At 39.2% G+C, this 70,872-nt stretch overlaps 4 protein-coding genes across 18 annotated transcripts in view; 2 read left to right on the top strand and 2 right to left on the bottom strand.

Moving 5' to 3' along the window:
• The first annotated feature begins 3,579 nt into the window (after positions 1-3,579).
• HSPA13 (heat shock protein family A (Hsp70) member 13) lies at positions 3,580-13,226 on the top strand. 2 transcript variants are annotated; one of them, XR_015260728.1, is made up of 6 exons: positions 3,580-3,621; positions 4,804-5,144; positions 5,971-6,184; positions 6,759-6,926; positions 8,522-10,543; positions 12,059-13,226. XR_015260728.1 is itself a non-coding variant. In XM_086763875.1 (5 exons), the coding sequence occupies exons 1-5, from the start codon at positions 3,597-3,599 to the stop codon at positions 9,190-9,192; spliced, it is 1,419 nt and encodes a 472-aa protein (XP_086620001.1). In that variant the 5' UTR covers positions 3,580-3,596; the 3' UTR covers positions 9,193-11,980. The 2 variants fall into 2 exon arrangements, 1 of the variants encoding a protein (XP_086620001.1); XM_086763875.1 differs by lacking the exon at positions 12,059-13,226 and having other exon boundaries at positions 8,522-11,980.
• A 1,638-nt stretch (positions 13,227-14,864) lies between these two features.
• LOC104476468 (multidrug resistance-associated protein 1) lies at positions 14,865-53,409 on the bottom strand. 9 transcript variants are annotated; one of them, XM_086763795.1, is made up of 28 exons: positions 53,221-53,408; positions 51,674-51,735; positions 48,659-48,800; positions 47,116-47,273; positions 45,897-46,074; positions 42,002-42,256; positions 40,442-40,507; positions 39,706-39,843; positions 38,231-38,377; positions 36,920-37,004; positions 36,754-36,820; positions 35,076-35,202; positions 33,696-33,872; positions 33,025-33,192; positions 32,449-32,635; positions 29,612-29,681; positions 28,612-28,672; positions 27,186-27,405; positions 26,544-26,698; positions 25,290-25,445; positions 24,064-24,263; positions 23,122-23,248; positions 21,643-21,744; positions 20,596-20,739; positions 19,801-19,959; positions 17,128-17,294; positions 16,022-16,216; positions 14,865-15,522 (listed from the first exon to the last, which is right to left on the bottom strand). In XM_086763795.1, the coding sequence occupies exons 1-28, from the start codon at positions 53,281-53,283 to the stop codon at positions 15,411-15,413; spliced, it is 3,888 nt and encodes a 1,295-aa protein (XP_086619921.1). In that variant the 5' UTR covers positions 53,284-53,408; the 3' UTR covers positions 14,865-15,410. The 9 variants fall into 9 exon arrangements, with proteins under 9 accessions (XP_086619921.1, XP_086619927.1, XP_086619935.1 ...); XM_086763801.1 differs by having other exon boundaries at positions 17,128-17,264; XM_086763809.1 differs by having other exon boundaries at positions 52,932-53,345.
• A 2,850-nt stretch (positions 53,410-56,259) lies between these two features.
• Positions 56,260-65,263, bottom strand: RBM11 (RNA binding motif protein 11). 6 transcript variants are annotated; one of them, XM_086763907.1, is made up of 8 exons: positions 65,118-65,238; positions 64,239-64,408; positions 63,984-64,110; positions 62,775-63,176; positions 61,100-61,262; positions 60,100-60,178; positions 59,259-59,352; positions 56,260-57,305 (listed from the first exon to the last, which is right to left on the bottom strand). In XM_086763907.1, the coding sequence occupies exons 4-8, from the start codon at positions 62,775-62,777 to the stop codon at positions 56,973-56,975; spliced, it is 672 nt and encodes a 223-aa protein (XP_086620033.1). In that variant the 5' UTR covers positions 62,778-63,176; positions 63,984-64,110; positions 64,239-64,408; positions 65,118-65,238; the 3' UTR covers positions 56,260-56,972. The 6 variants fall into 6 exon arrangements, with proteins under 6 accessions (XP_086620033.1, XP_086620042.1, XP_086620024.1 ...); XM_086763916.1 differs by lacking the exon at positions 65,118-65,238 and adding an exon at positions 64,774-65,101; XM_086763898.1 differs by lacking the exon at positions 64,239-64,408.
• A 3,461-nt stretch (positions 65,264-68,724) lies between these two features.
• LIPI (lipase I) overlaps positions 68,725-70,872 on the top strand; it is a 20,120-nt gene continuing 17,972 nt past the window's right edge. The window contains exon 1 of the mRNA XM_010124672.2: positions 68,725-68,854. Coding sequence (XP_010122974.1) covers positions 68,806-68,854 — 49 coding nt within the window. The 5' untranslated portion in view covers positions 68,725-68,805. The remainder of the gene's footprint in view (positions 68,855-70,872) is intronic.

Raw genomic sequence — 70,872 nt, 5'->3', positions numbered from 1 at the left:
TGTATTCCCCACGAGGCAGTGTATGGGGCAGGAGCTACCCATAGCTTTCCCCTCCCAGCCAAATAAGCCTCTCTCTATATTGACCAATGAATATTTAATTATTCTGTGCAAAAATCAAGTAATTTTATCCAGAAACACTGTATGCTCCCTTCTGCTCTTTAACAACTCGCTCCTGGGTGTAGCAACCCCTCAGATAAAGGATTACAATGGAAATAGGTCTCACTCTCCTGGACGAGAGCTCTGCGAGGTTTGGTAAAAGAAGTTGACACAGAAGATACTTTGATAATGCCCAAAAAAACAAGGACAAGCTCACTAGGATTAGATCTACCATTTTTGCAGGTTCAAGAGAAGTCTGGCATCTCTGTGCAGATGTCCAGGAGTATTCATGAGCAGATCCTGATAGGTCATGGAGATGATGTGGGAAAAAAATTAGGCACTTCTGGACTTCATCTGAGCATGGCTGCTGACAATCAAACGTTGCCTTCAAATGACTACAGAGACATAGGGTGGGTCCAGCCTTCAAACTACACAACGGGCAAAAAGAGCCACAGTGAGGAAGGTGGCTTCTGAAGGAGTTTCTGGTAGAAAGCCTGCTGAGATGCTCTCCTTGATTTGACTCTCAGGCAGGTGGCCTGTGCTGTGTAATCCTGCTGGGAACAGCCAGGCCTCCAGGGAGCCAGGGTCAGGTGGGGAGGCCTTGACTGAAACACTGAATTCATTAAGCAGCTTTATTTGGAAGAAATAGTATGAAAGCTAAATAGGAAAGGGCATTTGAATTCTGTCCATCAACAGGTATGTTATCAAGTGATCCCAATGTCTTTCCGAGTTTTAACCTCCAGGATGAAAAGCAGAGCTTGGCCTATGCTTTAGAAAAGGATGAAATCTCTGGAGTGAGGTTTTGTATCAGTATTTTAAAAAACAACCCTATGTATCTGCATTCCACGGTGTGACATTTCAGATGCTCCCTATGTATTAAAGCATCTGTTTGGTATCAAGTATCAAAATTATGAACAAAACCCAGTTTAATCTTATGCTCTGCTTTCACAAAATCTTTTTTTTTTTTTCTGTTCACCATCCACTGACACCTGCATAAAATATAAAGTGCCTGTACTTGAGTTACATAAGTGAGGAAATACTGTAAATGATTACAAGTTTTTCCCCACGTAAATAACTTAAGACTGACAATTACAATGGTCCTACTTCAAAAAACATGATCAAAGTATTGAACTCTGATGTATGGAAAATAAATTAGCTAGATATGTAATTAGAAAACAGTCAGATGATGAGTCATTAAGAAGCCTGAATGGCTTAACGTTCTCCTCCCTTACCAAGGAGTTTCCACCTTCTCATGCAGAGAATAAACCACATCACTATGTTAACAGTAAGTGGAAGATCCGTACATTTTTACTATTACATTAAAGTGATGCTGCTTTTTACATATAGAAGAAGCTTATAAGAAGTAAGCTCCTGGGCATTACTTTTGGGTGATGTGTCTTTTCATCACTTAGGAGAAATGGAAGTGCAAGAGATGGTAACTGCAACAGAACTAAGCCAAACTTTTCTTCCACTATGTTATTTGTTACTAGCTATTCTTTTATAATTTTATTTTTCTATTAAAAAACATCTTAAACTGCATTCAGGAAAAAAAAACAAACAGATTGTCACAATTAATTTCTGCTTGAAACAGAAACCTGACCTGCAAGAACCCAAAAATCCGTTACTCCTTATGAAAGCAGAGCTGAGCAGAGGGACAGCTGACAAGAAGCAAAACCACATTGTACTTCATGTTGTATTTCCTGGATTAATTACTACTACTGCTCCTCCAGGACGCATTTGAAGGCCAGGATTCATCTGCACAATTGTCCTTACTTGGCTAAATGTCAAGTGGGCGAGAAGGAAATCTCCCCTTACCATTGACATGAAGAGTTAAAAGCTGCCACGGCTGTCTCACTGTTGAACTATTACATTCAAAGAATTGTTAAGTTGCAAAAATGCTTCAAAGCACTTCAGGCAGAGGAGGCAGGTGAAGGAGGTGACTCTCCCCCTCTATTCTGCTCTCATGCGACTCCACCTGGAATACTGCATCCAGCTCTGGAGCCCACAACATAAGAAGGACGTGGACTGGTTGGAGAGGGTCCAGAGGAGGGCCACAAAGATGATCAGAGGGCTGGAGCACCTCTCCTATGAGGCCAGGCTGAGAGAGTTGGGGCTGTTCAGCCTGGAGAAGAGGAGGCTCCCGGGAGAACTTATTGCAGCCTTCCAGTACCTAAGGGGGGCTTATGGGAAAGATGGGGAGAGACTCTTTAGCAGGGCCTGTTGCAATAGGACAAGGGGTAATGGTTTTAAAATAGGAGGTAGATTCAGACTGGATAGAAGGAAAGAATTTTTTACACTGAGGGTGGTGGAACACTGGCACAGGTTGCCCAGAGAGGTGGTGGATGCCCCATCCCTGGAAACATTCAAGGCCAGATTGGACAGGGCTCTGAGCAACCTGATCTGGTTGGAGATGTCCCTATTCCTTGCAGAGGGGTTGGACTAGATGACCTTTAAAGCTCCCTTCCAACCTAAACTATCCTATGATGTTTTTAAAAGCAGAAGTGCAACCTCAGCACAGGAGACTTTGGTGTTCTCTCCAGAGATAGCATCAGAGAGCAGATCAAAACATGAGTACTCTGCTTCAGCTTGACATCTTGGATCAAAAGCCCTTCCCAGGCCCTGGATGGTCTCGGTCTGACGCCAGGACTGGCACCAGGAATTAATGCCAGGCCACTGAGCATGTGGTTTCCTCGTCCACAGCCAAGGCCATTTCACTACAGCACCCAGTGCTTTTCCAAAAAGCTGCGGCCACAGCAGCCCCAGTTCTGCCATAGCTGGACCCACTGTTGCTTTCCGCCTCGGGGCTGACAGGGCAGCGGAGCACACCACCCTAACGAAAAGCTCTGAAATTCGAATGACAATAATAATTTAAAAGAAATAATAATTGTTGTAATTATTTTTAAAGGCCTAACAGTTTTAACGCGCGCCGGTTCAGCACTGCCGGATCAACGGTCTCTAACGCCTCACGCCGGCCGGCGGATGCTGGGAGGGCGGCGACGGCAGCGGCGGCGGCCCTGGGCTGCGCCCCAGCGCCACGTCCCTGCCCGGTACCGCCGCCTGCCCGTGCCCTGGGACGGGACACCCGCGGCAAGGCGGGATGCGGGGCGTCGTTACCGTCCCAGGCACCAGGCGGCTACCGCGGCGCCCGGCCCACCACCCACCGCCATGGCTGCCACCCGCCACCAGTCGAACTACCGGTCCCAGCAGGCACCGCCACGCGACAGGCACTGATGTGCGCTTGCGTCTGGAGGGGTGACGCGCATCCTTCCTCGCTGCCTGTTCTCCCCTCCCCTGCTGCCGAGTGACCCTCCTCTCAGCCCATTGGCTGGTGGCCGCCGGAAACAACGCCTCTCTGTGCTCTCCTGGGAGTTGTGGTTTTCTTGCCCCCCCACAGCAGGCGAGCTCCGCCGGGGCGGGCTGGATGCGCGTACTACCGGTCCCGGCCTGCCGCGGGGCGCGGCTCGGAAGGCGCCGTCAGCAGTCGGCGTCGGCGGGCAGGAATGGCTGGGCAGGTGGCGGCGCTGGGTGAGCGTGGCTGGGGGCTCAGGGGCCCGCTCGGCTCCTCGGGGGTTGCTGAGGAGACGGTGCCCGTGGGGCAGGCGGGGGTGGGAGCGGAAGGGAGGCCCAGCCCAGCCGGTGGCGGCCTCCGCCTGGCAGGGCCCGGGCGCGTCTCGTCACCCGGCCTGGGGCAGCGCTGGCCCGGCTGCCTGGCCCTGCTGGGGCTCTCGCCGTGGTTCGGCCAGCGTCATCGCCCCGGACTGGGTTTTCCGGATGGCGGGGCTTCCCGAGGCGTGTTCGGCGTGCCCCCCTGCCTGCAGAGCCGAGGGGCCCGGTGCCGTGCTGCTGAGAAATGCCTGGGAAGGTTCACGGCCGAAAGCAAACCTGTTCTTCCTCACTAGTCTGTGTGAAGCACGGCTGTGACCGCCCTCCCTGCTGGGACAAAGAGCTTATCCGCTTCTTGAAATTTAAGCGATTTAGATTTCTTCTTGAGATTTTGTTGGTTTGGTTGTACTTTTTCTTTCTTTCTCTGAGACATTGCTTTATGTTAGATATTTTGGGTTTTGTTTTTTTTCGCTTTATCCGTTGATTAAACTCCAGCAAACCACTTTGCACTTAAACTAGCCAACCCTTTGATTTCAAGGCATAGAAAAGATTGAGAGGTGTGGGAAGATGCTTTTTGGGAGCTATGACTGAAACAGGAGGAGCTAGCATGATTTTGCATCTCCTTATTTTTAGACTTTCAGTGAGGTTGGAGGAGATTTGGAGGACATGTTTGAATCTGAAGTTTGTCATTTCACTGTGATTTCATGCAGCGTCATTAACTAAATGTCCCTTAGGGGTCATTCATAGGTAATTCCCCCAAAATACTAATTAGCCTCTATTTTTGAAGTACCTTGCAGAGAGAAAAAGAATTATTACAGGATGGAGGTATTTTTGGCTTTGCTGTACCTCTTGGGCTTCTTAAAAATCAGTTTAGTATTTGATGTGTAAGACTTTCAACTCTTCTAACCACTTTTTTGAATTAAGAGATCTGAAATTATTGGTAACCTTTGAAGAAATTGAGAAATAATTAGATAGCAGAACAGGCTTCAGAATGTGAAATGAAACTGCATGAGATGTAATGTATAATACTGTGTAATTTGTATTGACTTGCAAATTTGCAGCAGTAGATGCTCTGACCATGTTTATTAAAAATCTGTGTTTCAGGTTCAGCTATTCTGGCTCTCTTCTTAGCTGGCTACCTAGCACAGCAATATTTACCGATGCCTACACCGAAAGTAATTGGGATTGACCTTGGCACGACTTACTGCTCTGTTGGTGTCTTTCTTCCTGGAACAGGGCAAGTGAAGGTTATTGCAGATAAAAATGGGCACAACAGCATACCAAGTATAGTCTCCTTCACAGACAGAGGTGTGTATGTAGGTTATGATGGCCTAGAACTGGCTGATTCAAGTCCTCAGAACACCATATATGATGCAAAAAGATTCATTGGGAAAATCTTCACTCCTGAAGAACTGAAAAGTGAAAGTAGCAGGTATCCGTTTAAGGTAAGTAGCCATCTTCTTCAGTTCTCTCCAAGAAGTAAGCTATAGGATGCTTGAAACATGAGGTAGGTGACAGCTTGTTCAACCGTGAGTCATTTGGCTAAATCTGATATGCCTGAAAACCATAAGAGGTATCCGGAGAGGGCAGGAGGGAAACGGTTGTGGAAGTTGTGTATCTCTGCCTGAGAGCTGGTAGTGATTTTCCAGAGGACTCTGTCCTCTACTGTGAAATGTGTTTGCAGTTAACCTTCCAGCCCCTTCTCTTAAAGTACAAATTTCAACTTGAAGTTCTAACTGTGCTTTGCTGAAACTTCATTTACTTCCCTGAGATTAAAAAAAAAAAAAAAAAAAAAAAAAAGTCACATCTTCTCTGTCCCAGTGCATTTTTTTTTCCCTAGCACTTTTCTAGTGCTTACTTGACCAGCAGCAGATCTCGAAAGCTGCTTTTTTAAAAAAAAAAAAAAAATATTGCATTGATTTAGCACAATGCAGTATTTGCTGAAGAGAGACAAATCTTCAGGTACTGCAGTCTTTGAATTCTTTACTTGTTAAGAGAAGCTGTTTCAAAACCAACATGTTTGCTTCCTTTCAGAAAGAGGAAGCTTTTAAAGTGTCTTATTTGGGCACAGTGGGTGGCACTACTTTGGATGCACTCAGACCCCTTAAGTGGCATGTTTTGCATAATACTCATAGTCAAGGAATAAAAGCGATTCAGGAAGTAGCAAAAGCACATTCATATTTTTCCAGAATAAACAGAGTATATGTGAGAAACAGGAGAGAGTAAGAAAAAGACTTCTCACTTGTGGGTTATGTTGATATTTCCTTTTAGGTTTTCAACAACAATGGATCAGCTGAATTTTCTGTGACAACTAATGAAACCTTTCGCATCACTCCAGAGTGTATTGGCTCTAAGCTGCTGCTGAAGTTGAAGAAGATAGCAGAAGACTACCTTGGCATGCACATTTCAAAGGCGGTCATCTCTGTGCCAGCAGAGTTTGATGAAAGGCAGCGGAATTCTACCATTAAGGCAGCTAACCTTGCAGGTGATGTCTCTTTATTCCTGTGTTTTTTCTATGAAACCTTCAGGTCTGTTTCACTAACAGTGAAGTTTTTGGGGAGGATGTAGAAGCCATGAATCATTGATGGAGAACCTTAGAGTGGATTGTGAGGAACAGCAGAGAACTCTTGGGTACTGACAGGGGCAGCTGCTGACTAATGAAAACATAGCTAGAAAAAGTAAGTTTTACTTCAGGGAAAATTGTCTTTGTGGTAATTCGCAAGTAGAGAGACTATACAGAGCACCCTTGGACAATAATTTAAACAGAACATGTGAAATAAATCTCCTTAGCAAGGTTTCTCTGGAAGAAATATGTTTGGGCAAATCATGGTTCCTGACTTCACCCTGAAGTAGTACTGCTTTAGGCTTAAATAAGAGAGTTCATTGAGTCTTATTGCTTAGAGAACTATTTCCTTCAGATCTTACTTTTTACTTTAGGTAAGTTTGGGGTTTTTTTGTTGGGGTTTTTTTACCCAGTAATGGTAAATGTCGTTCTGATGTGAGAACTGCAGTTTTCTGAAGTGTACCTGACTGTTGCTTGCTATCTTTGCGCTTTGTAGGGCTAGAAGTTTTGCGAGTAATCAATGAACCCACAGCTGCAGCTATGGCTTATGGACTCCACAAAGCTGATGTGTTCAATGTTCTGGTGGTGGATTTGGGCGGAGGAACTTTGGATGTGTCTCTGTTGAACAAGCAGGGAGGGATGTTCCTCACACGAGCCATGGCAGGTGAGAAAAATGCTTTACTTTGTCAAGAAGTGGAGGGAAAGGAAAAGTGCATTTGAAGTCACAATTAGAGGGGCTTTTTCAAGCATACCAGCCTTGTCACAAAGTGTTCTCCAAATGTGTTCTCAACTGCCTTTCATGCAAAATTAGGTTTGTGATTGGTTTCAACAATTAAAATAAATTCACAGGTTTGGCTGACTCAAAGGAATTGTGGCATCATTTTATCCATGGCTGGTAACTATTGTGCCAGCTAGTAAAGTGCTGGTGCATATTATGATTACTTTGACTGGACTTTTAGGGGCTGGGATTGTTGCAAATTACTCTGTTACCTTTGTCCAAACTGGAGATAGTTGCCAAATCATAGACCAGTGCTTTAAGGCATCCTCACCTTGTGTTTGGGGCCGTCTCAGTTGGGCAGGGTTTGGGAACGTGCATGCTGGTAACCCAGAAGTAAGTTGTGCGGTATCTACGTGCCAGAGTGATTCATCACTTGGCAAAGAGTTCTGGCAGGAGTGCTTAGTAAAACTGTAGTGAATACACGGCTGCTTTTCAGGTGACCTGGATTCAGACAGGTCTGAGATGCAGCGCTAACTGTCTGCGTTTGCTTCGGTGAACAAGTTTTGATGTGAGCTGCTGCTGAACCCAGTAAAAGTGGAACAGCAAGTAATGTTCAGCAGCTTTTCTGATTTATTTAGGTCCACTAAGCAAATTCCTGTTTTCAGTCAAAAACAGTGGGAACTTTGAGAGCATTGTTCAACACACATGAAAATCTGCAGGCTTTTTTTTTTTTTTTTTTTTTAACTGTATTGAATGGAAAGCATGAACAATTGTTCGAAAGGTTTTGAAAACATGATGCAACAATAATCTTTTGGTAGAAACTGGTTATATATTATTTTTTTTTTTTTCTTTCTCTTTGAAGGCTAATATAGGATATACCTGTTAATAGAGCTTGAAGTTCACTGCTTGCATTTTATCACTTCTGCTTTCGGCAGGGTGTGTATATATATATTTCAGTAGCATGTAGTTTTTCGTGTGAGTACATGAAGACATTGAATAACCTGAAACTGTTAAAACAATAATCCCTATAAAGCTGTACTGTGGAAGTGCTAAGAGAAAAATCCATTCTGGGCAGAGAGAGAAACTTGAAACTGGGAATTCTATCTGGAAAAACAATTTGCTGTGAGATATTTTACTTCAGTTATAGAATTACAGCTAGAAACTTATTGTTACATGTTTTCTTTTATAGAGAATACCTCATGAGTTATCAGCCACTGCTTTGCTTTTTTTTTTTTTTTTTTTTTTTTTCTTTCTGTTACAGTGTAGCAGAGCAGTTCCAGGGGAAAAAACATTAAGGGGGGCTAGATTCTAAAATAACTGCTAAATAAAAATCTGGAAATTATTATCCATCTTGCATTATTCAGTGGACAACAACAGTGTCTGTGTCTGTTTCAGCTCTGTGAGCTCTTGGTCTCTGCTTACGGTCCTAGTGTCACTGTTCTGGCCCCTGAGCACCGTCTCCCAGTAGAAGAGAAGGTGTGCTGCATTCTGAAGCTTTGAAGGTGATGTGTCTGATGGGTTTTCTTATTCTGATGTTTCAGGTAACAACAAACTTGGAGGACAGGATTTTAATCAGAGGTTGATGCTGTATTTATACGATCAGCTCCATCAAACATATGGTTCTCTGCCAACAAGAAAAGAAGAAATACATCGCCTCAGACAGGCTGTGGAAGCAGTTAAATTAAATCTGACTATTCATGAGGCAGCTACGCTAAGGGTATCCTTGACTATGCCAGAAAGGAAGTTTACAAAAGAACTTCCAGAAACTGAGATAAAAACAAACAGTGTGCTAAAAGACAAACCTTCACAAAAACCAAAAGGTCTGAAAAATCTTGGAGACACTTCAAAAGCAGAGAACAACTTTGTCCAAGTTGTGTTTGAAACAGAAATCTCTAGGAAGCTATTTGAGATGTTAAACAAGGACCTTTTTGAGAAGATTCTTGTGCCCATTGAACAGGTGTTGAAGGATGGCCACCTACACAAAGCAGAAGTGGATGAAATTGTGTTAGTTGGAGGCTCCACCCGGATTCCTCAGATACGCAAAGTTATTCAGGGTTTCTTTGGAAAGGAACCGAACACCTCTGTAGATCCTGATCTAGCAGTTGTAATGGGCGTAGCTATCCAAGCAGGAATCGTTGGTGGGTCCTGGCCTCTCCAAGTCAGTGCTGTAGAAATTCCTAATAAGCATTTACAGAAGACTAATTTTAACTAAAAAGAAACTCTTCCCCCTTGCATTCCATCTCTCCAAAAGTGTACTCTGATGGTGCATACTTGTCTGACTGGCAGTGGAGCCTGATCTTAGCTGTATTGTATTCATTTTTTATCTGTTCCAGTTAGGTGTTACTGGACACCTGACTGTGTTAAAGCCAGATATTACTTTAAAGGTACAAGTTCTGAAGTGTCCGTATTTGTTCATAGATTGGATATCAGATGAAAATGCTAGTGGTGACACAGCCACGTTCTCTTGCTAAATTTTATTAGCAAATCCTGAAGAGGTGTAAATTTAAACTACAAAGGGAGTGTGACCAAAGGTTAGAGGCCGTGTGGTATGGTACTGTCGGTATTCCCGGGTCCAGTATATTTACTGTGTAAGAATGTGAAGCAGTGTTAACGCACATAGCACTACCAATGTTGAGCTTAAATTTATTTATTAAATTGAGTCATTTGAGCATTTAAGCACCTTTCTAAAAGGTGTGTTGCAGCTTGAATGAGACTTGTGCATTCCCTTGATTCTTCTGCTGTTCATAACAGCATAGTGGTATTACTGAGGCTATCTGGCAAACTGTCTTGTGTTTCAGCCAAACCATATGAAGAAACTTAGCTCTTGCTAATGCCGAGTGAGTTACTGTGTCTCCGAGGGCTTACTTACTGATCTGGTTTTGATGGTTAACATAGAGGTGCTGCTGTCATACCACTGATGTTCTCCGCAGAGAACAAGGGCATACTGCCAACTATTTATACCTCCCCCCACCTTGTTGGAAACTATTGTAATTTTATGTATCTTAAAGTCACACCTGCATATCTTCCCTTGAATTTGACCAACACAAATTTGCTGTACATCTACAAGTGTGTGATGTCTTTCCCCTGGAGTATCCCAAGCCGCACTGTCCAGGGAGAAAGTGTGGGACAGAAGGGACTGTCTGGATGAAGTCTAGTTCCTGTAGTCCTAGTAAATGAAAATTCACCAGTCTGTTTCGTACTTTAGCTCATATCTCTGGTTTAAGTTTTGCAATATCCCCACTCTAATCCAAACATAGATCAGAGATGGTCGCTGTTCTTTTGGGAAGGAAGCAGCGTGTGTAACTCAGGATTTGAGGTAGCAGGTCCTAGGACTTCATTTTAGGCAAATAGTTTGCTACTCAGCTATCTAGCAAATGTATGAGGAGAAAAAAAAATCCATATGCTGGGGAAAAAAAAATGGGGGACAGTTCTGCTCTCTTTGGAGAGTTAAATCAATACTTGAAGGCCAGTTGAATTCTTTGATCTGCGTAGAACTTTATGCAATGAAAACGCTTCATTCAGCTAAGGCTGGCTTCCACGTGCGTCAGCCCAGTCTTAATCAGGTAAGCTCTAGTAACAAGTGGTTCTAAGCATCTTCTTGTATTTTCCAGAATATTTTTGTTTGTATTAAGCTTGCCAAGATAAAGTGTGGGGCTTAGATTTATTGTTTAACCTATAACTGTATTAAAATAGGCTTATTATTCTCCTGGCAGTAGGCCTGATCTATGGCACTGCCATCAATCAGTTGTGCTGATTCAGCTGTTTGCATAGCTGTTGTCTAAACATACCTTTGAGTAATGCAATTAAAAACCTCTTAGAATGGCTGTGTGTAACTATGATTCAGTTTATCAGCATTGCTTAACTTCACAGAGGATTCCTAAAATACTACTAACATCTGCTTGATTTCCTCAAGTTTAAAACCAAAGTAATTTTTTTTTTTTAATTGGATAATTTTTTTCCTTTGTACCTCTTTGGAAGTGACCCTGTCGAAGTGTATAAAACTTCAAGTAACTAAAATTCCTGTGTTGAAAAGTGCCTCTTCAGTAAAGTCATAGATGAATGCCAATAAACAGTATAGTTCTCACATGCAGTTGCTGTTTGGGACCTGTGCTTTGCAGACACAAACATATGTATTTAATTCAACATATATTCCAGTGTCTTTGGAGTTACTGTGGCCTTTCCTTCTTCCCTGCTGTAAATCCATCCCAAAGTCTACTGGAGTTAGTGGGTCTTCTGTAGTCACTTTTCTAAATGCACTGTGTAAAATGAGCAGACTTCTATAAAAATAGAACCACATCACAGTGAAGTTAAACTATTAAAAGCTTTTTGCAATTTTGGGGCAAGTTAAGTAGGAATAACTTTTAAACTGCTAAACTCTCAGTGCAAGTAAAAAGTACTCTTCTTTTGCGTACTCCTTCACTCTGGAGGAGTTAAATCTTCAGTGTTAATCTGGGAATTGGAAGGGAAGGGTGAGTTGTTTACTTGTGGAAAAAAAAATTCATTAAAGGGTATTTATTCAGATTTCTATACAGATTTTTTTTTTTAGTAGCAAAGTTACTGTACATTGGATATCTCATGCATCCTTATTTATTAAATAACTTTTCTGAATTCTGCAATCAAGTTATTTATTTTCTGTCTTCTGATTTTAATAACTGTATTTTGGCATTTCCATTTTATTTTAAAGATGGGTCCACTGTACTAAGTGGACAGTTCCAGGTATACTTGTGTACTGCTTACCAAATGTCTCCCTTCAAACAAATTGACGTTTGAAGGCTGAAACCTTTCTACAAACAATCCTTGAAATCTGAGTATGGTTGCCTGTGGCATTAGGTGTGTAACAAATTTATATAGCTCAAGCTTGTTCTGCAAGTTGAAATTCTGAAAGTATAAGATGTTTTACCAACTGTATGTTCCTGAATTGCTCCCAAGGGCAGATAATGAAATGCATTTTATAAATAACCTTTTAGAATGTTTTTAATAAAAGCAATTTCTGTCCCATGGACATGTCTTGTTTTAGTTTCTCAGGGAAATACTGTCGGAGCACTGTTTCCCTATGTCTTCCTCTCATTCCTTTGCAGGTTAGAGGATGAGGTTGTAATCTTTCAACTTGCCAAGGGCTTGTCAGACCCTGGAGTGACAGATCTTCTCTGGGAAGTGGCACAGAGGAGTTCTAGGAACTTGGGTGGAAGGTGGGGGGGGAACCCTTTCTTCTCAAGATGCAGTTTGGGGTGGAAGAATGGAGCTGAGAAGGGATGTGCAGGTTGGTACAAGGAAAAGTAAGGAATGATTAGGAGGAAGGAGAAAACACCAACAGGGAGGGGAAACCCAGGTCAAAGTGGGTGACAATGAACTCCTTGCTGCTGTTGGGAGTGAGAGCAGTTCCTACACCTCCTACACTTAAGGTCTTTGTGCCCTGCATACTGGGTCACAGGCTGTGGGGCAGGATCAGACCCTTCCTTGTATTGGTCAACAGCTGCAGGATGGATGTGGAGAATGGCTCCCAGCATACGCAGCATGGAAGCTGGGGACAGGTTTATGCAGAATAGGAGCAAGTATGACATTGGAAAAGTTTCAAGTAAGGAACTATGCGCCAGTAGGTTCCAAATTCTTAGTCGTGAGAGGGAATTTCTACATTTATGTAATTCTGGGCTTCAGGCTGGGAAACGTAGGGTCTTGAAGTAAGCCTGAATCATGATGGTGTTTCATAAATGAATTTTTTAGGCTGTAGTTCAAATCCAATCCAGAATTTTCATGGACTGGTGCTGCTCAGAAATATAGTCACAGAAAATGCTACAGAGCATTTGCAAGCCTCTTGCCTCCCCAGAGCAAAAGCCATGATGATAACCCAAAGCCTAGTCCAGCCTTCTCCCAGCAGGCAGCAATCAACTACGGCTGGCAAAAGGCAGAAATGCTCATGTTCCTGTGAGGGAAAGGAAGGGTTCCCCTCAACTCCTTTGCACTTTCTCCTGTGATTCTCCTGTGCCAGGAAAGGGTAGGGCAAGGGCTGGAAGCAGGGCTGAGGGAAGTGGCACCTGAGAAGATGCTGCCCATGGGATTTTTGAATGCTATGGGGAAGGAAGTTGAAGCACAGCGTGAGCAGGTTCTGCTCCATGCTTTTCCCTGTGAAAAGGCAAAACAGAGCCATGGAGCCCTTCTGAGCCTCCTCTTCTTTTTAGACTCTGCTCAGATACCCTGGCTGTCCCACCCTTCCTTTCCCTAACCCAAGCAACGTACCTGGACAAGGAGGCGAAGCAGTAGCTCCTCAAAGGGATGAACTGTTGAGTCCCTCATCTTATCTCCAACCAAGTGACAGTAACCTGTGCAGTCAGAAGGCCCTTCAAGAGCAGCCCCAAACTCTGTTTTGATACACTTGTCTTTACTCAGCCTAGCACCTTCTCAGGAGTCTCAGCAGTTAGTGGCCCGTACAGGGCCGAGCCTTTCACAGGCAGTGGGTGCCTATCAGTAGCCCCACAGGATGAGGCTGGGACCTGATCCCCAAACGCCCCGGAGGCATAGGAGAATTGCTGTTTGGAGGAGGAACTGCAGGAGAGTAGAGGCAAGGTATGTGCTGAGCTGACCTGCAGGGCTATGACATGGCTTTGTCCGTGCTGTCAATGGAGTTAGCCAGTGACATTGTGTCTGGTAGGGTGTGTTGGGCACTGCAAAGCCTGAACTTGAGGCAGCCAAGTGGTCCCTCTTTGTTTCTTAGAGCAAGTCTCTTTGACATCAGGTGTGTGAGGAGGGCGGAGGGTGCAGACCCTGGGTGTTATTCTTACTGCAAAATTGCCTTTTCCTGTCTATCCTGAAACCTGTCAGATGGTTTAGCTTGGTAACCTATTGCTGCATGAAGACATACCAGCAGCATATCGTGCTGCTTCTGACGCTGCTGCACCTCCTTTTTCAAAGTGCAGCTGTATGTGAGAACTACATCTTGCCAGAAGAAAAGTGGCTGTTTGGCTTTTGCTAACACTAGTCCACCATTTTCTCTTCTCTCAGACTTTGCAATTATTCAGTCTGCAGCTTTTCCCAACTGTGGTCTGAAGGTACTCTGAAGCTGTAAGGCTATGTTAGTGCACTAGTAAGCACAGAAAACCTTTCTCCCAACAACTAAATAACAATCATAGAATGGTTAGGGTTGGAAGGGACCTTCAAAGATCATCTAGTCCAACCCCCCCGCCCAATTAGATCAGGCTGCTCAGAGCCTCATCCACCCTGGCCTTGAATGTTTCCAGGGATGGGGCATCAACCACCTCTCTGGGCAAGCTGGGCCAGTGTTCTACAACCCTCATTGAAAAAAAAATTTTCCTAATATCCAATCTAAATCTACCTCCCTCTATTTTAAAACCATTAGCCCTCGTCCTATCACAACAGGCCCTGCTGAACAGTATCTCCCCATCTTTCTTGTAGGCCCCCTTGAGGTACTGGAAGGCCTCTATAAGGTCTCCCCAGAGCCTCCTCTTCTCCAGCCTGAACAGCCTGGAACTCTCTCAGCCTGTCCTCATAGGAGAGGTGCTCCAGCCCTCTGATCATCTTTATGGCCCTCCTGTGGTCCACGTCCTTCTTATATTAGGGGCTCTAGAGCTGGATGCAGTACTCCAGGTGGGGTCATGTAAGAGCAGAGCAGAGGGGGAGAATCATCTCCTTGGACCTGCTGGCCCCACTTCTTTTGATGCAGCCCAAGATATAGTTGGCTTTCTGGACTGCAAGTGTGCATTCCTGGCTCATGTTGAGCTACTCATCCACCAGTACTCCCCAAGTCCTTCTCCTCAGGGCTGCTTTCGATCCATTCTCTGCCCAGCCTGTATATGTAGTAATTTTTCCAGTTATTCAGAAATCACAAGGAATTGTTTTTCCTTTTGAATTCAAGGAAATTGGAAAGGAAAATTAAATTAATATGTCAAGTTTATTGCCTCAAGAATTACCTAAGTATATATGCAAATATGCATGTCCTAAAAATCAGTACCAAGTGACATCTGCCTGTATGGTAAGCAGGTTTGGTTTTTATGAATTCACAATCATAATAAGAATGTATTAAGTAAATGAGTATTATGTCAGAGCAACTTAATTAAATACTATTTTAAATTAAAATCAGTGTGTGAATAGCAAGATTTATTTTTCAATCAGTCTTTACGAGTGCAGAGTTAAAATATGCCATGAAAATTACTGCTTCTTTATGTTGTTCCAGTGCCAATATGATCAGAGTGAGTGATTTGTATAAAATCAGAAAGTTACTTTAAGAAACCTGATCAATATATATAGATTGTAGTTTTAGTAAACAGCAATGCTGTGAGGAGCTTTTAAGGAAGCTAGTTATTTTATATGGAATATAAAATATGCCATGTATATATATATATATGGAATGCCAGATATCCCTCAAGAGTTTACTGGAGTAAGGAATTCTTATCCTCATTAAGAATTCATTCATTTTCTTCATGTTCTTATCCCAGCCTCTGCAACCATTTCAGAAAAGGCACCTTTTCGTTGTAACAAATTACGTGGTGTATCATATTCTAGAATCCTTCCCGCATCCAGAACAAGCACTCTACAATGCAAAAGCAGAAAGATTACAGAAGAAAAATCAGCTCTTCAACCATATTTTCCAGTCCTAATATAGGTATCTCTGGATAATGGGAACTCTTAGTTCAAACAAATATCAGTGCACTGGGTAATTCATTGGTTTCTAAATCTAGGAATTCCTACATTTTAAAAAGCCTTTTGAAAATGGCATTTTTGCTTAATTGGTAAAAGTGCTACAATATAGTCCATTTACTCTAGAGAATTAAGTGGTCTTAATAGTAGCTTATACCTGTACCTTAGCACGAGAAATATTACATTAATTCCACGATTAGAAGGGGGAAACAGAACACAGGTTATCGATACTAAATTACAATCGCTGCTTAAACCTTTTGTGATACCTTGATTGTACAGATACAAAGATACTAAGGTAAAAAGTGTTGGAGTATAAACTTTAGTAAGTCTGAAAACTGATGCATTTAAAATGAATTATTTAATTTTAAAATGGCTTACCAAAACTTACTTACCTCTCTGAATCCATTACTGTATGTAACCTGTGGGCTATAGTTAATATTGTGCAGTTGTAAAACTCTCTTTTGATGGTGGACTGCACCAAGTTATCTGTTTCCATGTCAACAGAAGCTGTTGCCTCATCTAGGACCAGAATTTTTGTCTTTCGTAGCAAAACACGGGCCAAGCAGACCAGCTGTCTCTGCCCAACACTGTTAAAAATAGATTTGAGAAGGTCAGGTCAGGGGAGAACAATATAAAGCTAAGATTACTGTGGAGCCTATCTGTTCTAGCTTTCTTAACAACATTTATACTTTTGAAAAAATATTTTGGAAATTTTTATTTCTTCCTGCTCAGCACACCAATAATAGACTCTTAAACACCTGTGGCTGAACTTTGTAGCGTAAACTTAGTCTTGCCTTCAATGTCTATAGTCACATTTTCACATATTCACATTTATTATTTTTAATAAAGTTCAGTGTAAAAGTTTGGATACTTCTATAGGTTAGCTGTGGGGTATGTCTTCTAGAAACTTTCTCCTGAGAATGCTCTGTCAAAAAAATTCAAGTTGATATTCAGTACACTCTATGTAAGACCTGCCCCCTTGCTGCTGAAAGCTTCAGTATTTGTCTCCTAGAGCTTAGGGGTCCTTTTATTTCATGTCACCCTTCTTAGGCAACTATGGGTTAACGTTTTACAAGGAAAAAAATAAGTCACTTTGCCTAAGGAAATAAAACAAAGGAATAAAGCTCTCTGCAGTTTTGCCTTCTTTCCAGGTTTGTGGGATTTGGGTTGGTTTGCTTTGTTTTAATTTAAATAAATGAGCACTTTTCTATCCAAATCTAATTAGGTGGTGCATGAATTGCACCTCCTCGCCTTGTCCCACCCCCACTCATATTCTTGAGCTGAAAATAGTCTACTGCCTTGGCTTCCCATACAGAACAGGCCATAGGAGCTTACCAGTTGGCCACCTGAAAGAAACATGTACAACGAGAATAATTCTACTTAGAATGCCAGAAGTGTAATTTTTATATTGATACTTTCTGAAGTAAATTCTCTGGAAGGAACACATAGTTTTACAGTACCAGAAAATAACTGCAATAGCACTTTCTTGTTTATGTACCTGAGATTCTCACCACCTTCTGAAATCTCATGAAGGAGCTTCTTTGGAAGTGACTGGACAAAATCCTTTAAGTCACACAGTTCCAGTACCTCCCACAGTTCAAGATCAGAGTGTTTTCCAAGTGGATCCAAATTTGACTGTAGTGTTCCAGAAAACAAGACAGGGTCCTAAATAACAGCAGAATGTGAGTGCACAATTCCGACACAAACCTATAAGAGTCTGTCATAAATCTTTACATTAACATTAGTAACTGGGACGTCCAAATAATTTCACAAATTAAGCTTTCCAAGGGAAATTGTAACATTTTGAAGCTGGTGGATGAAAAGACAAAAATCACGTGGGCTCTCAGTGTGCTCAGTTCTTCATTAATGTGAAATACAAAGAGCATAGATTTCTTATGCATCCTCTGTGCTCCTGGTTCTATGGCTGACTAAAGACCTGCCCAGAATCTGGCAATGGCAACAACATATGAATTATTACTATTGTCAAGTTCATGAAGCACTGGATACTACATTCATGAGTACTGTTAAGAAAAATTAGAAGGCTATGATTGTAAGTCAAATAGCCTCAGTTTCCTACAGGAAAGGTGACATATTCAGCAATAAGAAAAAAAGCATTTGTTGCTTAAGTGCTTATTCAATGAGCATCACTAGCTTCTGTGCACTGAATACAGTAGGGGATGTCTGGAAAAGTACATGTAGACTAGTACATGCTGGGATGCATATGGGTCACAGCCAGCACTTAGGACTGTAGAAAGAAGGAGTCAGTTGTTAAGTCTAAACATTCTTCTGGAAGCACACAAAAGCCTTTTTCTTAAAAAGGCAAATTTAAGAAGTCAGTACTTGACAATATATGAATACGTGCACAGATTTATGTTTATTATGTTTTTGGAGGCAGTGAACAAACACAATGACTTAGTGAAGACACAGTGGTTGTGACCCAATAGGTAGACCGTAAAAGGCCAACATGCGAGTAGAACAGTGATAATTTTGAGGGAGCTAGGTGACCAAAAAGGACTGTTAAATTGGTATGAGATCTTGCGCATACTCGTCATTTAAACTTCATGTCACTTGCATAAGGACATCATTAAAATAATTTGTAAATCTGTACTTTAATATGATTGTTAAAAACATATATTTGACTGATGTGAAAAAGTATGTGCACACTGAAAGCTTTGGTATCTTGCTATGGCCCTTTTTCCATCCCAGACTTTTCCTCTTCATCCAGTTCCATTCTCCCAACCTATGCAGTTCAATACTCCATACTCCACCTACTCTCCACAAGCTCCAGTCTCCATTTTTCCACCCTTCCACTTCTAGTTTCCTTGTCTGTCCCACCTTGTTAGTTCACCGAACTTTCCTGTACCTCTCTCAATTTAGTTGCCTTGATGTGGATCCAATATACTCCAACCACAGTAAATCAGACCTGCAACTGCAGCTAAGAAAATACTGTGTCATTTATAACTGTCAGATGTTGTGCAGATTTGTAGAGTATTAGCTGCTTAAACCACCCCCCCCGCCCCCCGAAAAAAAAAAAGTAACAACCAAGCCTGTATGAATTGTTGTGTTTTAAAGTCCTGCAGCATAATCCAATTTGGTCTAGTGTTGTCATTTCTGACCCAAAAGTTACATTGAAACCTGTAAATTTATCATTCTTCTGAGCAAATATATTTCTCAAAGGAAAAGTAGCCAAGGATTTAAAGGAATATAAATATGTATTTTCCTATTCAGCTTGTTCTTGGAAAAACACAAGCTATTTTGTTTTAAATATTAGCCTCATCTCCATGCACTGCCTACGGTAGAGACACACAGGAAATATTACCAGGGTTAAAGCTCCAGAAAAGCTAGGGAAAAAGAGACACCTTCCTTTGAAAAATGTCAGATAAATTTATTACAAATGATGTTAACATCACCCATGCACAAGAATGGCTTTATGAATGGCATTCAAGGAACATGCAAAGAATCTTCAGGTGACCATTAAATTTGTGTTCCAGGTTTTACTTTATACTAGAGCATTTCAACACAAATCAGTTTACTTGCATGAACAGGATCCTAACAATATGTGAACTAATCTTGAGTTTCCTACCCTGTTCTGAAGTAAGCAGGGACAGCTTCACATGACTGAGCATAGCAGATTAATTTAAATGTATATTATATGATTTGTGTATACATCACTTTATTCCCTACATTCCTTAGACATAGAGTTATTCTAAACTCTAGTTTGAAGTCCTGCCTTCAGGTGGGACTTCAAAACATCATATGAGGCTATATACGCACAGATTCTGCAGAACATGAGTTATTCTAGCTAAGACCTTTAAACTAAACCTGGCAAAATAAAACCTAATGTCACACTTCTGGTCTTCCTGTTTTGAGGCTTCTTCTATATAATTGTCAAGATGCAGTTGTGACCTTTTTCAGGATAGCCTTATGCCAGCAGTACTGAAAATCACTGTCTAAACAAATAGCTAAGATTCTCAAATATTCAATTCTAAAAAATGATAGGCCATAACAGAGCCTGTTTTCAAAGATCAGTAAAATGCTGTTGGATTTTATGCCTTTGTGTCTTGGCAGCCTGTAGACTTTGGGGTTATAATTTCTCAAAAAAAAAATAAAATGAAGTGTCTTGTGTTAGGAAAAAAAAAAAAAAAAAAGTTATTTCTAAAACACATCTCACCTGTGGAATAATGTTAAGATTTCCACGTAGGTCATGGAGTCCAATAGTTGATATATCAATTCCATCAACAATTATTTTGCCTTCAGATCCCTCCAGAACTCTAAACAAGCAACTTGCGAGCGTTGATTTACCAGCTCCTGTTCTTCCAACAATTCCAACCTGAAACAGAAACTTTTCTGATAAAGACTATAACTTTCCACGCTACACATTCTATATGAAAAATTACATTGAATTCAGTTTCAACTTTCATTTCAAAACTTCAGTTTCTTTCACCAACATGAAATCCTATAAGCAGATAAAATTGTTTAAAACTCACAATCACAATCACAGCTCTCCCTCAGAAGCTGTACAGCCTAATCCTGGTTCAGTGGGAATCTTTTCCTTTTCCCCTCCCTTTTGTCTAGCACTCCTCATCTCAAACCAATGGCACTAAACTATGTCTTGCTTGGCATTCCTTGATCCCAAATCCAAAGTTGATTAGCACTAATCTGGCAGCATACATAAATATTCAGCACTGTGGACAAGGTTTAATTTCAAATTTGGATCTTCCTTAAAATTGACAAATTCATAAAACATTATCTCAGTTTCTTACAGGGTTAAGAATTTCTACATAGTAGGAGAAAATACTTTTCTCATTTGTCTTTTCTTTAATGTCTTATCCACTTAACATCTTCCCTGTTCAATATCATCTTGCTGTATCGAGTATTGGAGACTCTGCATAAAAAAGATTTTTTAAGTAGAAAGTTGGGAAACAGAATTTTATACCTCTTATTTATTTCTTATTATATACAGTACCTTCTCTTTACTCTGTGTCTGAAATGATAAATCATTCAGGGCTAAACCAAGATCCTTCCTGTACTGAGCCTTGTAGTTAACAAACTCTATTATTCCTCTATCGGGCCACCCCACTGGTGGTCTTTTTGACATTATCCATGGTTCCTGGAATTAAAACCATTGTTATTTCAGTATAAGACAGTAAAAATGTTACCAGTTAATAAAATCATGAGGAAAATTACATACATCTTAAAAAATTCCAGGAGGTTTAGGATAATTCCAGTGCAATACAATGGAAGGGGAACCTACTTTCATGAACTCTGGGCAGAAACATTCCAACTGCTTTTTTTTTAAGGGTTTTGGGTTTAGGTTGTGGGGATTTTAAACAACATCTTCAAACTTATTTTAAAAAGTAAACTCAGTTTAACTGGGTAGTTGCTGATCATCTGATATCTGTTCCATCAATTGACAAGAACTGAATTTAATCTGATGCCAAATCTCCTAGATATTTGAAATTAGTATTTCATGAGAAAAAGTAGAGTAGGAGAGGACAGAAAGATATGAACAAAGGTTAAGAAACATAAACATAGGGTAAAAGAGAATGAAGATGTAGAATAGAGTTTTGTTTCTGAGATAGACCAAGGCTCTTATGCCTCCATACTTGACACAGGCACTACTTTCAGAAAAGCACAATAACCAAGGCAAAACAGTTTGAAACAAATGTTTCTCCAGACATCAGGTAACAGTCAGGGGTCAGATAGGCCTCTTGCCCTCTTAAAATGTGCCTCTTGGTTGCACCTAGCATAGAGAGTTCACCTGAGTTGTAGCTGCATTCATCTTACTACAAAATCTACTGCTAAGAAGGATGCCCAGAAATTTACTGGTCAAAATAGGAATAAAACTACTATGACTATAAATATATTAAAGAAGCTACATATAATTCTCAATGTAAAAAAAGAAAGTATTTAAAAAAATTGTAACCTGCTATTACCACTCACCAATATTAAAGTCAGTCTAAGTTAGTGATTTTCTAGGCACATAAATTAAATAGTCAAGAAGAATGCTCACCTCTTTATCCATTTTTGCATATTCACAAACTCTTTCAATTGAAACTGCATTGGTCTCAATTTCACATGCTTTACGTACCCAGAAATTTAGACTCTGAATTATCTAAGGAAATAGATGCATTGTAGAAAGTAAAAATTTGACTCTACGAGAATATAGCATACTAATTCCAAAATTTACCCTGAATTTAATAATCACGTAAGATGAATCACAGAAGCAAAATGTGTACAGAAAACGAAGGCATGCCAAATGAACTGTCACTTAGAAAATTACTACCTCAGTGTTCCTCTGAGCACTTCTTGTCTTCTTTCAGATTGCCCAATGGCTACCAAAATTTTCACTAACATAACAGCTTCAAAATCTGAAACTACTTCAGGATCAACAGAAAATGGACAGTAATTGTATGATACGTTGAAAGGAAAAACATATGGCTCATATTGTGGGTACATTATTGCACTATTCCCCAGGTAAAGTAAGCTAGCAACACAGAACTAAGAATTTGCAATGGAGATACATAGTCTATCACGTCTGCCAAATTTGTTGTCTTCAAGCACTGAGAATGCTTCTGTAGATAGAACTGGTACCACTTCTATGATACCAAGTCTATGGTTAAATATTCCCACTTCTACAAGAAAAACGTGAGCCAAAAGAATTCTTGGAGTCAACCGTTTTGAGATGCTGTATGTAATTAAATAAAGAATGGTGTCAATTTGACATCAGATGAAGGTGAAAAACTGTGCAGTACCTGTGACTGTCATCACCAAGTATGATGATATAAAAGAGATTGTTCTGTCTCTCAATAATAGAAAACGGAACTCTTGTGAGTTGGGGGTGATGCGGATATGCCATGACAGGTAAGTGTCTGTATTTTTTTTTTTGTATTTCTATTCACGAGTATGTCAGCTGTGTTTCTGAAGCACTTACCACAATGAGAATCTGGACACCACTAGGCTCCTAAGCATCAGAACATTAAAGAAACTTGGATGCTTAGTTTGTGTGTACATAATATTTAAGATTTATTTTAACTAGCAACTTATCAATACAGTTTACCTTACTTCAAAACACATTTCTAATGTGGTTGTACTTTCACAAGGGCAATGCCAAAGTAAATGATTTTAGTAAGCTTTTAAGTAAGAATTCCCACATAACATTCAGTAAGTGAGCAAGAACAAGAAATCAAAAGTACATTTATAGACAACCAGGCTTCTTATTTGGTTTAATAAAACACTTGAAAATAAACCATAGCTAGTTGTATTAACTTAATTTTTAAACATGTTTTAATAATTATTATTTCATCTAAATTCAGAAGTGGAAAATAATTACTTCCTAGAATTAATGGATTCAAAGGAAAACTCTGTTCTGCCTATGGGATTTAGTTTCATTGACACCACCTGTATATCCACCTACTCAACTTCATTGTACGTACTCTTTTCTTTTCATGTGCAATGTGGTAGCAGCAAAAAAAATTATACCATTACTTACATTTAGAGCATAGGATATTGATAAACCCACTGTAGAAGAACTCACTGTATTTCCAGACAGTACTACAAACAGTGCAGCAAAGAACACCATTAAATTTCCCAGAAATTCAAGCCTGACAGATAGCCACCTGTAGTAAACCAAGGCAAAGAAAGGAGTGAATTACCTACAGAATTTTTTATAGTCTAGCGAACATATCACTAGTACAATGACTGTTTGAGATCATTATATTAGCAGTTTACTCACTTTACAAAAGGGATAAGTACTACTATTCCCATTTTACAGATAGATCAGGGAGGAAACATGACGTACCTAGAATGGGCAGCACCACTAAAAACAAAAAGCAGGTGTCTCAACTCCTGCCTAGTGCTCCCTTCACTCCTCATACTGATTTCCTACTCTTCCTATCTGGAAAAGATTCAGGTATATGACTGAAAACCAGAACTGAAAAACTTCTGCTGGCTAATCTCTTGCCTGTAACTGAATTGAATCACAAAGGAAGCAGAGGAAATAGACTTATTTCCTTAAAGCAAAGATTCCACTCTCAAGACCTACCTGGTGTCTGTAGGTACAGAAAACAGGTTACTTCCATATGAACTACTGAAATATAAATTTGATTTGTTCATAAACTTGCAAGAGGAACTGTTAGTTAAAAAGTAGTACAGTGCATGCTCATGACCTATTGGTAAACTTTTTTTTTTTTTTAATATTCTTATCCCAGACAGCATATGCGTATTTTCTATAAACCTGCTAGTTTCTGGTACAGAAAGAAGAAATCATCCTAGTGCTTAGAAATAATCTACGCATTCTCTACAAAGAGTGGTGGATAAATTGCTCTTGTCCTTCTGTTTCTCAGTGGGTTTACTCTGACTAAAGGTAAACACTGAGTTGTGGAATTCTAGAGAAGGAGGTCTCCACTGCAGATGCAGAACTGCTGTAAAGTACCTGTTTGAGATGACGTTGTTGTAGAAGTAAACTAAGTTCTCATACACAACATCATTGTTTTTTCTAATGAATCTCTCTTGGTGGCCAAATGCTCGAATTGTTGATCGCCCTACAAGAGTCTCACTGAAGTGGGAGATCACAGGAGAATGCGATGCTCCTGCTAGCCGTCGAATTTGTCGTGAACTCGCTATGTAGTATCGCTAATAAAACAGTACAGACAAAACAGACATTTTAAGTTGCTACAGTTTCTTTTACATCGTTTAAAATACTTGCCATATTTAATTCCAGTTAAGTAAATTGTTAAGTAATTCCTGTAACTTTTGAATATGAAAAAGCTGGACGTATCTAGACAGAAAAAAAGCTAGAAAAAAATAATCTGTGTCTTGGGAAACACCAACATTGTAATGCTGACATAACTGCAATATATAAATTACTAGCAAGGTTAAAATAAGAGAACACTACTTCCAAATTCTATAGAAAATGTGCTATGCCACAAGAAGTGTGTATCAACCAACTAAAACTTCTCTGTAAACTTTCAAATTCAAATGTCCTGCTTTTTTCTCACATGAAAGTCAGCCTTTATTTCTTCAATGTAATGATGCTCAAATTTAAATTCCTTACCAGAGAATGAATCCAGGCACTCTTTTCCTACCTCTATACTTTTATTTTAAGAATCTTTTAAAGTCTTTAATCACAGACCATACTTTGAGCATCAAGAAACAGGAAAGCAGCCATTAGTCTTTCTGAAACATTACTTAGTTTTGTTTCTCAGTAGCATAACTGACACTCTAGACAAAAAATAGCACAGGTAGTTTAGGTATCATTCTAATTTACATTTGCTGCTTCAGGGTTACCCTTCAACTTTTAACTTTCCCTGTGATACACACCTCATTTTTTTGGGTAACTTCATCAATTTTTTTTGTGGGTTCTCTATCAATATTGTATCTTCCTAAGAAAAAGGAAATTTTAAATAGAAAAACAAAAGTAATTAAAAGTTCCCAAGCATTACAAGGTATATTCAAGAAGTGTTCTGATTTCCTTTTAAGAAGCCTAAAGACTTTTTCTGAAAGCAATTTCAGATGTGTTCTGTGTACATATATATATATATATATATATTTATTTTTTTTTTTTCACAATAAGGAATCATTTAAGCTGGTATCCTTGATTGTTTTGGACATTTCATCCACATAAATCTAGAAATCCTTATAAAAGCTTAATGAACTTACTTGGATAGTAACATAAAAGTATCCTAGAGGAATAACTACCACTATGAATAGTGGTGAGGTAGATGTGATAACTAGAATGGTTCCAATAACATCTAGTGTACAATTTAGCCAAGTTCGTAAGTAGTAATGGAAACGGAAGTCCACTATAAATAAGTCCTGTAACAATACACAGAAGAATCAAGATTTTGTGAGTAAATTTCACTAAAAACTTCAAGAAAGCATCCTTTAAAAATTGAATCGAACTAAACAATCTTAAATAAAAATTAGTAGGATCCCTCCTGATTATATCCTAATTAAATGTATTCATACATCATTATTATTTGTATAAAAGTGAAAGAGACATAATAGCTTTTAGAGCAGTCATAGTGTGTCAGAGAACAGGCTCAGAGTGTGTAATGTCAAAAAGAGACAGGTCTTGCTATTTTGCTACTCAAGACTATTTAACTTACATAAAGCTTAAGAGACTGAAAAGGAGGCAAGAATTCAAATCCATACTCTTTTATACTCCTTTTAATAATTCTAGAAGTGTACCAAAATATTACAAATCTCTTACTGTACACCGTAAAGCTTTTTCAAACACAGTTTATAATATATTGCTACCACAGACTAGGGGCTTGAGTGAAACCTAAATCAACTGATAAAGATCAGTTACTGTTGTGTGTATTACACAACCACTCCTGGGTCTCTTCTAGAGAACACAGCAATCACCATTCACTGTATTTGAAGTAATCAGTAATACACTGCAACAATCTAGTTATTATGAGAGTGGGAAGTATTAAGGTCATAATAAATAACATTTGTTTGTGCACTACAAAACCAGACAGTAACATTCACTTTAAGTCTATATATCCCTGAGAATGTGAATTTAATGTATTAATTGGTCTTGACAATAACATTTGATTCTGATAAACAATATACTATCAAAGAAAAATGCAGGGTTTTTAAAAAACAGATAAGGTTTAGATCTGGTAAAGTTGTTGTACTGCAGGAATGGTCTTTGAGGAATAGCCTTCTAAAGGTATTGGACAGGGTCTTTACAACTTCTACCACAACCATGTTTTGATTATTTCATAAGAAAGTAGCTTGAGACAGTTCTTTAAGTTTTTATGCACTGAAACAGCTTTCTGTTGACAGATATTCCATTCACTTACTTTTGATATCTTTAATTTTTCAACAATGCTAAATGGAATTAAATCTGTAGCCATTCAAGCTTCATTTTCATAAAATAGAAAATACACATGAGATACCCTTTACCTTTGTGAATCTATTGATGATCTGACCAACTGGATTAATTTCAAAATGCTGAAGAGGAAGGTGCAATACATTGTCTAACAGCTGATGATGCAATACCCGAGAAGCAGACAGGGATCCCCTGGTGAGCACATAAGCACCGCCACAAACAAGAAGACCTTGGAAATGGATAAATTAAAGGACAATAGGAACGGCTGGGGAGGGAAAGGAAATGGATCTTGTTTCTGTCACTGTTTTCTACCAGAGTGAGTAATCCAACTTCATATCTTAGTTTCACAAATATACTTATTTGTATTTTGTTGATACATCTTACTGCTTCATAAGTATGTTTTTCCTGCAATTAAGTCTCTCATGCTAGCATGCCACTACACATCAACACTGATTTCCTTCCTCACTGAGATGCCAACATAACTTCATTAGGTTACATTTGGGTCTTCCAAGAATTCACAGAAGTATCATAAAATTAAATAGCATTTTCTTCTACACGTCTGTATATCTCTTTTCCTCTCCCTAGGTTAAACTATTATACTGCGTTCCATACAATTCTGTTTATGAAACAACCAGCATTATTTCTTCACTAATACACATTCAAGCAGATCAGACTTGGCAAATGGTGAGAAAAGAGTCATAAATGCTCGTCCTTGCCTTGTATGAATCCCAGAAGCCCATAGATTCGAAGTTTATAGTTTTGTGACTGTTTCCACTCTGTGAAATCACTAACTTTTGCTGTTTCTGCAGTCCAGGTGCTAAGCCATAGATTTTGTCCAATAGCTAATGCGTTTTGTCCTAAATAAGCAGCTATGGTTAGCCACATCCATTGCCAGCCAAAGGCTTGGAGGTATTCCAAAACAACTGATATTTTCATCTAAATATATACAAAAACAGAATATATATTAAAAAAAAAGGAGTTACTCTTAAAAACATTATCATTGTTGAAGGCAAATACACATTATATAATGGGAACTGGATACAGTAAATTAATAATAAATCACAAAAATTTCTTAATTAAATCTGATAACTTAGGTATATAAAATGATACTGTAAAAAGGTTTCCTCTCCCATTACACTCTGCTCTTTAATGGTACATATTCACAGGCAACTTTGCTTGTGACACTCTTAAGCATCACACTTAAAAAATCTTACATGTTTTGATTATACAAACAAACACAAAACAAAAAACCAACCAACCGAACAAACAAGAGTGCAATTCCTAGGCAGTTTGTATGAAGCAAATCTTACGCTATTCAACAATGGAACTAGAAACTTTAGAACTGCCACTCAGGTCTACTGGAGCCAAGGAAATTAGTGTCATCAGGAGAAAGTTCTCATCCTTGGTGTAGATGAGGACTAATGAGGCCAAATTCAGCTAGACCACTTGAATGGTAGAACTGGTAAGAGCAGAATAGTGATAGATTCTTGGATTTCATTACAGACTCTGGAGTGAAATGAGCTTTAGTTGGCACAAAATCTTCTGCCTCTTCTGCAAACTCATTTTTTTCAGTGCCTATTTCTACCCTCTTGCTAGAAACTCATACCTTCTTTCCCTCTCCACCTACCCCATTCTTCTTATTTTAACTCAGCTATAACTTCCCAGGAAGTTTTGACCTTCTTCACGCTCTGTTTCACTTTTCTTTTCCCTCTTCCTAGCAACTGGCAGATTTTTTTAATGGAAACTGCAGAAAGAGTACTTCTGACATAGAATACTACAGCAGTATTACCATGCAAAATTTCTAGTCTTTGCTTTAGCATACAGGTATTTTAACTTCCTAAAGGTAAGACCAACAGAATGTTTATCTCTATTAAGAGGTTAAAGCTTTTTAAGTCTTCTTCTTTCTGAAATATACAAAACAAACTGGACCTAGATGTAATATGAAAATACAGCCAGTAGCAGATCATCAAAGTAGAAAATCTCAGACTACGTACTTAAAATTTGGTAAAAATCTGTAAGATTTATTTTAAATTCAGTAATGAAGTATCAGGCAACCTTAACAAGAAACAGAAAACTGCAACTGCAAAAGAATACATGTTTATAAAAACAAAGGTCAAAGCGTTTTCTATTAGTGATACTTACACCACCAGTGGCAACTTTTTCTTTATTGTTACAGAGCATTTTCCACTGATCAAAGGAAGAACTGCAAACAAGAAACACTTAAATCTTCTTGCAAATCACCATACAAAGAATATATCCATTTATTCCTAAGCAGAAATGGATACTATAAAATCTTGTAAATTTTTCCTGTGGACACACGAACTGTTCTCAGCTGTTCTATTTTTGTTGTTAGAATTATGGTCAGAAGAGAACACTAGGTACGGCCTTTTCATTTTTTGCATAATTATGTGTAGATAAAACTGAGCTGGCCCTACATAGGCATCAGCTAGAGATGTAGGATTGTGCTTTTCTGAGGCACGTAAGTGTGGTGCAACTTGGGTGTCAGCCCTTATCTGGGCCCAGGATTAAGGCTTACTATTTCACACATCCAATTCTACTACTTCTGGACCAGCTTAAGTGTCCTGCATGGTCTGAACTTGCTAGGTTGAGACTCTTCATCTTTGCACTATCTTCTACCACTGCAAATATACCACTACAGTGCTTTACAAATTCATCTTGGAGGTCATTCAATATTTGAATGCCTAGAAGTTTTCTTAAAGGTGGGAAAATACCAGTCAATGTCACAGGGGAAAAACAAAGAGCACAAACAACTTGTTAATACACCAAGAAGTCAAATTGCTGCCAGGGAATTGCGGGTGCATCTACATCAGCAATTTCAGTTGATCTCCTGGAAGTCCCTTTCATTCCTGCTTAATGTACTTCAGATCACACAGTGAAGCAGCCCATGAACTGGACCTCTTCAACTCATGCAGCACATTAACTGTATTTCTTTTGTATAAAGCGAAACCAGAAGACGAGCTCCAGATACATTCTCTCCAGCCAATTGTAATGGGCATTCAGGCTTAACCCACATTTACACAATGAAGTGTTTACCACTGAAGTGGCACAGCCTTCAGCGTTAGGGTTGTTCTACCATTGCATCAGTTAAGCAATGGCTTTAAAAAAAAAAATATATACTTACTTTTTATGTTTCAGCAGTTCTCTTTGTTGCAGACTCCTGACCAGTTGGCCCTCTTCTTTTGAAGAGCTCACTATAATGGAAAAAAAAAAAAAAATCTTTTTACTATTAAACCATGAGTATACAGGTATAGTACAAGAAGCTAGAAATAAAAAACAGGAACAAAATGACGAATGGAGCTACTTTAAATTATGAACTTCTTAAGTCAACCTAGTCTTCAGATAGCTACCACATAAGACAGACACGTTTATGACCAAACACTAGAACTGTGACAGCAGGTAAATCTCCCCGATGAGCCTAGAGTCTCTTTGGAATTCCATTCTTGTTTAGTGAAAGTATTAGTATCCCTGCAAATAATAACACTGGTGTTTATCTCAAAGTATTCTTGCATTATGGCTGGAAAACCGAGCTTGCTCTTCTCTGTGTGTTAATGAAAGGAGTCAACACTTTTTTCTTCCAGGAATAGATTTTTTTCTTCTTTTTCATATTTCATGTTATTTTTGTCAACAGAATTGTTAAGACGAAGATATGTTTTCTAAATCCATTCATCCTGCTGAATGTACCTCTGCTGTATAATTTTGTATCACAACACATTGCATGCTGTTTCTTCTCCTCACTACTTTGGTTCGCCTTCCTGCTCTTTATTACCCTTCACGAATAATACAGGTCTCCTTACATGGCTACCTCACGCTTTCATCTCAACACAGCTAACTCATGACTGCCCAATGCTGCCTTTTCTAAATGTGCTGTTAGGTCTTTCCACTCCTCCTCATCAACCCCAGCCAATATTTGAGAGTGTTGGCTCCAGTATAGGGCCTGGATTAATAAGTCCACCAGGCTGTGCATCTTTCTTACTACAGGCTCAATTTAGAGTTGCTAAGCTAAGCGGAAAACAGCATTATAAACACCTGCAGTCACTTGTTTGTTATAGGACTCTTCTGTGTCGTGTGGAGAGATTCGTTCTCTCAAAATTAAATAACCACAATTAATCTCCTCCTGAAGTACATGATGAAAACAGGTCAAACAGACTGCATTGTCAATATTTCTTTCCCACAACTCTATAAAGAGCATATATTGAACAACTCAAGTACAGAAGTAAGTTGAGTCCCAGTCCATGTGAATTATTTGTAAGTACACATTTTTAAGTTGCTATGCAGTATTTGTTTGTTCATGCTGTCTACTTGTGGGCTGGAAGTATTTCAGAATAGTACTAGAAGTTCCATGTATTTTTTATCCTACAAATGGACCATATTCTCTTACTCCTTCTGCTGTGCTCCATGATTACAGCAGCCTAAGGTGATGAAAACAGGAAGCATCCAATATAAAACAGGACATAATCATTGACACTGCAAGATTAATTTGAAATGTCTGTAAATTATTTATTGGGTGATAAATCCTTAGCAGAATCAGGTAACTTTACCAGGTGTTCTGGTTTTGTTAGTGAGGGGGGGCCTAAGGTGGTAGCTTCTGTAGGAAACTGCTAGAAGTCGCTCCCCTTTGTTCAGTGGACTCGGCCGGGCCTAGGGCGGACCCGCTGCTGGCCAAGGCCGAGCCAATTGGTAGCAGAATGTCCCGTGATAACGCCTCTGCGATAACGTATTTAAGTAGGGGAAAACAGGAAAAAGAGGAGGAGAAGATGTGAAGCAGCTGAGCGGGGGGCAGAGAGGGGGAGGCGTGAGCCTCATGGGCCTTGCAGGCCTCACCCTCTGGCCTCCCACCGGGCAGCCGACTGGGCCCAACTCGGCCCGGCCTGGCTGCAAGAAGTGGAGAGGAGATGAGAAGTGAATAAGATGTAAAAAGGATCCTGAGAGGCGTCTGCCAGCCTGTTGTGAGGAACGGCTGCAGACGCCAAGGTCAGTTCAGAAGGAGGGGGAGGAGTAATGTGGCTCCTGGCCAAGATTCCTCTGCAACTCGTGGTGAAGACCATGGTGGAGCGGGTTGTCCCCCTGCAGCCCATGGAGGTCCACGGAGGGGCAGAGATCCACCTGCAGCCCGTGGAGGACCCCACGCCAGAGCAGGTGGAGGCCTGAAGGAGGCTGTGGCCCGTGGAGGGCCCGCTGGGACAGCTGTTCTAGAGGGACTGCACCCCGTGGAAGAGATGACCCACGCCGGAGCAGTTTCACAAAGGACTGTGGCCCGTGGGAGGGACCCCACGCTGGAGCAGAGGAGGAATGCGAGGAGTTCTTCCCCCGACGATGATACAGCGGCGTAAAACAACGCGTGATGAACGGACCGCGACCCCCATTCCCTTTTCCCCCCCCGTGCCGCTCAGGAGGGGAAGGTAGTAGAGATAATGTTAAGCCCGGGAAGAGGGAGGGGTGGGGGGGAGGTTATCTTGTTCCCTGTCTCATTCTCCTGCTAATTTTAGAAATAAATGAATAGTTTTCCCCAAGTCGAGTCTGTTTTGCCCGTGACGGTAACTTTAAGGATTTCTCCCCGTCCTTATCTCAAACCTTGAGCCGTTTTTCTTATATCATCTCCCCCTATTCTCTCGGAGGGTGGGGGGAGCGAGAGAGAGACTGCGTAGTCTGGTCCTGATCGGGGCTGAACTACGACACCAGGTAATTAATACAGTATGCAAAAGTAGAAAACAGCTGCATCAGGCAGCTTTATCTTATATTCATTAGTTGAAAGAGTAAACCATTTGATCTCAAGACATTAAAGCCTGATTTTTTTTTTTCAGTTTATAACCTATAATTCTATACCAAAACATACACAGGAATGCTCTACATTTTTCAGCAATTATTCTATTCATTTACAGAAAAGAAAGGAGGAATATTTTGAGAAGCCTGAATGAAAAAAAAAAATACTAAGCAAACACAGTATACAAATTTTCTCACCTTCCATTTGGATTGTCTCTTCTCTTTTACACTCTGCACTGAAGACCTGAATAAGCTCAGTAAAATTAGCTTTCTTTGAAGTTAGTTCTTGGTAGGTCCCCATTTGTACTATTCGGCCCTCTTCCATTACTATTATAAGATCAGTGTGAGGCAGGAGCGTTAGGTTATGGGTCACCAATATACGAGTCTGAAACATAATGTTTTCCATTTTACCATAAAAATACAAAGCTTATATTAAAAGAAGACATTATACTACAATAGCTGGACTGATATAATGGATTGTTTTCTGGGACTTTGCTCATTTATCTGTTTATTACTCTTATTATTGTTATTTATTGCCCGCTTCATTACTCTCTTAATTGCTGATTGTAGTGTCAAACTTTATGCTTATAGCTACTTGCTATTACTTGTACTTACTCGTTTCTTAATGCGTATCTTCTCTTTACTCAGAATAATTTTCATTAACACACTAGGTAAGAGACGAGCTTTTGCAGAATGACTGGGACTTTTTGCTGTGTATGTTGTATCGCACAATGCAGTTCATCTCCAAATTGAAAGGAAGCCACCCTACTTTACCTTGCTTTTTAGGAGACCTGAAGGCCCAATTAGCTTCTCAAAAAGATGTTTCCCAACATGTACATCTACAGCAGACAGGGGGTCATCCAGAAGATACAAGTCAGCATTGCTGTACACAGCTCTAGCAAGACTCACTCTCTGCTTTTGCCCTCCACTTATATTGACACCCTAAGAAAAGGACACCAAAATAATCCACATTTAAATATGAAATACTAAAGAAGACTAGTGTATCATACTCAGTCCTGTCATTATTTTTTTTAAGTAATCAAAGTAAATTTTATATTAGATATGAAAAGAGAAAGATAACATTTGGATTTTCAAGTAATTAGAGCAAAGCTTGGGCTCTGTGATTTAATTCCCCCTCCAAAATGGGAAAATGTAAGGTACTTTGGAAAATGAAAAAATAACGATTATTTACAATCATACAGACATTTTTACACTATAGAGGAAACCCTTGGAGAACAGAACAGGGCTGACTCAAACTTACATATAGAAAAGAGCCACTTTAAAAATTAGTAAGCATTCAGAGCTTCAACAGAAGTTATGTTCAAAGTAAGCTAAGAAAGGAGACAGGCTAGATATACTTGGCTGAGCACTGATTAGTGCTCAGATAAAAACATAAAAGCCATAATTTAACTTATTGCATCATTTCTGACACCTCAAATTCTCACCCTTTCTCCAATCTCTGTTTGGTCTCCATTTAGTAGCTGTTCCAAATCTGGCAGTAAAGCACAAGACTCTAAAACAAGTTCGTAGTATGGCCTATTTAGATTTGCACCAAAGAGAATATTTTCCTGTAAACTGTCATTTTGAATCCAAGCCTGCTGAGAAACATATGCCACTGAACCCTAAAAAGAATTGGAAACAGGTTTTTACTTGGGTTTTCTGAACATATAAAACAGCATTTAAAAATACATTTGAAATTCCAGCTTTACCTCAAAGCAACCAGTAATTACTTTCAAAACTTGAGCATTATTAAACTGTTTAAATTTTTAACTAATATAGGTAATACAAACAATCTGTTGAATATTCCTGTGTAACAGCTTACCTATAATTATTACAAGAGCACATACTTTGAATAGAAGTGACAGAGCTGGGACATATACTGAGCAAAGTCTTTCAGGGAAAGATGTCAGTGATAAACAGACATCCATTGTAAGATTTATACGTAGCAAAATGGGTCTGTATTAGGTGCATATAGATTCTACACAGCTGATCTGTTTCCCATTCATTACTACTGTCAGATTCGGAACACCTCAACTTCCTATTATTCCCCATCCCCCAACAGTGACAGGATACTGTACTAGATTTCCACAGGAGTGGATTACTGTTCAATACTTATTTTCAAGACTGAGACACTCCTTTAACGTTGCCACATACACTTGCAACTGGATTAAATGATATCATGCTTATCCATTGATATTTATTGGCTCAAGCATTGTACACCGTCATCAGAGGTCAACTTTCTCCATATCTATAACCTATAAAAACATCCCCAAACTCTATTCTGGGATAAGGACTTTCATTGCTCTATGTAACTACAAGACAAGTTAAGCTACAGGTTTCCTATCACTAGGAGAGCCAGCACCTTAATTCCATCTCTACCTAAAGTTCAACTTTTCCCTCTATTTCCATATCCTGTATCTTCCCTACATATAAGCCATTGCAAGAAAGACAATCATCTTCTACAACAGTTTATAACTGCTCTGAGTGGGTCACATTTGTACAGCTGTTCAAAACCAGCAACTATTAGATGTTCAGAGTCAATATATGACTTAAACACTCATGATTTTTCCACTGAATTATACAGATCATTAAAAAATGAAAATAGCTTTGCAATCACTTAGACTGAAAGCAACGAAAAATTGTAACGTTGTTAACAAAGTGTCACTGTGTTACTTTTCTTTGAAAATTTAAGAAGCTGGAGCTACCCTTGCCAGTATTTCTACAATCATAAACAGTTGAGGAGGAAAAATTGCACTTTCAAAAGGAATTCTGCTTAATTCAAATATTGAGGAGCAGGGCAGGGGGACATGGACAGACAATCTTACTCTTCTCTGAACTGTTCCTTCAAGTTTCTCCATTTCTCCAAGAATAGCAGAAAGAAAAGATGACTTTCCAGATCCAACCTGTCCCACAACAGCAACTAAGGAGCCTTCAGGAATGCTGACACTCAAGCTGGAAATATTCAGGAAGACAAATTAGTTATCATCTTTGTAAAAACTCCATCATGTATGGGTTGTGGTCAGTGTAAGAAACAAATACTCTATTTTACCCTCAGAACTATGAGAAATTAGTACTTCAGTTTGCACATCTTTTGACTATGTACCATTCAGAAATAATGACTTTAAGTATAAATTTATTTGATGAAAGGTTGTGCTTTCATCTAGTCAATAAAAATCAATCTAGACAATAAAATCAAATGAGAAACAGTCTAACCAATAAGTGGTCTTAGCGTACTCTTCTCAGGCCTGTGCTTCAAGTTCTGTCTTACTCTGACCATCAACTGCTACACTTCTTATGTAGTATCTACTATAGCAAATGTGTGATTCCCTCTTAAGGAAAAAAAGTAGCTGTTTTGGTAAATAAAACTTTCCCTTAATCATCTGCATATTTTGCTGTCAAAATAAGTACAATATGTACTCATAAACTTCAGCAGGAGAGCCACTTGCTGTATCTATAAGCTATGCTACGTGGATCTAAGTGTGTTTTGATTTGAAGGCCCTATGCTGAGATAAGCATAGTCCCTTCAGACTGGAGCTTGGAGCATAAATGAGATAGAGAAAGACTTGTACGCAGAGGCTATACCAGACTTTAATAAAGTCTGTATATGATGCTGAAGGCAGCTCATACCTGGATACTATCTTGCAGGCTATGGTGGCTGAGGTGTGGATGCTCAATAGCATGTTATGGGAAGGGATCCCCCCAGCCCTGAGAAGAACAGGGTAGATAGTGTAGTAAGAGCATTAGACTGGGGGGGTTGTGACCTCTCCAGCTGCCTTAGTAAAATTTAACAGCTGTATAGAGCTTATCAAAGAGGTTCTTCATTCCACTCCAGAGCTTGGTGACTTAATTTCCTTACTAACCCTCCAACGTGTTAATTGCATAGTAGCTTAAGCATAGCTGAATTTACACCTAAGAAATACCTTGTTAAGAAATTACAGACAAAAATATGGATGTTTTCAGGCAAGAGAGATCACTGTGAGAAAAGCAAACTTTTTGTTTGCTTGCTCTTTCCAAAGGAAGCCACAGCCCAATTTTAAGATAAGTATTCAATGCAAGGCTGCATAAACTATCTTAGCTTACTTGTAGGCAATATAAAATGCAACATAGACAAAAGGGCATCTTACCAGTTAACAGTCCCCGAAATGCAATTCGGGAAAAACTGATATTGCAGTTAAATCTCCCTTGTGCAAATTGAGGGGAGATGTGGTAGGAAAGGAGTGAAGGAGTGAAGAAGAGTGGGTTACGATAGCACTTACATAGTGCTATGCTGGGGAACGTGCACTTTTATGAGGTTCCTCTTGGAGCATCAGGGAGACCAGGTCAGATTTAACTTTCCAGGGCACACTGATCACATGGGATACTCTGGAAACAATAATTTATGTTCTTTTTGGTATGTAACTTCATGAACTATTCTGAACCAGAACACTTTAAACATGAACAAAATCTCTATAGACATCACATCCTGCCAAAGGAGCTCATAAAAATAAGTAAGAAATATCTTACTGTTTTAAGACTGGCAGACCATTTTTTTCCCAGCGGAAAGAAGCACCAATAAACCGAACAGCATGATCTGTTGCAGTAAAGAAAAAAGTGTAAAGATTTACTAATCCATTCCATCAGTCAGTGATATAAACTCACGACCAATTACGACTTAATAACTACTGCTTACTTCCACTGTAGTTTGTATTGACATCCTCGGGGTTAAGATCCTCAGCACACAGAAAATCCTCTAAACGGCTCAGAGAAACTTTGGTCTGCAAGATGAACATATATATATAATATTTATAACATGCCTGTGCTCCCTAAATTTTTTAAAAGTATTTTAAAAGTTCTAGCTAATATGGAAAGACATATTCCTTGTCTTATTTGAAGACAGAAAAAAAATGGTGTTTAGGTATTGTAAAAATATCTTCCTTAAAGTACTAAACAATCTAAAGTCATAAATAAGCGTATTTTTTTTCCCAAGGATCTACTGCTTGGTAGTTATAAAGTAACAGAGCATGCTAGACATATCCACAGTTAGAAAATATAGTTAATCCTTAAATGTACCTGGTGCCCCTACCTCAATTAGTTTTTTTTCAAAAATCTCTGGTGAAAATACTTCAGCTTGCTTTTTTTTTTAAAGAAATAGTGCATAGTGGACTCTCTAGTGCACATTCTACTCTCTTCATACAATGAAAAAAGACAAGATCTTACTGTGGTGCATCATGAGATGTCCATCATTGTGCTATGACAAAGTGAGATGAACTTATGCTTGTGCTAATTTTTAAGCTATTAGAAGTATACCTTTGAAAAAGACAAGGTTTTGATCTTACAGTATGCTAACCATAAATGAAATCAAATCAGGATGATTATCTGCTCACAGTTGTCTCCTCCCTTACAAAAAGACGAGTTGTGTACAAGCTGTGATAGATGAGCAGCTCATACAATATATCCATAATAGAGTCTTAAAAGCTAGAAGTTCCCAACTCATATGGTAACCCTACTGGTGTGCCATTAGGACTAAATGTGGCTGATATGGTATCCTCAGCAGTTCTACTCCTTTTTTTCTCTACTGCCTTCAGTGGTAACTTGATAAAAACAGTATTGTAGAGTCAATGGCTCCAATATAAAACAATGGCTGAGTGATTTAAAAGTATGCAGCCTAAATTGTTCATACTCTATCTTCGGTGGACTATGAAGAAGAGAAACAGAGAGAGTAGGAGCAGAAGTTGAGTCTAGTCCACTGAAGGAAGAAAAGCAAGAAACAGAAAGCTCAGTCACAATTAGGTGTGATACTCAATTTTCATTCTACTTAAAAGACTGACAGACATCCTTTAAACAGCCTTCATGCTTCTTATTCCATAAAACTACTGTGCGGTTTCATCTCAATAAAATGTAACTTAAAATAATTAAATTACATAATCACTCCTAAAAATAGAAGAAACATGACAGGGTATAATGATCAGCCTTTTATAGCACTTGTTCACAATATGTTTACCTGTGCTACAGCAGAGATCACAGATGGTAAATCAAACAAAGGCAGTCGCAAAATGTTAAATAAAGAAATAGCTGTAAAAACTTTAGTTGCTGTTAAAACATTCTCTTTGTCCAGATGAAAGTAGATTCCAAATGTAGCCAATGAGACCTTACAAATGAAAAAAAAAAAGAAAAATATATATCCAGAAGCAAAATCACATTATAACTAAAATTTATACATAGATACCATTTTTGTTTGCATTTGAAAGGTGTAGAATCCCATTTCTGCTCATGTATAAACAGGTACTCTGTAACTGCTGCACATGGAAATTATTGCACAGCTGCAATACTGAGTGCAGGAATCCTATAACGTCAGTGAGCAAAAACAATGGCTACTGTATTTGGACCAAACAGATACACATGACACTATATGAAATAAATCTCCCATCTCAGGAACTGATTTCTTCATTTTGAAAACACTCAAACATAGTATTTTAGGAAATACCCTTTTTTTTTTTTTATTTCCTTTCTGCTTGCTATTGCAATGATACTGGACATAAAATAGAATTATTTACTGCAGGTATTTTTATTTTGACCACTTGGAACTCTTTTTCAAAAATCTAGTCAGCAGTCATCAAGAACAAGCTGGGCTCTTACACAACAAGTACTTAAGCCTTCAGAATTACCTAGAAAGGCCTAAATTTAACAACCTGTCCTATGGGGTCTCTTCTGCATTTTGTGGAGTTTAGGAGTTCTACACTAAACTAAGGGTCCTAAACTAAACTACTTGTAAACTAGAAGAACTCCTAAGAAAGTCCAAAATTCTGCTAGTGACACCAGGCTCAGAGCCAGGTATTGATCTGCTGGCTATTCCTGTTTCTCCCTTCATTATTCCCTGCAACTAGAAGGATAGAGGAGAACACTACATGTGCTCCCGATCCCTTAACCAGTTGTCCCAAGGCCCTGAAGTCTCCATTTACTTTTCCAATCGAGTTTAACAGAGGGATTTATAGACCCAAAGATCTGAATGCATTCCTGATAGAATTCCATTGAAACAAGGCTAGGATTAATTTGGTTTATACTTTTTTTTTTTCTTTTTCACATTTTAAAAAGTTTAGTGTTTGAGAAGAGACAGCTAAAAGTTACAGATTGAAAATGCATTCCCTTAAAACCAAAAAAACAAGGAGAATAAAGAAGGTAGATGATTTCTAGACAATAGAAACAATACGATCAAAACAGTGAAAGAAGATTTAGGAGCTTCAGATTTGATTTCTGACTTTCTAACAGAGGTCTTTAAAAGCTTGATCAGCTCATAATCTCTCTCATTCTTCTCCAGTCATATACATACTATTAGAACCTGAGAATTCAAATATATTGTGTTGATATATTTAATGTTTTGAGATACTGTGAGGCAACATTTGTGAGCCATTCAGCTACCAAAGCAATATGGAACAGGAGAAACAGTCTTGTATGAAATAATATTTTTATAAAACACACCATAAAAGGAATACATGTCAATGTTAGCATGGAGTAAGTTGCCAGATACCCAGATGACTTCAAAACATCCACTTCATGTTCTCTAATGTTCATGACCTTCCTTTGATATGCAGGCTCCCAGGCATAAAGTTTGAGAATCTAGACAACCAAATATATTTTAATAAAACAAGAAAGCAGTAACTGTGCTTCAGAAAATAAGCTTAAGCTTCAAATGTCATTGTCAAATATTCAGCAATGCCAAACTACAAAAATTTGAATGTTTTACAAATGAAAGCAAGACACGAGATAGCTCTAAATTAGGTTATTCTTATGGAAGATATACACTAGCCATTCCTAATTCTTTAGATTTCAACTTGTCCCTTATGAATTATAAATGATGAGCTGGTTTATTTCAAATAGGATAAATAACAAAAATGAGACTTTTAAAAGTGCTTTTATTCTATGCTAAAATTTCACTCTGCTAAAGGTTTTCAGAGACCTATTAACATTTTACTTTCTCATTAAAAATGTGGTAGTAAAATTAATGTATCATGGAGAGTAAGTTTTTCAAATTAAATTAAACCAGTAAATATTTTCCAAAAACACTTTAAGCACATTATGTTAAAAAGTCTTCTCTTTGAACTTTTATCATTATCAGCTGAAATATTACTCATAAAACCTCAGGTTTTTAAATAACTTTCTTTCTATCTTTACAATCTAACAAAAAACCCAAACTCCTTATTAGTTGTGGCATTACCTTTATTCCATGTAACATTTCGCTTAGTAGTTTGACTCGTTGATCTGAATACTTCATTTGGCTTTTCTGGTTAAAAGACAGCAGCGTCAACAGCGTTTTCATTTTTCAATGAGCAAAAAAATTTGGAAAGTAAAATATGCAGAGTACTGTAGGCAATAAATATTTTTTATGCTATTTTTACTTTGCTGAAAAACACACTAGCACTGCAGTTACACCATTTTCAGATATATATATACTGAAAAAATTCATTAGATAGGATAAAGGATTACATACATTAAAACAATATTTTGCCCCTAAAATATCTTTAAAATGCATTTCAATTTTTGTCCTTTTTATTTTTCTTCATATTGAATTAAAATCTTAACAGGCTTCCAGTTACCAGGGTGTTCAGGAATGATAATATGGTTTTAATCTTCAAATTCACTAAGCAGGTAAAAACAGACTCAATAACAATATAGTATAACAACTATATACATACATACGTGAATATATATGTAACACTATATGGATATAAACCACTGTATACATATCTATGTATATATATACAGGAGTTAGGAAGAAAGTTTCCTCTGTTACTGATTAAAACATTGTTATTGAAAGAACCAAAGAAACACAGAAATTCTTCTCACTTGTACACTATACTCAGGCTCCTCTGCATCTAACATGTCTAAAATACTAATTAACAGCCTCCTTAATGTTTTCAGTCTTATTCAAATATAGCAACAAGTTGCAAAACTTTTAGATAGAATTATTTTATTGTCCTTTGTATTTCTTTTCTATCTCTCATATCACAGTAGGGATCTAAGTGCACAAGTAGCTACTGCACCTCACCTGCAAAAGAGGTGAGAGGGTTTTTTTGAGGTTTTTTCAATGTCTCTAAACTGTCACAGCCTTACGAAAGAATCAATGGAAAGCCAGAGTCTTCAATGCACACTGCACCATCAAAGGCAGAATAAGACAGAGAAAAATAATTGCCTTGATAGCAATGCAAAACTTAGGGTTGTAGTGGGTTTTTTTTTTCAGTGGAGCTCACAGAAATTGTCATAGTAAAAGGCAACAGAGTGCCAAGAGAACTGTAGCATCAGAGAAGCAGAAAAGAAGTCAGAACACATGCAGTACCTCTGTGGGAATTCCCATTGTCTCAGGAGAACGTGTTAAATTTGAGTGAGCAGCTCAGCCTTAATAACAAAAGTGTAAGAGGGCCATAATCCTACAAAATCCCTGATTTAATGGAATTAACTCATTTAATATGCAAAAACATATCTGCTCCCTAAACTGAGTCATACAGTAAATTTTACTAATATATAAGTATTCTTTCAGTATAATGAAAATTTAGGTATCCAACTTAAATACTAGTTTAGCTATCAAACACGTGGCTTTCTTACTGCAGTTATGTTACCCCCCCCAATGAAAAACAGCTGTGGCTTGGTGTTTTGCTCATTTTGTGTTTAATTTAGATGTACCAATAGTATTCTTATCACATGCATAATTTACCCCCACCTTCATTCCTGTATTGAGACAACTTAACCTCTCCTTACTATGCTTATTGAAATATCTCACCTTCAGTCTTTTTACTTTGGCTGCAATGAGTGCATTTATAGGTATAACCAAAAGAAGCACTGCAACACCTGCTAGGACTGAGGGGCCAAGTTCTTTCCAGAGAAAGATGACAGCCATGATGATCTGAAAAGGTGCTGACCACAACAGGTTGATGTTAGAAGTTAGCTCCATGAGTTGCTGAGCATCTGCTGACATCAGGTTAACAATTTCTCCAGTTGTATAGTTTCGTCGTGAGGAATTTGCTAAAGTTAAGGCCTGCAACCAGAAAACACAGAGGTCTCAAAAATCAACAGTTTTCACTGGTTTAGCTGCCCAGGAGAAGCTAAAAGGACAATAATTAAAGCAAAGCTGTAGTCAGTGAAATAGACTTGTAACTCCTTACAGTACATAAACAAGACAACATGGCACAAAAGAGGGCTCAGAAAACCTCAGCTTTGGCCTAGCCTAGAACCTCCCAGTGCAGGAACCAGCAACAGCAGGCTTCACAGTAAGCACATGTACAATCCCAGTGTGCCAGGCAGATACCACAAGTCCCAGGGACTTGGACACCCAAACAGACACATACACACACACACACTCCCTCTCTCTGTGTTAGTGCCTCACATTTTTCCACTGTGTCACCTGCAACTCCTGCATGTAACAGGACAGTGCTGCAGCAACTCACTCCACCATCCATCCCAGGTGCAAAGCACAACCTGACCCAGCATTCACTAGTCAACTCTATTCAGAGAGAGGAGAGCTGTATCTCTACCTTGAGGCTGTGGAAACTTGCCAGAAGACATGCCAACCCTAACTGGAGTCTCTATTCCCCTGTTCAAGATCTGATGTACTGACACACCTCGATATGTGACTTGAGAGAATTAATTCATTTATTTAACTGATCTGCAACTTACAAGTAAGATTTTGTGTAGTTGTTCAGAAAACACCTGAGGAGTCCATGTCAAAAGATTAGTTTGACTCCATTGAGAAAAGAGATTGTATTTTAAATTAACAAAGACAGTAGTTTATTTCAGATTTTGATTATTTTTCGTTTTCCTTAACTTGTGCTTAATAGTCAAATACTGCAGTAAAAATACCAATGTGCCATGTTCATAACAAAGTAAACTCAAGGTGCAGCACTGAGAAAATAGCTTAATCTCATATCCTACATATTAACAGTATAGTAAACATTTTTATGTCTTCCAGGTCAGAAGCTACATTTACATTATTAGCACCTGCATCTCTTGTAGCTAATAACGCTGTCACCTCAGCATATCTTATTAAAGGGTGGATAAGTTAGAGATAGACTTCCACAGCAGTTAGCCATCTTTTTAAAAAAGTCTGAAAAACAGCAAACCTCCTGGGTATTCAACTCACTAGGAAATCAATTTCACTGAAATCAGGAGGGGAATTCCAACCTCCAAAGGAGACAATGCAGCAAACTTCAGCTTATCATATTCAAATGATAAAAAAATGATCATGTATAATCTTTCTTTTTCCCCAGACATTCAACCCAAAAAGTTTCCCCAGTTCATTCAGTAAATCTGGGAAATTAACTCACAGTCAAAATAGGAAGAGTTCAGTATCTACATATGTCTACAATATTACGGCTGAATAGGTGGCTGACAAAAGTTTGCAATTTCAGGATTACAGCTTTATAATAGAAATGCTGCTGAAATTCCATATTATTATAACTAACTAATCATGAAAATATAAAGTCAGTTTGCTAGCCTGTCACCAGTGTATAACATCCTGGGTTTTGATCATGCTGGTAAGCATATTTATAGAATCATAGAATGGTTAGGGCCGGAAGGGACCGTCAAAGGTCATCTAGTCCAATCCCCCCGCAAGGAGCAGGGACATCCCCGACTAGGTCAGGTTGCTCAGAGCCTCATCCAGCCTGGCCTTGAACGTTTCCAGGGATGGGGCTTCCACCACCTTTCTGGGCAACCTGTTCCAGTGTTCTATAACTCGCATCATAAAAAATTTTTTCCTAATTTCCAATCTAAATCTACCCCACTCTATTTTAAAACCATTACCTCTCGCCCTATCGCAACAGGCCCTACTAAACAGCCTTTCCCCATCTCTCCTGTAGGCCCCCTTGAGGTACTGGAAGACCGCTATCAGGTCTCCCCGGAGCCTCCTCTTCTCCAGGCTGAACAGCCCCAACTCTCTCAGCCTGTCCTCATAGGAAAGGTGCTCCAGCCCTTTTATCATCTTCGTGGCCCTCCTCTGGACCTTCTCCAACTGGTCCATGTCCTTCTTGTGTTGGGGGCTCCAGAACCGGACACAGTACTCCAGGTGGGGTCTCACCAGGGCAGAGTAGAGGGGGAGAATCACCTCCCTCGACCTGCTGGCCACGCTTCTCTTGATGCAGCCCAGGATGCGGCTGGCCTTCTGGGCCGCAAGGGTGCATTGCCGGCTCATGTTGAGCTTCTCATCCACCAGCACTCCCAAGTCCTTCTCCTCAGGGCCGTTCTCAATCCATTCCCCGCCCAGCCTGTATTTGTGCCTGGGATTGCCATGACCCAGGTGCAGGACCTTGCACTTGGCCTGGTTGAACTTCATGAGGTTGGCATGGGCCCACCTCTCCAGCCTGTCAAGGTCCCTCTGGATGGCATCCCTCCCTTCCAGCGTGTCGACGGCACCACACAACTTGGTGTCGTTGGTGAACTTGCTGAGGGTGCACTCTATCCCACTTTCCATATCGCCGACAAAGATGTTGAACAGGGTCGGGCCCAGCACGGACCCCTGAGGGACGCCACTCATGACCAGTCTCCACGTGGACATTGAGCCGTTGACCACCACTCTCCGAGTGTGGCCATCCAGCCAACTCCTTATCCACCGAGTGGTCCGTCCATCAAGCCCATGTCTCTCTAGTTTAGAGAGAAGGATGTCGTGCGGGACAGTGTCAAAAGCTTTGCACAAGTCTAGGTAGATGATGTCAGTTGCTCATCCCTTGTCCACCGATGCCGTCACCCCGTCATAGAAGGCCACCAAATTGGTCAGGCACGATCTGCCCTTGGTGAAGCCATGTTGGCTGTCACCAACCACCTCCTTGCTCTCCATGTGCCTTAGCATGGTTTCCAGGAGAATCTGCTCCATGACCTTGCCAGGCACAGAGGTGAGGCTGACCGGCCTGTAGTTACCTGGGTCTTCCTTATTCCCCTTTTTAAAAATTGGGGTTATGTTCCCCCTCTTCCAGTCATCGGGGACCTCACCAGACCGCCACGACTTCTCAAATACGATAGCCAGTGGCTTGGCAACTTCATCCGCCAGTTCCCTCAGGACCCGCGGATGGATCTCATCAGGTCCCATGGACTTGTGCACCTTAGGTTCCTCAGATGATCCCGAACCTGCTCTTCGAGTACAATGGGCAGTTCTTCATTCTCGCAGTCCCTGCTTGCACCTTCTACAGCTTGGGTGGTGGGACAGGAACTCTTGTCGGTGAAGACTGAGGCAAAAAAGTCATTGAGTACCTCAGCCTTCTCCATGTCCTGGGTAACCAGGACACCAGTTCCCTTCTGGAGGGGGCCTACATTTACCCTGGACTTTCTTTTGTCCCCTACGTACCTATAAAAGCTCTTCCTGTTACATTTTATATCCCTGGCCAGATTCAGTTCTGCCAGGGCTTTGGCCTTCCTTACCTTATCCCTGGCCACTCGCGCAGCCTCTTTGTAGTCCTCCCAGGCTACCTGTCCCCACTTCCACCCTCTATAGGCCTCCTTTTTCACTTTCAGTTGGTTCAGTTGCTCATCCACGCCGGCCTCCTGGCCTTTTTGCCCGACTTGTTTTTCATTGGGATGCACTTCTGCTGAGCTTGGAGGAGGTGCTCCTTGAATTCTATTTTAACACTGAGTGTTTGTTTTTGTTTTAGCTTTTGTTTTGAAAGAAAAGTAGAAGAAAACATTATTACCTTTTTGTATATCAGGCCAACAACCGCAGTCTTGATTTTGACTGCAGTAAGCATGTTGTTACGCTGGTATAACTGATGGAGAAGTGTTTGTGAGAGAACTACAAAAAACAGGGCAATAGCATAGCCATATCCACTCCCATATGAACTAGGATTATTTTCACTGGCCATTATCATTGCTCTGAAAATGAAGGAAAGTAAATTTTAAATTCTGTGCATTATGTCAACAAGCAATAATAAAAAGTTCAATGAAGTAACATACTGGGCACTTGTTCAACTAAGTCCATTTTGGACCCAGATACGGTGGAAGGTCAGAAAGAAATATGATGTTAAAAAAAAGGCAAGTCTTATCTGTATTTTCCAATTTATTATCTTAGAAATAATTCTCAAGTACTATTCTAGACACAAATGTGCTATTGCTGACATCCCTGGCAATGGAGTACAAATAAAGAATGGCATAAAAGAAAAAAATTATTAGACATTTTTACTTAGAAAGGCTGCAACTACCAACCATGAAAGTGAGAGAGAAGAAAAAAATCTAGAGGAAAATTCTTGTTTCTCTTAGTAGAAAGTTATCTTAAATAACTACCAACTGTGATGTCTTTAAACAGGTTTTATGGTTAACAATATTGTCCAGGATTACACTGGTCCAGGTTATAGTCTAGAGATTATAGTCTAGAGATTAACAATAATTCTGTTCATTAACTCTTTTCTTCATAAACACCCAGGTATTTGATAAATTCTTACCACCTTAAGCACAATTTTTAAAAAACATTTTCATCAATCCTATGGTACCAACAACATTGTAACAACAGTCATTGCAGTTTTCCATTCAATGCTGAGGCTGTAGATGCTATTATATATTTGCATGGTTGTTTTTTTAAATAGATATGGAAAAATATTGACAAAAAAGTAGGGAAGACATATACCTGTACTCCATTTTCCTTAACGTTTTATTTTATATTTAAGTATATTAAATACTTAAACACAATATTGTGGAATTGAGCTTCTCCTGTTTTTGTGTCAGTCCTTCATCTAAGAAACTCCTGATCTCTTTAAGCTTTCCCTCATTAGATCACTTACAGACAATCACTGGGGAAAAAGGATTAAAAATCTTTACACATCTGAGCTGTTGCTTAGTTTGGTTTTGATACTGGTAACCCTTTACCTTTATTATTACTGTTACTCTCTGAACATAAAGTAAAATACATTAAAAACTTACTTCATTATTTGTGGACTCATGAAAGCCAGAATGTCAGCTGTAACTTTCAGAAATGCAACTTTAACCAATAAAAATTTAAAGGTTTGCCATAATGGCAAAATCAAAGATGGTTTGTGGAAACTTGTTTTCTTAAATAGCACTCTTTTGATGTAAAAAGCCTGCAAGATTACAAAAATATGTAGAGAATTAAGAGAAAAAAAATTTTGAACTTCACCGACATTTACAAATATAGAATATGTAATATTAGAGTGTCCATCTGTGGATTTATGATCTGAAAAAAAAATCCTACTTGGAATAAATTAGAATAAAAGCTTTGGGGTAAGAAATGAAGTCTAGTTTTATTTAGCCTGGCTAGTAGTCTTTCAGGAAAGGATAAATATCATTTTTAGGGTTGCCCCAATCATTCACAAATATAAATAGAAAATAGTTTAATCCTCAAATTATTATCACAGGTCAAAAAACCCGTATCAGAAAAACAGATGTAAGCTTCAACATAAATGCATATCATTTATAGCAGGCTTACTGTAACTTTACATTTAAGGTTGAATAACCCTTATATTTTTTTTTTAATATTTTCAGTTGTCAAGTAACTACTATTTTTAGTATGAATTTAGCTCAAGTAATTGCAAATATTCTTACAAGGGCTCAAAAAAAGTGAGCCTTTCTTAATTATAACAGTGATGAAGGACAGGACAGGGTATTTTTTTACAGATTACTTGAATAATAAAAACAGTATCTGAATTTAAAATTATCCTTATTGAAAAATACTTTTGAATGTTTTCATAGTAAGGGATTTAGTGTGTATACTATCAGAGGGAGAAACGGCAAATCTACAAACAGGTAAGAAAAATACTGAAGAGATGCAGTAAGGTCAGACTCTGCAGGACCTCTGTTCTCAGTAAGTCACTAAAAAACAAAAGCTACACTCTTACTGGACTTACAGGTTAAGTCCTCTCTCCTGTGAACTTCCTAAGATTACAGAGCTCCTCATGCACTTTAAATACAACAAAATAATAACTGTTGACTTAAAGTGTTAAGTATTTACATGAAAATCACACAGGATAGCTCCAGATATCTGTAACACTCAATATTGTTAAAATTAAAGAAAACTGAAGACTGTTTTACATGTTCTGTAAGCCAGAGTGTCTACCACTATGCAATCTGATAACAGATTTCTCTACCTACCTGAAATACAGATGCAGAGATAAGACATGGGGAAATAGACAAGTTCAGAGAGAAGTTAGTTGGACATTTTTGACAAAGATGGTAATTAATCATCAAAGTAAAAGACACAGAAGATTCCGTACCAGTCACAGCAGATTCTGTATCATGTGAAATGTTAAAATGTAACTAGATATCATTCTAAGAGGTAAGTTTGAACCTAAACAATTTTTTTAAATCCTATAGCCACACTAGAGATCACTGATTACAACACTGAGCGGCCTTCATGATTTACAAAACGCAGGCTGTTCAATAAACAAGATTTTAGAAATCTTCTCCAGCTTCTGCACTGGCTATTGCCTACTGTTAGAATTATAGCTACCGTTAATCCTGTGGTAGACTTCTGGATTTCTTTTCTCCACTGCTTTTCAAAGTTAGGACACACACTGTATGGTGAATCACCTTCATTCAGTTCAAACAGGTCATCCCTTTCCAATGGCTTCTTATAGCCTATAGATATTAGTCTGAAAGAAAGCAATTAATTTACCATGAAATCCAGAGCAGATAGCAGACAAAACAAGCAGAATTACTAACTCAAAAGCTAATTGTATCATTTAGTGTATATAAATAAATTCTATAATCAAAATAATGTGTAATTTTATAAAGGCTACAAACTATGTAGTGCAACATACTTAGACACACTGAAATTCACCTGACATAAGGGCCCAAGCAGATTGTCACATCTGAACAGCAAGTTCTGACGAACCTTTGTACCTCAGAATCTGTCTACATTTCTGATCCTATATTTCTTTAAAGGAAAATATACTATTTCATAAACACATATATGTAGCATCATTACCCACTTACTGCTGTGATCTGGAATGAAGTACCTCTTCTACCACAAGACTGCACTACCATAGAACAATAGAATCATTTATGTTGGAAAAGACCCTTAAGATCATCTAGTCCAACAGTAAACCTAACACTACCAAGTCCACCACTAAACGATGACCCTAAGCGCCATGTCTATGCATCTTTTAAATACCTCCTGGGATGGTGACTCATCATGTTGCAACTCATCTTTAACCAAGGTAGCAACACTAAACTCCTGGGTTTCAGCACAAGTACAATGGAAGTTTCCTTACAGCAGGTCTTCTGCTGTTAAAATTTTGTTTCAACAAAGTGCTTTTACCCATTTAAGTGTTAACAAAAACTAAAATTGGTTTTAAAAATGGCAAAATAGGGCTGATGAATACACTGAACCTAAAGGAATTCTGAAAGATGATTTGGAATTTTTGACAAGCATGTGACATTTATGACAACTCAGAGCAAACCGTGCCATACCATTTCTGAGGTGGGGAAAACGCAAAAGGTTTAATGGTGACAATGTTCTTTAACTTAAAGGAAGTCCCAGACATCTAGGAAGCAATGAGAAACACATGCATTGACACTGGAGCGTGTGTTCGGTCAGTGGCAGTTCTAATGGTTTCAAGCTGATGGGGATTTCCCTCACTGAGGGCAGCAACCCAAGCACAGTGTCTGTCTTCCCTAGTGAGCAATTTCAACGTATCATTCCCATGCCGGACAGTGCCAGCACTGGGCTTGGGGCTAATGTGTGTGCCATTGTGCTTACCACAGGGCAGAAAAAAAGACTCTTAAATACTTCATTGGAGGTTGTAGAATTCTAGTAGGGGTGGACCTCACTATCCCCAAAGGCCACTCAAACATCTACTGAAGCTGTAACATTAACAAAGTGAATTTGCCTTACGCTTGATAAATTAAGGCAAAAATAACACAAGTTCTCACACAGAGTGACAGCTTTTGAGACAGATGAGGAAAATAGACCAACTGGTACTTCAATGGGAACTGTTGTTTAAGAATTCTGCATAACCCTTCTCAGTGCTAAAACTCAGTGCTGCCAGAGAATAAATATATTTACCAAGTGTCCTTCACACCACAATCCCCAGATTGCCTGAACTCTAAAGAAACATAATAGAGCATTACAGGTTTATTATGTAACAGTTAATTTGAGACTTCCTTACTTAGATTGCAAGCACTTAAGGTGAGTAAGTATTAGTCGTAATTTATTGTGTTTGCTTGTGACTGGAAAGAGAGAACATATTTAATGTTCACAGTATTAGCTTAATCACATCTAGTTGGTTATTCCATAGGTAAACAAGCTCTCACTGAGAAGAACTGAAATCCCTTCCCCCCGCCTCCCTTCTTTTGTTAAACATTGTGGAATTGGTTAAAAAATACAAAAGATAGCCCTGATTGACTATTTGGGTGAACACTGTGACATAATGAACAAGTAAGTATCATATAAAAGCACTGCACTCAGTATACTGTGCAACTTTCTAGAAAAATCAAAAATTTGTATTTATGATGTAGAATGTAAGGATTGGTAAAAACCACAGTTACTCTGAAACTGATTCCTAACTTCAGCAGGGCCAGAGTTTAAGTGAAAACTCTGAACTCTTGAAACAATCTGATTGTTTTGTCTCAGCTTTTCAATAGTAAATACCATTTTCAGTTTTTCCTTAAAATTAATAATATCGAATAAAGCAAGAAACAGTTACCACACTCTTAAAATGTTTTTTCTCACTTTCAAATTTTTGAAGCACATATGTCTGACTCAAATGACTTTTAAAGAAGAAAAAAAGAAAAATGTAAAAATGAGTAATGGTCACATGACATAACACATGAAATTGTTTGAAATAACATCTAAAATATTAAGTGACGGGAAGCTGCATGACTTGATATAGTTGAGCTTTCAGTTCCTATTTTTGAGTGGAAAATTCCCCCAGAAGTGGAGGGACTTTATTTGTGTTTACGAGCAGGTGATCTACAGTAATAACATGTGGCCTGCCATAAAGGAGGGAGGAAAACAAGCATGAAATTGACTACTTGGAAAATATCTTAAATGTATGACTGAATATTTGTTCCTGGACATATAGCAAATTTTTGTATCACTATATAGAGTGATACAAATTTTTGTCTTACTTTAATTTTTGTCTTACTTTAATTTTTGTCTATTGCCAGACTTTACATAGACAGATAATAAACAGAAAATGATAGCCTAATTTGGCTTTTTATATCACATTGTCTAAAAATATTGTCTATTGTGACAAGAACTTTGTGCTTAGTTATCAAAATATTAATGTTTTAAGTAACGCTATTAGATAATGTATAAAATGGCTGTTACTATGTATAAACAATACTGCACAAAATATTTGAATATTACCTCTAAAAGTTGTAAACTTTGATTTTTGTACAAAAAGCTGACAGCAATCTCATGCTCAGGCTCAAACCAGAATGATGGTGTGGAACGTAAGTGCATGCCGTATAATTTTGTGAGCATCAACAAACATTAACAAGCAGTTTATTAAATTCTCACCTGCTAAACCAGGAATATGTTAATTTACTGAAGAAAAAAACATTTTCTTCAGGGCTGCGTTTCTATTTAAAAAAAAGGAAAAAAGTATCAATGTTACTTGAAAGACTGAAGAAAAAGGTGGGTTTTTTTTTTCTTTTATTAAGCATGTAGTTCTTAGGAGCTATTTAATTCTGAGTTATAATAAGGTCTGTACTTCACTTTGTTACCTTCTCCCACCAATACACTCTAACACAAGGTACAAAGAATGAAAGAGACCTACAGTCTTGTGACTTACTAGAATGACTTAACTCTCTGTAAGAGGATGTTCACCACCACCTTAGCTTGATTTTACACTATTTACACATACCTTAGAGTATGATCACACCAAGCATGGGAGTAAAGCATGGGAGTTGGACTCAATGATCCTTATGGGTCCCTTCCAACTTGAGATATTCTATGCTTCTAGGTCCAATATAAGCAAACTTTTCTTGAATATTTGATAGTTAAAATCTTGCCCTTTCCCCCCCACCCCCAGCTGAAAACTTAGCTATTGGAAGTTATCAACTGCTAATACCTAAAGAACGGCAAACTCCTTTCAAGCCTTAAGAGATGAAGTACTACTCATGTGTACTGTACACATAAAAGAGAAGGATATGAGGCTTGTGCACTGCTGCAAGTTTCATGAGTCATTGGAGATAAGTGTAATAGAGGCAAACAAATATGAACTTTCCATACTTTCTGAGGAATGTGTATCCACACCCAAGAACGACTTCAGCACACCTAGGGAGTAAATTCTGTCCCTCAGTAATTACGGTCTTAAAATAATTTCTAACACAAGCTGCAGTTACAGTCCTTTTCGGTAGGTGGTGTAGAAACCCCACCTGTCAAAAACATATGCTGCTGGTGCTCTCAGATCCTGTCTATTTTCCACAACAATTTTTCTTGTACTTTCAGTGAATAGCCAAACGATTAAACAATAACCCAAGAAACAAATACGCAACAAATATTTATACCCTCCTTCTGCAACAAACACATCTTGTGCACCTACTCGCCCGTCACTATCAGATGCAAAAGTCTGCAATGGTCCGTTACGATTTCTGAATTTTATATCCAAACAGCATCGTTTGTTCTAGCGATTGTCTTTTTACTATTGAAGAACACGGCAGAAGTATCAGGCACGAATACTCCCTGCTCCTATTCCTATCTGTGGCACAGGTCCTATTTCCTTAAGAAAGATAAGAAATATTCAACAAATCCCAGGTCTAAAGATTATTCCCACCTTATACATTCAAAGGATACATCCCAAGACACGTCAGTTGTCATCAGCTGCATTTTTTTTAACCCAGGCCTAGCATGAAATCTACACGACATCCCACCACATTCAAAGCAACCACCCGCAGCCGCCCTGGGAGGGAGCTGGCGGCTGCCGGGACGGAGCGGGGGGTGCCGCCGAGCGCTGACCGCCGCTCCCTCCTGGGGCAGCCGGCAGGCCCTGGAGAGGGGACACCCCACCCTCGTCCCCGTCAATAACGCCTTCTTCTCGCTCGGTCCCCCCTGCGCAGTGTCACCTTCTTGCTGGTGGGACGCGGGCGTTCGTAGAGGCCACCCTGCTTCCCGCGGGAGGCGGCCATGTTCCCCTGCCTGAGGAGAGCGGTCCCGAAAGGCGCCCCCCTGCCGCCGGCCGAGACCGTTTAACGGCGGCTCCGTACGCGAGGCGTTGCAGGGTGGGAGGTGGCCGACGGGAGGGGCGAGGCGGGGCGCGAGGAGAGCGGCGCCGCCGGGTGAACGTCGCCGACAGCTTGGATCCAGCCGGGCCCGAGGGGAGGTCCGGCCCCTGGCAGCCCGGCCGTGCCGTGCGGCGTCCTGCCCCCACGGCCGCAGGGCTTGTGAGGAAATTAAATTTGTGCCCGCAAACGCGACGGGCAGCCGCTGGGGGCACGGTCTGCCTGCGATTTTGGTCTCGTTGGTGTCGTTTAATGACAGGCCCGATGGGTGTTTGTACTATTGCCAGCATCCAAGTTAAACTGAGAGGGCAGGAGAGGGAACGGCATGTGGTGGTGTGTCTGCATCCTATCCTGTGACTAAACGTATAAAAGTATAACCTGTCCGGTTTTTTTTTTTTTTTTTTGCTAGCTCTCAGCTGGGTGTGTGCTACCAGAAGTTTTACTAGCGCATCAGAAAATGACAAACACCAGCAGCACTTTTGTCTTAACAGCAGAGCGAGCTGCTTTGTGACACCAGCTGTGTCTCCCGCTTAGAGCAGAGCACTGCAGTGCTGCTGCTGCTGAACAGCTCCAACTTAAAAACACTTTGGGACAAAACTTAGCACATGCTCCCTTGTCGACAGAATTACTTCTCCTGGCACTGACAGCTGAAACTCCGTCTTGTCGCTGGAAGCAGCCTGCTGCAGCACTGGGAACTCCAGCAGATGGCATGCCATATAAGCAAGTTTTGAACTTTGTTACATCTCAATACTTTTTAGTTTTGCCTTTTGGAGGCTTCATACAGCTTGCTCACTAGTATTTAAATGTAAAGGTAGGTAGGAAGGAAGCTATAATAGCAATTTCCATTGCAGTGTTTTTTTCCTGTACATAAAGTTTTTCCAAAAGTTAATAAAAATCAATGTCTTAATTTTGCTCTGTAGTTAATATGGCACCTCCCCTTTGACTCTTGTTGACCTGGCACATTGCCACCTTAAATGAGAATGCATCACTGACTTTACCAATATTGATTTGTCCAAAGTTTGGGAGATTGTAACGGAAGTAACTATGCACTACATTCCATATAATAAAATACAGAGAAACAAGTCTAAATGCAAGAGCTATGTGACAGCAGGGAAAGCAAGGTCTTGTGGCCAGCTAGAGCATGGGAAGTGAAAGACCAGAACAAAATAACAATAATTTAGAATCAGAACTAACATAGAAAACATTCATAACACTCATAAATAATATTTTAAAGTGACTGAATAGGGGGTTGATGAAATATTTGGTCAAGGCCAAACTCAAGTGTTTTGGTTTTTTGTTTCCAGTATTTTATTTACTAAACATGGTGACAATGTAATTAAAATATCAGCAGGGCCCTGACTAAAGTGATGTCTTAAGTTAACAGATGTACAAAAGAAATTTAGTTATGGCTCAAGTAATTTTAGCACATTCCCACATGCCCAGTTTTTCTTCTTTTAACACACTGAAGAGTTTTAGGTAAGTGGATATTGAGAGGTCTTAAAATCCGTACCTCTCTCAGGGAAAAAGAAAAAAAGAAGACTGGGAAGAAAGAGGGTAAGAGAAATTATTTCTTGAGAAGAGAATATTGATATTTTATCAGCCATATACAATATGATCCTCTTTGACATTCCTTTTGTAGAGTACAACTGCATAGAACAGATTATCTTACCTATCCACTGGGGAAGTCTCATAAGGACACATTAGCATAAACCTGACTGAGCTTCTCTTTCTGTAGGCCAACTCTGTTTTAGGCATCCATCTGTCTTCTGTCTGATGAACTTCACTTCTAATTTAAGCTAATGTTAACATATTCTTCCTCTATTGTATTTTTTTTTAACATAGGGAATAGGTTTAATGAGATACAGTGTATTTTACTTGTTAACTTTTTCCATTATTGTGGCAACTTTTGTGATCAGCGACTTATTGGTATAATGTCAGCAGTATCTTCCAATAGAATTTGGATCACATCTACATAGCTTAGTCTTAAAATTACTGGTGAGGAAAAAACAAAATAACTAAAAAGACAAAGGAACAAGCGTTTATGTGGAAAGGTAGAGGGGAAAAAAGGGAAAGTGATAGGGAAGATTTAGCAAATTTCTTAAAACATACGGCATATCTTATTTAAGGTACAAGCCTTAACATATGTTCTTTCTAGAGAAGGTTGAATGACATTTCAAGGGTGCCATTGTGTGGTGTTATAGAAATGTCTCTTAGGTTAAAGTAGTAAACCCTTTAGGAAGTTAAAAGCAGTGTCCTGAGAAAGTTATTTTATTAGCTGTGGTTTATCTTATCAGACAAGAGAGAAATTGTTACAAGCTAAACGTTCTTCCATTTCTGAAACTCATTTGGGCTCATAAAACACATCACCTTTAAACCAGTAAATTTGGATATTCTTTCTCAGTAACAGTGTAAGGATGAAAATTATTCCTTTCAAGCAACCCAACATTATAACCAAGAAAACTCTAGGTTATAACATTGAGTTTAATAAAACCTCAATCCTTTTTTACTGTCAGGTTCAATTTGAACCTGACAGTAAGACTGTCAAGTCTGAACAGAAGACTTAACTATAAGCAATAGCTTTCTCATATAACAGGATCTTAAAAGTGTTTCACCTGTACTTGGTATTGTATAAGACAATACCTCTGTCTATAGGTTGTTGGTGGCAGTTGCGAAAGATAGAAAATAGGTCATTTGACTGCTCTGATGCATCACAGTATGAAATAGTTTATTCTTCCTCTGCTAAACAAGGGAAAAACTTTTCTTCTTATGAGGTAGTACTAACTCCACTCCACATCCAATTAGATTAGATACTCATTAAATGTTTCATCTATTTGTTACAATGAACATGTAGATTCTCAAATAAGCAAATAAAACACCAGAGGGTAACTTTATAGAGAAAGATATATATGCATGTAGTCAGTACATACTGCAGCCATAAAGTACATACATTCATTTGAGTTTTGATACGTATAAGTCGTGTAGTTAGTGCAAATGCCTGTATTTTACCTCAAATTTACAACTGGAAAAAAACAGTTCCAACAGCCATACAAGGCGATCTTGACTAAAAGTAAGAACAGAGCTAAATCAGAAAAGAGAAAAAGTTATAGGTGTTGATACTTCAGTGACTAGGACATCTCTGATTTAGATGATTTACTTAGAATTTCTGGCCTACTCACTTCTTCAATGGCTCCAGAAAGTTCTTACACCATTCACAAAAATGCATTCCATAAGTGATGGAAATTATACATATGCTTCATGAGTGGCTAAAATTAATGTTTTTTCATAAAGTTTCTACACTGGTGAAATAGTAGCCTTCCATTATTCTTTTTGGGGGCTGGGGGGAACCAACTAGTTTTTTTCCTTTATTAGGAAAACTTTATCTTTTTAAATGTTTCCTATACCTTAAATAGTATTTTCCTCTTTAATTAGGTTGAGATTAAATAAAGTATCAGTATAGTTTACGCATAACACATTTCAAAAATAATAGGAATCTTGAGCATTCCTTTTTTAATAAAGTGCAAAGATGAAAGATTAAATTTCTCTCAAATAAAAATAGCAAATATAATTTTAAAAAAGATGAATCCAGTTACACAGTATTAATGCGTCTTTTTCTTGGCTTTGCGCTTCTTGTATTTTTGGTCACGGTCTTTTTGTCTCTTTTGGTCATCCTCAATACTAGTGTCACTGTCACAACTTTGCTGTTCTCTCTTTCTTTTAGAGGTGCTTTCATCCACCTGGTTCACTTCACAGTCACTTGAATGTGGCAGGGCCAAATCAAAAGAACTCTGTGCAGACTTAAAATTTGCAGCTTGATTCTGATAGGGAGAAAAGGATAAATTTGAAGGCAGTGATGAAGTCATCTGATAGTAAGGAAATTGTTGACCCACTGGACTCTGTACTGTGTACTGCTGTGCTAAAACATGGTTCATCTAGAGAAACAGAAACTTGAGTTGTTAACACTGTAAAGAGGAAGTTCTGAAGAGTTTAATTTTGCATGCATTACAGCCTATACAATGAAAATACAGATAAATTATAAAATAACATAACAGAACGTTTGAGAATAAAGCTTATGTATTTTATTATAACAACTTGTATAGTTGGAAAAAGTAGACAACTTTTTCATGGCAAAGTCAGAACAGAGACGTAATCTGATTTAAGATTAAACTGCCAGTTAGTCCTTGTGTAAGGTAATCAAATTTCTTTCATTTCTTCATCTATGTCCTTTATAAACATTGGTAACTGCAGTGCCTCTTGTTAATGTAAAGACATGCACGTCTGCAATTTTTTTAACCTGGTTTAACTAATTTTAAAGTTAACGTGGAACAAGGCCTTCCAGCAAGGTATAGTAAATCCATAGATCAAGGCACTTGGAAAAATGCAGTAATGCCCAGCTTATTGCTACAGTCCCTAAAGTATCCCAAGAGTCCCTCTTATACAAAATGCACAGCCCAAATACAGAAATAGAATTGCAAAGGTCAGAACAGAGCGGCTTTCTACTGACTGGCAGTAACTGGAGAAATGATGCAGGGCATGTCTGAGTATGTTACACGTGCAGGCAGACTCTAAGTGAGTAACCTGCCTGGCTCACCCAAATAAAGGCAAGGTGCATGTGTGCAGGTGTACATGTGACTTGTGACTTGACTGCTTCCCCCTGAACCTGCAGCGAAGTAGCATTGGAGACATACTGCAATACCATCCCTTCTAGCAAGAGAAAACGGGATGAAGCTGGCTGTGTGCTGGTCTGCGGAGTTTGGTCTGGTGTTTACATACTGCATTGTTAATGAGAGTGGGTTCACTGGCAAGCACAGCGAGGGAGATGATCCACTCCAAAGCCTTCCAGCTACAGTGGAGTGGATGGGAAAGTTTGTGCAAGCACCACCTCTTCTGAGGGCATGGCCTGGGAAAAGAGGAGGCAGGCCACCACCACATCTGTGCAACAGGGAACAGACCCTCTCTATTTTCCTGCTCAGATCACAGCTAGCAAGAGTAATCTATCCAGACTTCACCCCTTCTACAGTTTCAAAGGGCTGGCCATCCCCTAGTCAGACTGGGTGGCAGCAGAACTGTTCACAGTTGGTACCTCACATTAAATGCTGGATTTCTTCAGTCCTACTGATCCCTACTCATCAAATTCAGAAGCTCCATGATGTGTTTGGTGAGTAGGGTTTGGCCCACAGGGTGCCATCTGAAGAGACCAGTTCCCTTGCCTTGCAGAATATCTCAGACAAAAAAAAGATTAGGACAAGAATGGCCCAGTGTGCCAAAGTTGGTTAGATGGGAAGTGGAATACCTGTTCTCACTGTCTGCTGCTGTGAAAGTAAATCATGAATGTGAGAACTGCAGGGACATGTAAAAGGTTCATGCCAGAAACCCTCAGATTGTTTTTGCCCTAACTTGGGCACTGGTGATTTGTTGGACGAATTTTCAGTTTTGTTTTAGGACACTTCAAACTTCTGCTGGGCATTTCTGAATTGAGTAGAAGAGCTAAGAGACTCCCTGACTCAATTAGCTGTACATGAAGAAGCTATTGCTTGCATGATGGTAATTTTACTTGGTTAGCTTGTCTCACCAAGGGGATTTGATTTGGAACACAGTACAGGAGAGAGCTCCATCTGTAGACTTCGACATTTTTAGCCTCCCTATAATGCCATATACCTTCAAGACATTCCTGCACTAAGAAAACAGTTTGGTTTGGTAGATCCCCTGTTATTACAGTACCCTTAAGTGCTAAAATGGTAAAACAAATAGACCTAATACTATCAAATTTAGCAGCCTAAACCACATTTTGAGACATTAAATAAGCACCGTCATTTGTAGAAATGCAGAACACATTCAGCTTCATAAGAAAGCTCCCAAATTTTTAACTTTTAACACAAACTCACCATCTTTTGAAAGCCTGAGTATTCATGAGGTAAAGTATAGTTCATTGGAAAAGGAGTAACAGGAAATGGAGGATTTCCATAAGGCTCTTGATACCTAGAAAAAACAAGCAAATGTACAAAGACTAAACATCCACCATATACTGCTTACCAGAGTGCTAAGACTTAACTCTTGCGCTATAATGACAATATCCAAGAGGAGAATTGAGATACTAACAACTAGACTTCCATGAAAAACCTGATAAAACAAGGAAAATACACCCAAAGATTCAATTAAAGAGTAATCCTCACAGGTACTTACAGGCAGATGCAAAAGAGTTCTGGATTTCACCATGGAAGTTTAGCTTCCACAGAGAGTTCTGCAACATTTTTAAATAAACATGTTGAAACATTGAAAAATACTGAATATGGGGTGTTCCGACTTCCATTATAACAGGTTTACACCTGTGCGTTCATATGTGTATGACAGCTGCCTGTACATACACACACCAAAAATACAGCTATAAACTCAGTGGGGTTTAAAAATATTATCTCCATTGTCAGATTTTTTTCCCCTAACAACTGCAAACATTGTTAGTACAAACACCTTATTTCATTATTTTCTCATGGTCTTGTATCTTGCAGAAACAAATAATGGAAAATTCAACCTAACTGAACCTCTGGCAGGCTAAACAATCAAGCATTAAAATTAACTACAGCCTGTTGCAAGTTGTCAGTAAGGATGCAACTAAAGCATGTAACAGCTGTTTTAATGAAAAGCCTAAATTGCTCTACCACATCAACTAATTTTCTTAGTAAGATTTTTTTTTAATTATGAAGTTAATTCACGGGTGATCTTTGTTACCTATATGAAGGTGAATATAGGTCAATGTAGTTCTCAAAACCATGTGTAGGGCTGTTTAGTTCTGATGAGTGAGAACTCCCTGTAAATAAGACAAAAGCATAATGACTATTCAGTTACAACTATTCAGTTAACAAGTTAAAAACACACTTAAGTGTTTTGTGTCATCTGTAGCATTCTAGAATATCTAAGGTAGTATATGAAGTTAAGGTGCCATTTTATGGCAGATAATCTATAGCATCATTTTACTGCTTGAAAATGTTCATTTATCATGTATTCACTTACAGAAGCATGAATCACGGCTGTTGAAGAAATCAAGAATAGAAAAATTCCCATTCAGTTACCGACACGGGAGATGCTTCTGATTTTAGGAACCTCAGCCATTCTACTTAAACCCAGCAACTGGTCTGTACAGCCTTTGAAGTAAGGAGTGGCACAGTGCACAGTGGGAACATGAGTCCTTGATGTTTGGGTTGCAAATGCTGCCTGATCATTTGCTTTCTAGAAGGCTTATTTTCATAAAATGAAGAATGTGACTCTGACTCAACTATATTCTTTGACCTACAGTCTCTTCCAATTAAAACAACAGCTCTGATAACTCTGTGGCTTTAGTATGAAAACTATCAAACAGCTTGAGAGTTGCTGCACTTAGTGAATCAACTTTTCCTGCCAGACTGTAAGTTAAAGTCACACCCTGATTCCTAAATGGAATCTGGCATGAAAATCTCTGTTGCTATGTTTTCCATACAGTGTGTCTGAGCTGGCTTGCAGGTTATCCTGTTCTGAACCAACCTATTGTATTCTCCTAGTACATAAAAAAAAAAAAATAGGAAAAGCCACAAGAAATTTTTGTCTCTTAAAAAAAAAAAAAAACAAAAAAAAGACTGTCATTTGTTCCAACTATAAGTTGTCATCTTTGTAAATAACTGCAGGATTCAAAAATAATCATTTAAAACCAAAAATGTATAGACTCAAAATTAATCATTGACACTACTAAACGTACCAAAGCGATACTGCACTTTAATTGGTCTTCCATACAAACGGATTCCGTTCAGCAAAGCTATTGCATAAGGCACTGATTCTTTGTGCTTAAAGCAGACAAATCCAAAAGACTTAGGTTTTCCTTCTTTGTCCTTACAAATCGTCACTTTGGTTAATGGTCCAGCCTGAAAAAAATTTGTATTATTTTCTCAAAGCAATTAACAGAGATTGACACTTCATTCTGTTCTGAGTGTTTCATAATGATGTATATTTTGCCATAGTCAGAAACAGTTTAAGTTTCTCAGTATAGGAATCTCGACTTAATTTTGAAAATGTCTCTCCACATTCCCCAAGCTCAAATTCTGAGCATTCTACAAACAAAAATCAGCTCCGCAAACGTTAAAAGGGGACCGAGCATAGGCAAATTGATATCAGCTATGTAAAAGTCACCTACTCATTAATATGCTTCTATTTTACTCTTGCTTAAATTCTTAAAACAGGCAACATCAACACTGTGGGAAAGCAAACCTGAATAGAGAGTAGTGCTTCTGGAACCACCACGAAATAGTTTTCTGTACTGCCTAACCCTCATCACAACTGCATGGCAAGGAATCAAGAGACCTTATCACCTATCTCATCAGAGACAACATACTGTTTCTGCCCCCCGCTGCCCCCCCTAAAAAAACCCTCAAGCCCCCATCAACAAAACCAAACCCCAAGCCACACCCTTTGGCTGAAATATCTTCATTGAAAAGTTCCATCTCTGCCTACATACAGTTTTAATCCTTGCATAGTACTTCTAGAACCAAATAAAAGCAGTGATATTCCATAAATACTGGCTCCATTTTAAAAGAAACTGTCATTTTCATAATAAATATCACAGATGATGAATTTTCTCTACACAAGATGCAATCAGTATATTAGTCACTAAATTAACAGTTTCTCATTAAACTATGTGTCTGTACGACTGACTGAGCAGAGCGAAAAGATGTGGCCAACAGCACTCTCCTGCCACAGCTCAGGAGCATTAAGGATGCAAGAACTTAACTTTAGGAGGATATAATATCCAGATGAGAAATGAAGTGAATATAAGTTACAAAAAAATTCATCAGTAAAAAAAAATTACTAAATGTCTAAATTACTGTAATAGATGGAGAATTCATTGTTCTGAATTAAAAAGCAGCACTCATCAGTAGAACTGGCTTCCACTGCTATTACTGATATAATAGGTACTTTGCAGTAAAAGTTGCTCAGAAGTCACCTATGGCTTCAGGCAAACACAAGTTAACTTGTAACAGCTTTACAGCAATTAAACTGCATAAACAGTTAAACATTCAAAATAAACACACAGCATATGCTAAGATGAAGAAAATAAGCCATAGAAACTAATCTACTTTATTATTCCGCATTTTGAACAATTACTGTCAAACAACAAATCTGCAGTTTGTCTGCTCTGAGCATTTAGAGTGATGATGTGGAGCCATCTCCCTTATTATACCCTCCATGTTCTCAGACTGAAGATATTAAGGATTGTCATCTGTGATAATAACATCTGATTGCTGTATGCATTTGCCAGCTGTGTATAAAATAATCTTCAATTAAATAAGATGCTTTTGCTGAAAAATGAAACACACCACCCCCCAACCCTGGTGACAGTAGGGAAGTCATACAAACATAAAAAATCAAAAATACTGTACCATTTTTAATTATTGGTGCAGAGGGTGATCAGGCTATACAACAATGGATACTACCTAGATTGTCCTGTGCAGGGAATCTTCAAAATGTTGATCTCTTCTTTCCAAATATCTTGAAGTTTTTTGTTTGGTTTTTTTTTGTTTGTTTGTTTCTGTGAGGGTTTTTTGTTTTGTTTTAGGGTTGGTTTTGTTTGTTTGCTTTTAAAGATGGGATTTATTTTTGCTTGAGTTGGCTCCTTAAGGCATTTCTGTAGTTGTTCTGCTCTACACTGCAGTTTGTAAAAAGATTACATATATTCAGTCTTCTGATTATTATTTGCCTAGTGAGGAGGATCTGGTTCTTCAAGAACTAGAAGCAACAAACTCAGGTCCTTTGCAGATCAGTCTTTTAAATATGTAGTCTTCCTGTTCATAAATAAAAATATTAATAGTTTAGAAGTAATAATAGATACTTGCTCATAATTTGACAAGGGGAAGCTACAGCTTTAGGACTATGCCATAGCAGGAATATTGAACTGTATACTTTCCAAGAAAGGACAATACTGCAATGAGAAGCGTATGCTGTTGCAGCAAAAGACAGAGAAACCTGAGTGAGAACAAGATGAAGAGAAGGAAAAAGATAAGTTGGTGTTATTGGGATGACCTAAAGACCCACATAAAAGTCAGCAGCGGGATGACTGCTGCAGGTTATGCAGAAGAGTCATGCAAAACTGCATTCTGAGAGCATCTGTTTACTTTTATCACTTTTGTACCAGAATTTGTATGCTATTACTCATGTTCCCTGGTAAGAAAAGCTTTCTTAACCTAACATTTACAGTTAAACAGTACACTTCTGTTTAGTATGGGAAACAGGTAGGAATACTGTATAGAAAATAAGGAAGAGGAAAAAAAAGACAACTGTTTCTCAGCTAATTTTTGGGAAAAGTTAAAAGTTGAAAGTTAGGAACAGATGGAATCAGCTAAAAACCCAAAGAATAGAATATACCAAACAAAAAGGCCTTTCAATGCAAAGGGGGTAGCATGCTGAGGTCTTGCCTAGTTAACAAGCCAAGTATTAGACTGATCTGTGGAATAAAACAAGTGAGTAGAAACAGTTCTGATTAGCAAATGATATTTCACTAACTATTAGCTATTTATTTCACATAAATAGCAAGAGAACAGATGATTCTGCCCACTTCTTTTTTTTTTGCACTCTTTATTTCGCAAACTCACCAGAATGAAGCAAGGCTCATTCTGAGACTGGGGGAAATTAGTGGATTGGTAGAAGCACATTTATCACCATGCTGCCAGCTAAACTGTCCAGTCAGAGTCTGGAACCTTTTAGCTTCACAGAGGCTGACTGGATCATGCCAGGAAAAAAAAAAAAAAAAGAAGAAAGAAAAAACAAAACAAACACACCATAAACAAATACAGGAAAAGCCCATAATCAGCAACTGTTGTCAATCTATCTTGAAATTTGATGCTTACATTAGTGATCTAATGCTCCCTCTTCTCCATATCCTCCCTCCTCTTCTTACTACTTTCAGGTTAATAAGCCTGCCTTAGCCAGAGATGCTGTCAATGTCAGATCAAAACTGCAGCCAAGTCAGTGTCTTAACGTTTTATGTGTTTGACATGTTCTTTCCTCCTTTGCACAGCTTATTTCCAAAGAAAGAGAATTAAGCTCAGGTTTGAAACAAGTCCAGCTACTTCATATTTTCCCACCACCTCCCTGAAAATCCCACCAATGGAATGTTTAGTATCTTCTCAAGCATGAAAACATAAAACATTTTGAGACAAAGGTCGTTTATAGGCGGAAGTCCAGAGCCCACCCTGCCGATTGCCTCTTGCACTCTGTTAACAATTTCAACTTTGCTCAACGCATTTTCAGAGTTGGCATTAGTTTTTCTCAATCAAATATTGATAAAAAAAAATTTCTTGCTCAGAATATCTTTAAAAAAGCGTAAAAAAAAAAAAAGATTTTTTTCCTGCCTGATTTTAAAAACATCTTTAAGTTATTCACCTTCCCCACTAACTCGGGGCCCCTCCGCGGAACCACAACTTGCACAGCCGGGCGGAGGCTGCAGCGAGGAAGGGGAGACGGGGCGGCACCGGGGCCGCTCCCACCTGCAGCGCACCGGCCCCCGGCCCCCGGCCCCCGCCGCGAGCGCTGCCCGCAGGCTTGGGCCCTGCCTTCGCTCCTGCGGCGGAGCCTGCCGCGGCCGCTCCCCGAGGCAGAGCGCCGCAGCCCGCGGCCTCCCCTCAACCCTTCCCGGCCCCAGAGGACAAAACGCGCCCGGCCGGGCCCCGCCGAGGCCTCTGTCCTGCGGCCGGGCCCCGCCCCGCCCCCGGGGGCCCGCCCTCCACCTGCAGGAAGAGCTCGTAGAGGATCTCCTCCCGCACGCGGCTCTCCAGGTTCCCCACGAACAGCGTCCGGTCCGCCTCCTCGGACCGCCCCGGCGAGGACATGGCGGCGCCCCCGCCGCCGGCTCCCACCAAGGGAGGGGACGGGGGAGGCGCCCCCCCCCCCGCTGCCGTAAAGCGTCGCCGCGCGTTGCTACGGAGCGGGCTCGGTGTCCTAGCAACGCGGGAGCGCGAGCGGGCGGGCTGCCGGCCTGAAAAAGCCGAAAAAGGCTGAGCTGTGGCGGTTGGGGGGCGTTATAGCCCACTGCGGGCGTTGTAGGCAGCGGTGGGGTACAGCGCTGTGGTAGCTGCGGGTGGAAGGAGTAGGTGAAGTGTCGGATGTTGTACACGTTTCTCAAGATTAAAAAAGAATCATTGCTGCCTTTCAAGATGGGGTTACCCCCGCCTCGTAACCTGGGCTTGCTGGGGACAGGTTTCCAGCATATACACACGTTTAATGTTCAGTGTATGTATTTAAAGTGTTATGTTACAAAAGAGCACATTTTCGAAGTCATCCTGATGCAAGCAATGTGAAAAATATTATTAAAGATTTTTGTTTTTTTCCCCCAGGTGTAGGTGATGTGCTTTGCCTCAGCACCCTTTGTTTCCTAATGGAGGCTTAGATACCGGCTTGTCAAGTCCATTTAGAAAGGGATTATCAGTTTACAGGAATTACAAGCCTCAGTGCAGAATTCCTAATGCGTCTTAAATTTCTTCCAGCCAGCCAGAGTTTTTGTCTTTGTAATCTTCAGAGAGCTTTTTTTAATAGTTAAACATACCGCATTGCGAAAGCCACATGTGATCTTGTCCCACCTGAAAGGGAGCGGTGCTCTTAAGCGAGCGGTTAGAGAGGAATTTTTCTGGAGAAGTGGCCTGACACATAAGGGAAATGAGAATTGTTATGAGAATTGATACGAGAATGGGATTTCCCACGCTTACGAAATCCATGTGGGTAGAGAGAAGATTAGAAGGGGAAATACATTTACGTGTGACCACAGATCAGGATATCAAGGCTTGCATAAGGATTCGATCTTAATCTTGAAAACCATGATGTAATGGTTTTAGCTGTTATTTTATCAGAAACTTTTGGGGGTAAACTGAAGTGTAAGAGTGCCGTGCTGTTACCTGTAAATCATAGTAATGTTATACTGTAATAAAATTAAGTTTTTATATATTTTTTTCAACTTGAATACCTGGCCAGTCTTGAGGGGTTTTTGATCGCTGGTGGGCTGTGGGCTGCCCTAAAAGCACCAAGGTTTGCCCAGTACAGCTCCCACAGTCCTGAGCACTGCAGGACACAGTCAGAGTGCCAAAGAGACAGCGCTGGCATCCTCTGCTGGTTTCCATAAGGCTCTTTTGGAGCAGGTGACTCTGAATTTCAGTGTGAGAAGAGGTGTATCCTTGTGAGAGAAACAGTGGACATAACAATATGCAGCAAAGCGGGATGGGCAGTACCTGAACTTCGAGGGTCTCACATTTGTTTGTAACAGTGTGCCTGAAACTCAGAGTTACCTTGAAGGATTTACCTGACAGCGGGATGTCAGTAGAAACTACAGTGTAAACAGTAACAGTAATTAAGATTTAGGAATTTCCAAGTGTCATAAGTGCCACTGTTGTGGAACAAAGTCCCCTTGTTATACAACAGAGAGGTGAGTCCAACAAGCAGTAGTTCAACATCCTGATTGATACCACAAGACATTCCAGGTGTTGATTTAGTAAAGGAGTCCTTCCCTGAGACTGATTTCAAAGGGCTTTAAAACTGTTTCATGGGACATTATATCAATGTGGGTAGCACAGTGCTTTACTTGTATGTGAGCTGGTCTTACTGTGTTGCAGTTCAAGAAAAAACATCTTTCTTTTCCCCATTCATGTGTAAGTGAACAAGTGTTTATTTATTCGCAGCTAGTGACATTAGGTATATGTAAAGGTACATATGAATGATTTTCTTCTAAGACCAGGTGATTGGCTCTTGGATGAGCGCAGCAGATATTTTAGTAGGGCTGTTACCAGTTTGTTTTTAGTGGTATTGGGTTCTCCATGCTTTAGCTTGTATATGAATGTATACTGTACACTGATGCACACTGAGACTGCCTAACTGGCAGTCGCCTTGGTGCACTAAGTTTTTGTTGTAACAATAATCTACATTAAAAAGTAGAGAGGGGAAAGAGCCGAATTGACACTATACCACTATTTATTCTAAGTAATAGGTAAAGTCAGTAGGGCTGTGCCTTTATAATAATAGGTGGATAAAGTGTCAAAAGATTTGAAATGAAGAGGGAATACAAAGGAGTAAGAAGAGCTGCCTTAGTGAACTTAGAGAATAAGATGACAAATTGTATAACTGGAAGCAAAAAAAAAAAAAAAAAGGTCACTGGTTAAGCTGAGTCAGTTTTTGTCTGAGCGGATATACTGCATCTTCTCCTTATGGCTGCATTCCAAGGGGAAAAGACTTTGAAGAGATTTCCTAAAGGCTGTCTGCAGCAGGAGCTTGTGTAGCACAGCTTTGTTGAGCTGCTTAGAATCATGAAGCTGCCTGAAGAGACTGATCACTTAAAAGTAAACAATGAAGCACTCATCCCCCCCCTCCCACCCCTTAACTGTTGTGGATGGAAAAGAAGGAGACCTAGACCTTATGTTTAGAAGCACTGTGAAGGATATGCTATGCAATAAAACATTTCTGTCATGCATCTCTCTCATGTTTGAGTGGTTAGGATTTGTTTTTCTTTCTCCTGCAGTGGAAATAATTGAGGGCCAGATACAGGCAAACTGAGCATCCAAACATCTCCCTTGAATAATGCAGAGTTTGTCTGCCTCTTTGCCTCACTGTGAACTCCAAGAAACTGATGTTTTCCCCCGTGTATTTACTGAGCGAATTGGTTTGTAAATAAATGAGCTTCACAAAAATAAATGTTTCTTCATCTGTTTTGTAGGTGGGAACACAGAGGGAATGAAGTTAAGTTACATACCCAAAACACCCAGGGAGTTACTGTCTGGGTGAAATTTGTGGGGCTCTAAGCTCCATCTCTTTCCCATCGAAGCACTTTCACAGACCTCCTCTGGATTTAGATTAGAGAATGACTCCTTGGAAAAAGCTCAGAAGATAATTTTGTGCAAAAATAATCTATGAAGATATGGTTCTTGGAATTATTTTCAACTTCTTGCATAAAAATCTTTCTGCTACCAGAATGACTTTTTGTTCTAAGTTTCTCTTGCCCATCTCAGCACCTCTAATTGCTGTATGTATTTAAGTATGAGTGACATACTTAAAAAAAGACAAATGGTGGGTGGCTAATGGGATGTACCTCCAGTTACTCTGCTTCCTAAATGCCATGCGTTTTAACAGAGTTGTCAGTGATATATAACATTCATTGGTTACATGTAAATCTGCTGATAGCCAAAGAGAGAGGGAAATAGCGTAAAAACCAGTCCCAACCCTTAAAGACCAGAAACCACCCTACCTACTGAAGTCATTCAATAGGAGGAGTCTTGAATTGCAGAAGCTTGAATACAGCTTTGCTTTCTGCTTCCTACTCTACATGTCACTTACTTCATTAGTGGCATTCAGTTAAGTTGGAAATCTAGCATATCATAAGGAAACACTAGATTTGCCACTTGTCTGTGGATCTTACATACTGCTTTCCTCCAATCCCACATGCTGAAATTGTGTTTCTTCATCTGTTTGATATACTGCGTGAAATCAGGTAAGAACCATTAGCTTATTCTTTGCGATGTAGTCTTTTGGCTTTATTCAAGCACAGAAAAATAAATATTTCCTCATTTAAATTGGCGAAAAGATTAAATCTTGTGAATTGTTCCTAGTGGAGCAGACGATTAGTAAAGAGAATTTGATCACTTTGAAACGGAGACGTAAGTTTTCATTTTAAAGTAAATAGAACAAACCTGATACTTTATCTCTGGCTGTACTTTGCACAGAGACATGCTCAGGTATGTGCACTTTGTACAAAGTAAAGAGGTAATTGTGAAATAGTTTTAACACGTTAACGGAAGTTTATTGTTTATTGCTGATTTGATAGGTTGACAGATTTTCCAGTTATGTGTTGTGCTTTAAACAGAAAAAAATTACTCACAAGAAAGTCAGTGTGCACTTAAGATTTTCCCCTTTTCAACCACAGAAAATACTTAAAACGCTTATAAATGTACACAGGAAAGTTAAAATTGTATATTAACTGAGTTAAACTGCATATGTGACTGTCCAGCACTTACCTCTATGTTCTGACTGTACAGAAAAGTGCATGTGAGTACTCCCACAAGCGTGTACACAGGGCAGCTGGGTATTCCTTCCAGTAATCAAACAGAAATAGGAGTTTGAGAAACCCCCCTCAATGACTTCTCGCTAAACAATTCGAAGTATTAAATCTATAAATCTATTTATAGTACTTATCTAATTCCATAGTAAAGACATCATACTTTCCTTTTTTCTCTGTTTAGTTTTCAAATAATAACTGTTGTCCTTTCATAGCCATAAGTAAACGAGTTGCCTCCCTTTGACGTTTGCCAGCCTTTCGTCAGTTAAAATAATTTCCGTGTGGTAGATTTCTCACTTCCATGGACCAGACTGTGTCTCCCTTTTATGTCACTGTCATTCCACTGGCTTTAGAAGAATTAATTCTTATTTCTACCAATCAAATGCTAAGAAATCAAAACACTTAAATGGATAGGGAGGAACACTTCAACAATATCTTAGCTTGAATCTTTTATATGTTAGATATGTAGGAGTGAACGATAAGGATCAGTGATTAAACTTGGATTTAAGAACAATATTAGGCAAAAATGAAAGAGTTTCATGTTGTAGCTTTGAATCTGAATAGCAAAAACACAACCAAGTGGCTGTTTATTATCGTTTAGCTTTGTATATGACATTTGTGTAATATAATTTCTATTCTAGTTTTATTGTCTTATATCATTATATGAAAACTAGAGATTAAATGTTACACATTCTATTATAATCTCAGTATCATGTCATATGTATGAAATTTTACCAGGCTCTTGAATATTATTTTAATTAAAATCAACACAACTGCAGCTGAACAGCTCCTGATTTCAGAACTTCTTGGATCAGTCTTAGCAATGAAATGGAGATGCCTTCCTGTATCAGTAGTTAGTTAATATTCTTCCTGCTAATCTTAGTAAAAGTTACTTAAATTATTCAGTGTCTAAATGAGGAGAGCAATAAAATTTATTTTGAAATACAGGTAACTCTAACTTTTCCCAGACGTAATAATTGTAGCTATTGTCATAAGGTGATGGTAGTCATGAAACCTTTGCTTGGATTATTCGAGACAGGAAGTTTCAGGGCATTTCTAGCACTCTGTAACTTCGACCCTGCTCTGCTTTGGAAATACCCATTATTTTTTGTGCTGTCCAGTCCAGAGGTCACTGGTCTAGTCATTGTAGCTCTATGATTTGGTCTAGAGGTGATTGGTCTAGTTCCCTAAGTGAATTTGTCTTTACCATATTAAGGGCTGTACTTCACATTGTTTAGCTTTGTTTAGATTTTCACTATAGTATCAAATACATTTTTCAGATACCTTGTAACCCCCTGCACTTGCCCTTTGCAGCTTTATAAATCAGTAAAGACAATGTCTGTCTCAGATGTGCAAATGTGGTGTATTCGGTTCTGCCTGCTAGCCACTTGCTGGGAAAAGGAGAAGAGCTAGAACTGCCTCTCCCATAACTCAGAAATTCTGAGAAATTCAGG

The sequence above is a fragment of the Chlamydotis macqueenii genome, chromosome 1 (genome assembly GCF_036417535.1).
Source record: "Chlamydotis macqueenii isolate bChlMac1 chromosome 1, bChlMac1.mat, whole genome shotgun sequence".
Lineage (NCBI taxonomy): Eukaryota > Metazoa > Chordata > Aves > Otidiformes > Otididae > Chlamydotis > Chlamydotis macqueenii.
This window is presented reverse-complemented; position numbering and strand designations above follow the sequence as displayed.

Excerpts from the sequence above, each read along its gene's own strand:
- HSPA13 (XM_086763875.1), top strand. The coding sequence starts at position 3,597 with ATGGCTGGGCAGGTGGCGGCGCTGG. Across the intron at positions 5,145-5,970 it reads GTAGCAGGTATCCGTTTAAG|GTTTTCAACAACAATGGATC; the intron begins GTAAGTAGCCAT and ends ATTTCCTTTTAG. Across the intron at positions 6,927-8,521 it reads CCTCACACGAGCCATGGCAG|GTAACAACAAACTTGGAGGA; the intron begins GTGAGAAAAATG and ends CTGATGTTTCAG.
- LOC104476468 (XM_086763795.1), bottom strand. The coding sequence starts at position 53,283 with ATGGCCGCCTCCCGCGGGAAGCAGGGTGGCCTCTACGAACGCCCGCGT. Across the intron at positions 33,873-35,075 it reads AAGGAACAGTTCAGAGAAGA|GGTTCAGTGGCATATGTTTC; the intron begins GTAAGATTGTCT and ends AATTCTTTTTAG. Across the intron at positions 19,960-20,595 it reads AGACACAGAGTAAAGAGAAG|GTTGGAATTGTTGGAAGAAC; the intron begins GTACTGTATATA and ends TTTCTGTTTCAG.
- RBM11 (XM_086763892.1), bottom strand. The coding sequence starts at position 65,219 with ATGTCCTCGCCGGGGCGGTCCGAGGAGGCGGACCGGACGCTGTTCGTG. Across the intron at positions 61,263-65,117 it reads TCTACGAGCTCTTCCTGCAG|GCTGGACCATTAACCAAAGT; the intron begins GTGGAGGGCGGG and ends AATTTTTTTCAG. Across the intron at positions 59,353-60,099 it reads CTATATTCACCTTCATATAG|GTATCAAGAGCCTTATGGAA; the intron begins GTAACAAAGATC and ends TGTTTTTTCTAG.